The following is a 72089-nucleotide window of genomic DNA, read 5'->3' as shown; positions in this document are numbered from 1 at the left end:
TTTAAATAGCAGTGGATGCTGCATGGCTGTTCAAAAAAATGTGAAGTCAGTTACTGTTGTGTCGAAATTGTTTCGGTACGCGTGCCTCGATCGTATTTAGCGCAAAGCGCTAATTTTAAATAATGTATATGCCCCCCCCCCCTTCCTTGTACTTTCGCTCACTTATGTGTCTCCCTTCTACCTCCCTGCCCCTCTGTGTTATGTGTGCTGCAGCTTGGCTCCTTGCGAATAGAAATAACTGCTGCCACCGACACACTCTCCATTCCGCGTTTGTCCCTGGCATATAATCAAATTCCGCCACACCACATGCTACTACTATTAACTTTAAGTATTAAGACAAAAAGCTGTATGACCCCTCGGTACGCAGTGCGTTGTAACTGCAAGGAAACATTGTAGGCACGAGTGACAATACGTGATCATCCCTGCGTGCCAAGCGTATACTGATAAAAGTTGCTCATGTAACCCCTCATGCAATGTCCCTTGTGGAACTTTGAGAAATAAATAAACATGTGCACATGCCAGAAATTAAGTTCCATTCAAGATCTGCCGACCCATTTCGATGACACACACGCGAATGTTGCGATAATAATTCAATTTGTCGGCGCGGCTACCACGGCTACTGCGACGCCAGCCGAATGCGCCACTCGCTTTCACCCGTGAAGACGCGTGCAGCGCCACCACGCGCCACCGCGCCATGTCGACACCGGCGGGGACACCCCGAGCGGGCCTGTGAGCACACTACCCAATATTCTAGTTCACTGTAATTTTGACGGTGCCTCAGCGTCATTCGGAGACATGGAGGAAAGAAGGAAAAGAGGAGAGGCTGCTACGTCACATTTTTTGAAGCCGGAAGCGAGGGCTCCGCCATGACACTTGGCCATTTTCTCAGCCAATGGCATGCGAGCGCCGCGAAGATCACCGCGAGCGGCGCGAGCAGACGATTTCGCGCCGCGCCAGGCTGTCGGCAGCTGTCGGACACGGCGGAAAGTGAGACTTCTGCTCCCATTGACAACAAAGACGCTGCGATGCCCAGCTGCTGCGTTCCTGGATGTTGGTCGCGCACGCGCCAGGACAAGAACCGGGCGTCACTTTCCACACGTAAGTATACTGCATTTTGTTTTCGTATTTAATTGACTGCGTAATGAGTAAAATGCATGCTCGCAGAACATAACGCACGACACGGCGTGAACGTGGTATTCGTACCGCACCGGCCTTATTGGTGGCTCTTTGTCCGAGTGCAGGGAATAATTGTTTTCAAACAGGTTTCCGAAAGATCCAGAGCGAAGGAGGCAGTGGACTGAGGCCGTTAGACCAGGCCATAGCGACTGGGAACCAGCAAAATGGACCTGCGTATGTTCAAAACATTTTCTGCCCGAGCACTTCGATCGGATGTCGCCGCTCGTAGTTCGTATACGTGCGGATGCCGTCCCCCTTCAGGTGAGGAACCACCTCGATACATTCTCAAGATATTGGAAAGAAATGCTCTTATTGAGAAGGTGTATAGCTTGACTGCATGTATGCTCTCAATATGACGTTGTAGGTGTTCATGCAAGAAATAGAATGTTTTGCGAATAAATGGCTTTAGCTAGACGTTATGATCGAGTAGCGCGGCTACAGTATTCCCGACCTGATAAAAAGTAATTGTGTCATTACTGCTAAACTGGCTGCGGTTTATATATGGCTCTGATGAAATTCTGCTTACTGTACATGATTATTTATTTATTAGCTTACGCACTCCCTCATTAGAAGAAAATAAAAAGAGATACTTGTCATCCACAGCATCGAGCACACCACAGTTTCTTTGGGGCATCATTTCCATTTGATATTATTACTTGTAGTGTGCAAATGTTTGCGCCTAGCAGTAATCTGTATGGCGGTGCATATTTTTGTTGTTATCTCGGCCATAGCGCCTGGGAAGCTAAGAGAGCACTGTGATTCCTTAAAACTATAGTTCGTTTACAAAGGAGATCATAAAGAAGTTCCATAAGGCATAGAGCACCGTACAGGTGCGGCCAGAATAATACGGAGCACGCGAGAGGTGGCCAAGCTGGCAGAAACTGCATCTAAGCGCCACCTATCAGCACAACAAAGACACCCCCGGCTATCCGCGCGCAGCGAGAGTGCCTGCCGCCGAGCCCCCCACTTTGCTGCAACCCTGCCGTTATCACTGTTCGAAAGATGTTGAGCTGGTTCGGGCAACACCGCCAGGTGCTGCCTTCATCCAGGCGAGCTCACTTCAGCCTCGGTGGCCGCGTGGACTGAAGGGCCGAGATAACACGTAATGCCAAAACGGCCGTCTTGCGCCCGTTTACAGCGCGCGCCGCTCCTCGATGCGAGAAACGGGGCAACGAAGCGCATGGCGCTGTCAGCACAGTATCAGTCGATCATAGAGCAAGGGATTGCATGCTATATGCTGTGATGTTGACAGGCCTGCGGAAAAAGTGGGTCCGTGTTACCGGCGCCATCTCGCCGCGTCCTAATTAAGATAGTTCCTGTCGCCGCTGCTAGGCAGCGCGCACAAGCATGTTTCCGCTGCTCAGCGACCGTTCCTGTGCTCCGTATTATTGTGGCCGCACCTGTACGTATTTGCTCGCGTAATTTGCGCACGTTTTTTCTTTAATTAGGGCTCCAAAAAGAGGGTGCGCAATTTACGCGCAAGCGAGTCATCCGAACACGTCCTAAAAAAAAAGGTTGGCACCCCTCGCTGGCAAACAAAAAGGTTGACTCGTCCGCCCCGCCCACGCTATGTAGCTCCCCGCGGGGTGGCATGACGGCACGTGCTTAGCTCAAAGCAATAAACGCGCAAAGATTCAATCGCGAAGTCAGCAGTGGGAGGAGATAACGGGCAATAAAACGGGGCCCTTGCGTGTGGCCTGGCTGACTAGCGGCAAACCGTATAGCAAACGGTACGGTAGAGTTTTGGATTTGGGGCGCGCGCAGCTGCTCGTCCGGGATAGCGACCGCCAGCGCGAGCAAGCTGGGTAAACGGCGCAGAGGCGTATACATGCTGGTGGTCTGGCTCAGCATAGTGCGCAAAATATGCGAGTATTTTTTTTTTTAATCCGGTTAAATGTTTGAACTTTTTGGGGTGCACAATCTAAGTGCGGGCGCAAATTACACGAGTAAATACTGTAAATGTCTGACTTTGTCAAAATAAAATTCTATTCAAACGGCCGCTCACAATTTAGAGTACATTATAACCTGTCATACTGAGTATTGAAAAGAATAGCTTTGTAATGTGAATGCGTCATGTACACCACCGACTTAGGCTCATGCTTGATGGCAGTCACTGTCAGTTTTTTCAAGAGTAATCAGGGCTTTGATTTAGCTTGATTGCTACTGAATCAACCAGAAATTACCTGCTTCCTAAAATCACATTTTTGTCTTTTGTGGTAAATGAACGATACGCACATTTTCAAAAAGAAGTCAGTTAAGTAACATCAGCAGTACATGTCCAGAGTGCAAATGCTAGTTCTTGTTCATGAATCTATATGATGTAGCTTCACAGATGGACATGTACTATTGGTCACTGATGTTCAAGAATAAGGGCTGCAGTTAGCAGTCTCCCAGAGCTTTCTTTAGCGTGCCTGCACTACTGTCCTTTATGGTACAGGGTGACTGAAGTATCGTATTTTGTAAAAATATGGAGTGCATGTTTTTCATACTATAGAAGCCGGAATAATCAAGAGAGTAATTAGTGTACCATACTTACAATTTTAGTTCTAGATATTCAACACAACTGAAGGTGATTTTGGCCTTTCAAACTAGTAGTGTCAAAAGGGGGTGATCATCCCACTGCATGCAGCAACAGAGTAAGCACTAGCATATAAGTTCTAGCATATAAGGGGATTCTTTACCATCCAACATTTTTAAGAGCAAAGATTTTGTGAAAGGACTAGAAAGCCATATTTTGCATACTTAACATATCCTGTTTTCCTTCCAGAAGAGTTATTTGTGATGCATTTTGCATTCATATGATACATGAGGTGTGTTGTTGCCATTTATTACCCAATGTTAGTTTTATCATATAGTTGTTCTTTTAAGAAATGTGTTGTTTCCCATGGGTTCTTCCTCGCATTGTATATGTTCTTCTTGTTGTATGCTACATTTGTATGCCCATCCTGCTTGGGCCAAAACATTGGCCTGCAGTATATGTAAATAAATAAAAAATATAAGTTTTGCAACCTGCAACAAATTCATGTTCTTAAATGATGAAAACACTTTTCCACATGCACTTGGTACATATGCATACAGAGGAAAACCTTATCATTCTACCAGCCGCAATTTGTACACTATATTAATCATTCTTTAGCTGTCATCATGCCTTAGTTGTGCACAGCTCAAATGCCCGTCTTATGTGCAGACTATGTTGGTTGGCTCGTGGTTTTGACAAGTATAAAACAGCATGTGCACACAAGTACCACATAGCGCACAACAAACAGAACAGAAAACTGTGCTATTTCTATACTGTTCCAGGCTATGCAGATAAGAGTCTAATACAACAATGCAACAATAGAAATAGTGTCAGCAGGGTACTCTCTTTGCATATATTACAGAAAGGAATAGATGAAGCAGAAGGGAGGGAAATGATTCACTTTTTCCACCAGCTGGGACAACTGTTACCAATTTTTCAAGTCACTTCCACGCAGTGCTCCAATTACTTTGCATTTACATTGCTTAAATATTATCAACTTTGCGATGCAGAAACAACTACCGAGAAATGAAAGCTTTCACACAATTGGGCAAGAATGGTCCACAAATATTTTTCTGTCTCAAAGCCCTCATTTACTGCCTTCCTATATGTTTTTACTCTCTCTGATCGAATAGTTCATGGTTGCCAAGTGATGTGATTCAGTTGTGCATTTCTTCTTCTTTCTAGTATATTTGTTGAATCCTTTTTATGTGTGTTCTCCTTCCATGCACGAGTGTTATCACTTTTGTTAAAAGATTTTGCTTGCTTCACGTAGCAAGCTATGTTTTGTAATATGTGTTGGGCTGTATCAAACCTTTTTAAGGCTCATAATTTGATTTTCCAATAAACTACAAATTTTGGACTTCACTAATGCATTTAATCAGCTGAATGCAAGAAACTGCAACTCGGCGAGGTGGTCGCAGGTCGACTCGGCATCTCGGTAAACGGTAAGTTGCGAGGTACAGTCTTTGTAAAAAGTTTAGAGCCCAGGGGGTTCACTTCCAAACTTTATAATGGGACTCCAGGAGCATTCATGTATGTCCTACCTATTGCGGGAGGCAGTAGCAGAAATCTTCTTATGTCCAGGAAATTTGGAGCGCTAGATATCCATTAAGAACGACAGAGTGTGGCTAAAAAGAAAACCCCCCTGGGCTCCAAACTTTTGACAAAGGCTGTACACTCAATCTTACAATGGCATGGCCTTACACTTCACCACCCTTAAGCGCAAATGTTTTAAACCTAACACTGCGCATCCTAAACCCGGCTATGTGTCCTTACGCTCGCACAACAGCACTCGATCGAGACAGCCGCGCGGATCGGTCGATCCACAGGGTCCATATCGGAGAAAACTTGCACGCAGTTGACATATCGCTCGCACAGCGTACAGTAAACAGATATGGTACGCTTCAGACTGCTTCGCGTATAGCTTTGCTGACGGTACCATTGGATGCGGCGCGGCTTTCTTGGCACTGCACGCTTCGGTGAGCACAGCGCGGCCCACGCATATCGATCGCCAACAATTGTGACCGTCATGCATAGGGGAATGTAGACGCAAAGGGTATACTTACAAGGACACTGTCTGGACGAGTTTGTATTTATTCGTGGTTAAAACAGCGCGGGAAAAATACACAAAAATGAAGGAACACGCAGAACACGTATACATACCCAAAACAAGCGCCGACTCCCAAATGGCTTTTTCTTCCCTCGCTGCTGTAACCAAATAAACCAGCGTGTCACCGTCGTCTATCGCTTTATGAGCCGTCGGCACTGTCAATTTCTCCTTGGAACAAGACTAGCAGCGTTGAGGGACGCAACCGCACAAAACGCCAAGCCGAAAAAGAATAGCGAAGCTGCAGCGCCAAGCCTTTTCAGAGAAAGCTGTCGCGGGCTTCCAAAACAACCGCTTTCGTCAAGACGGCATCCTGAATGAACTAAGAGCACATCAATGAAGACCGGCACCGACTACAGGCCTCTGGAACTTTGTGCCTCCCGCGGACCACAACGATTGAATAAAAATGCGAATTTCCAACTCTACTCGACCGGCTCTGCCGACATGGGTGATGCGTGAAGCAGACGACGCCGCTGCGCCCAACGCTGCTATTGGCTGCGCCGCTAGCCAAGGAATCCCAGTAGGCCTTGCAAAACCACGTGACTTCCTCCACGTACTTCCTACACGTTTTTTGTAACGCGGCTCGGATAGCGAGGGCCTCTCCTATGGTTTTCTTCCTCCATGTTCGGAGAAGACGCTGCGTTCGGCGTTAATCTGGGGGAGAGGGTACAGACGAGAAGTGCAAAAAAATAAACAAAATGCGCGGCTCTCTGATTGGCTACCGTTTGCAAACGTCATACGACCGGTGGCCTATCGCGAGGCCGTCGGGTTGGGGCCGCGGGAACCGGGCATGTTTTTGGCGTCCTCGTGTGGTCGGTAGCGTTACATCTAGCCTCTGTAGTAGCGTGGATGGCTTGTGCGGGTGTTGTTTTTTTTTCATGACCTCGCGCCTTTTTTTTTTCGTGTTGGTGAAGAAGACTCCAGTCTTGGGTTCATGGAAGCTGCTGCAGTCATACACCAAGTGCGCCTGATTACGGTAGGTGTACTGCATGTTTACTATGTTAGTTTACAGTTTCCTTTCGGTACGTGGTGTGTCAAACAAGCGTGGAGAGAGTCGTTCGAGCCGCCGTGGGGTGCACACAGTGGCGGCCGGCGTAGTACGTTTTTCGCCTCGGGCCCGTCGTGGATTCGTCTCGCGCTGTGCTCGCCCGCTAACCTGCACAAGGGTTACCATCACTGCAAACTCTCTTCTGTGCGTTCCTTGTGAGCCCGCTCTTTCCTAACGCGAGACGGCCTTGTATGCTTGTACACACAGGTGGAGGGAACACCCGAGCCCGTTTCGATGCGAGCCGATCGCGTGCTTGTGGCTGTTGTAAACAACGTGCTTTCGTGCGCTCTGCTTGAAGAGTATATGTGGTTTGACAGCTGTGCACTCCATAGTGCTCCTTGGGTGCGTATTCCGCGTATTCCTGCAGTACGTGCGTTCGCCTCTCCCTCCGTCTTTTCCGGGGACATCAGAGCACGCCTTTACGCGCTCGCTCTGCCGCGCCTATTTCATCTTTCCGGAACTGCCCTGCAGCCCTTCGGTGGGCTGAATACTCGCCCCGGATGCCCCGGATCCTCACGCTGCAGCCGTGCGAGGCGGCGGCGGTCGGCCCGCTGGTTGTTGTATATCTTCCTGCTGCAGTGGCCGCAGTTTGGCGTGATCACTCCGAGGTCCGGTGTGTGCCTGCAGCGAGCTGAGTAAGCTTCGTGCAAGCTGGCCCCGAATTTCTAGAACCAGCATTTTGCTAGAAATAATAATAGTGATCCTTTTATTTATGTCATATAAAGCTAGGACACTGGAGGCCGGAAGTAAAAGCTGTCATGCAAGAGAGCTTCACAGAGCCGCAGGCCCCCATCACACTAAACAGCATCACACCGGCATTTTTTTTTGCTTACAAGAGAAGAGGAATAAAGTACAATACATGTTCACAATTGGAAATTCTCTTTCCTAAAGTAAATGTAACAGACATGAATATGGCGGAATTGTGGAAGAGGAGGCAATTACCAAATTACAGTTTTTCTGATGCAGTAGAAAACCAGGAAGAGGTGCACAGTGACGGAGCAGTCGACCAAAGGAACAATCACAAATGCAGTTTCAGTTATCCGGCAGAAATAATAACAATACATATACAGTGATTGGGAGGTAAGAATAAAAGAAAAATGAATAAAACGCACATTGTCATTTCAAACAAGTGACGAGAGGACGGAAGCTAACCAGACACACAATTGGGAAATATCGGACTAGACAAACATGGAGGGCTGAAAAGGAAATTAAACAGCCTACAATGTTTTAAAATGCTGCTGAAGTGCTAAAAATACGTCATATCTACAAGGTGCACTTGTTCTAGATGGAATCTGTTTAGTAACCTGGGCAAGTTGTCCTGTCGTGCCTTTGAAGCATAGGTTGTTTTGTAAGTTCTTACTTTCGAGGGCTCAGTGTTACCTGTCTGGCGGGCTGTAGTGTTTTCCTGCAAGTTGGCTAATTGTTTTAAAAATGAGCTCTTATTTATTTTTTCGTTTTTAAATTATTTGCATGAAATGTAGTCGGAACAATTTGGTAACTGGGATAACACTGTATTTGTCAAAAAGGGGCTGTATTTGAAAATAAAAATGCAAACATTCTGTTATTCTGAGAAATCCTTTCCACAACTTGCGAAGCCTTAGAAAATTTCCATGTGGTGTGGTAGACCAGATTAAATGGGAATAGTTCAGACTGGAGGAAACCAATGAGTTATAAATTAACATGATAAATTTGGGGGCAAGTATGTGACGATTTCGGTATATTAACCCAATACATGTTCGAAAGCAAGAAGGTCAGGCTAGACCACGCCCAGAGCCTTGCTTGCCGTATGCGTTGTCTGAGTTAGTCTCGAAATTACACAAAAAAAAGTTTTAACTCAGTACTATTAAGTGCCAGTAATTTTGTTCTCATGCAGGCTCAGGTGTGGACGACATGCACCTAGTCGCCCTTGCAGCCGACAGAGAGGAGTGCATCTGCAGAACCACGCAGTCTGGACAAGGCAGTGGGACTCCTTCTTGGAGCCTTTCTTGTTTTCAAGACCTGTTATCCAGCCGGCTGCCCTCTCACTACGGAATGTTTGCACAGGTAAATGAGTATGAAATAATGGGAAGGACCATTTTGATAAAGGTTGGAATTTTAGGACCAGTAAAAAATTTATTCAAATAGTATGCCTTACTGAAAATCAAGTACTTTTTCTACGTACAAAAAAAGATAACCTGACCTCTGGACAACTTCCTTGGTTATGTGGGTTTGTATAGGGTTCGTCAGTACAAAGTACAGGACTGAAATTTTTCCTTTCAGTGATTTCTGGTTTATGCAGTTGTCAGTAATCTGATAACTTGGCAGCTAGTAGCAATATTGATATCATGCATCATCACTTACGATGTGTACTAAATTTATTACATTTCAGTTCGTGTTCCAGAGAAAAACAGTGGATACTGACACACAAGTTGATGACAAGGTACACACACACTACTGCCAGACTTACAGCTGATTTATTTCTGCACGCTCACATGCAGTTCAAAAAATCAAGTCCAGTCATCATTTCATTCTCGATAAAAAGCACCGCTCTTTCTCTGTGATAAGGAAAGACATGTTCCTTATCCAGGACAGCTCATTTTTTTAAAATAATTTTTAGAAGTGCCTCAAGCAGTTCTTGTTTGTTCCTGGACTTTCTCCTGCTAGTAATGCTCGTGTAGTGAAACAGAGGTGGGCATTTGCTATAGTCCTGCACTTGCAAAGCAAGGCTACTACCTGTGCCTGCTTGCAACTTGTTGCCGTGTCTTCTGAGGCGTTCATTCAGGCATTGCCCAGTCTGACTGATGTATTGTTTCCCATTGGACATGGGGATTGAATACACATCCCACATTGCACACGTGAACTTCATTTGGTGGTTGTTCTTGCAGGCTTGTTCTCTTGCAGAGTCGGAGATGCATGTACAAAGACCAGATAGCTTGCAGGTGGCATAAAACACCAAGTTGATACCAAAATTTCCTGACACTGTTTTCAACGCCTGGAAATTGTTAATAGCACACACGAAAACAGCGCAAACTTCCCAAAGGACGCAGAACGAGGAGACGAGACACAGACGCTGAATAACAACTGAAATTTTATTGCTCTGACACATCCGTAAATATACTCAAGTTATTTTTATAGAAGTATGGGATAAGAATCATTGATCGCGTACTTCCATAAAATTTTCCATAGGCTGGAAAACAGTGTTAGAAAATTTGGTGCTAACGTGGTGTTTTGCAAAGACCAATGCAAAGACCAGACAGCCCCTCATGAGGTGTCTGGTCTTTGCGGCCGCATCTCTGGCTCTGAAAGAGAACATGCCCGCAAGACGAATCACGAAACGAAGTTCTCAAAGTGTTCGGCGAGGTTTGAATATCAAATGCTGATGTGCTGTGGGAAAGTAGACATCGGGCAAACTGGGCTATGCTTGAATGAACGCCGCAGGAAACACATTGCGTGACGGCAGAGGGAGCAACCTTGTGTTGCATTTCAGTACTGTAGGAAATGTTTGCCCTTGTTTCACCGCACGAGCATTACTAGCAGGGGGAAGTGCATGCACGAGCGAGAACTGCTTGAAGCAATGAGCGGTCCTCCATAAGCGAGCTATCTATCCTCAGCACAGGGAAAGAGTGGCGCTTTTTACCGGGGATGGAAAGATGAGCGCATTTGATTTTTCATTCGCATGTGTGCTTGTTGGAAAAAATGGCTTGATGTACGCGGATGAGCCAAAAATAAATCATTCATCAGTCCAGCAAAAGTGTGTGTGACTTGTTCTGGTCCTGTGTCTCGGTTTTCTCAGGGTTTTTTTTTTGCTAGAACTTGAATAAATAGCTTGCTCAGCAATTCAAATTTTAGTTGATATGCTTCATGGATTTTTCAATCCTGAACATTTGTGAACATTTATTATTCATGCTAGTGCTTTTATCAAACCCGGTGCCTTTTATTCTCTTTGCAGATCCAAAGGCACCGAATTTCGGAACTCTAGGCAATGTGAGAGATAGTTAGATATGGTTCAATAAGTACTTTCTTCTGGGCGAGTTGGTTCATAATTTCCAAAGGTGGTGCGCTCTGTCCTGTTGTACCGTCTCCTTCTTCTTCTTCTTCTACTGTTTGCGCAAGTCTTTTACCTTTGGAAATTAGATATGGTGTTAATTGAAAAGATTTTCAAGCCATGCTACCATTAAATATTGCACAGTGCTCTGAAGCACTGCAAATATCTGCAAAGCTGTGGTTATAACAGTGTACTGCAGGAAACACCGGGTGTAGTTATTTATGTAAATTCAAAATATTTTTGTCAACTGTGCAGCTCGCTCGGACTTGAAGAAAGTAGAGCGCAAATCTATCAGTACATGTGTTGTACACCGTGTGATGGTCACAAGTTCTTTCCTCCTGAGTGACGCATGGATCTGCCGGAGTTGTCCAGTTGAATGAGGTGCTTCTAATGCCTTCCACTTCCACACCTGGTGGCTTAAGACTGCCTAAGTTGGTTTATGTGCCTTTGCCTCCTGATCAAAGCTTTGCCTCAAGGAAATCTGATGTGTACCTCCCTCGAGGCAGCCATACCATATCTGAAGTTTTAGAAAATAACAACTTTAAGCCTTTTTTGTCTTCTAACCTGAGGATCAGGCAAGATAAGTCAATTGACAAAGTACAGTGACTACATATCTTTCAAGTGATAAATGTAGAGGTAACCTCGTGGATATAGCCTGAAAGAATGATGGAATAAGGGAACAAGACAGTATACGTTTTGAACTGACATATTGTCAAATTTTTCCGCAAGCTGCGATATAGTGCAGCGGTGAGCTGTCGTCGCAGCTTGACAAAGCCCATGGCTTGCACGCCACGTAGCAAGAGGCATTTTAAAATTCCTTATGCCGAGCAAGACACTTAAAATGCAACACATTTCGCAAATGAAAGTTTTACATATGTGTTGTCTCTCTTTTATAGAAAAGTGAATTATGTTTTTGTTTCACTATGAAGTATGTAATTATGGCAACAAAATTGTTCCTTGCCATTTTTTGGCTTCGTGTGGCCCTTTTCTGATGCCTTCATGCTGTGCAATTTTGCACATATTCTTCAATTACCATCCTTGTATCTTATCTGGCTCTACATTATGTTCTGTTTTTCAGATGCCAGGGTCCATGGATGTTCTTGGGAGGAAGCACCTAAGGCAACAGAGGGAGTTAGCAAGTTTAACGCTTTTTTTTTGTATTTCGGCAACTAGCAAAGCACTTATGAGCAATAAATGCCTCGAAAAGATATTTTTTGTAGCGGCTTTCATCAGATATTGCATAATCCAAACAAATTTGACTTCAGAATTGTAACAAAAGATAGAAGCAAGCTTGTAGACTTCCAGTATTCTGGAAACCCTTGATCAGGAAGCCAGAGAAAATCCAAACGAAAGACAGAAACTACAGTTGAGATCATTTCCAGAACAACGAATACCAGCTTCTTAGGCTTTTAGTAACATACACAAGTATGGACCGTAAATATACAGAATTATAGATGGACTGCACAGAAAATACACTAGGCTGTCTTATTAACCTATATGTGTTTCAGATTGACAAAGTAAACTGGAAGGATAGTCAGATTTCTGCTTTTGTGTTTTGATGTGTATAATAATTTGTAATACATTACAATAAATGGATCACAGCATGGTATCCAGCTACAACAGCTAAATAATTCAATTATTACTGTTTTCGTGTCATCAGCCAATTGATGGATTGAGATAGCTTAGGAGCATTTTCCTGTGTTCCAGAGGCGGGTTCTGCAGCATCTGGTTGGCGATGCCGTCGGGAACTGATGCACATCTACTCCGCAGGCCGCTGAGCACTGTCTGAAGCTCTCGGAAAGTAAACGGGGCATACATAACAGATGCCAACGCAGCAGGTAGAGTAGAGGAGTGAAGTCCTGAACTTGCACGCACAGACGCATCATCAAATTCCTCTCCCAAGCGTGCAACAGGTTTCTGCTTGCGAGTTGCGAGCGCTTCGAAAGGCTTTGTAGGGCGAGAGACGCCATCAAAACTGCCAATAAGTCTCCATATTTTCATCATCGGTGAAAAAACACTCATGATAAGGATTCTCATTGCTACCTGTAGAGCTCGTTTGTATATCGTCGAGTGACAGAGTTAATCCTAATCCCTGTGAGCTTCACTTTTTCTTCGTTTGCTTCAGTGTGTGCGTGTCGGCCGTAACATTCCGCGATATGTTAGATGCCATGTTTTGTAATTTCTGAAGGTGGGATTTTGATGTTTTGTTTTGTTGGATTTGCTACATGTGCATTTTTTCAAGTACTTGTTCCTACCCATTTTTTTTCCATTGTTCTTATTAACTTGTACCTGGCTTCTTATCTTGTTTATTTCTGTTTTCAGCCGTTTATATTTTGGGTTGTGTATTTGTTAAGTTTTCTTTGATGAATCCCCACCCTATGTAATGCCCCCTCTGGGCCTTTAGAATATTGTAATAAATAAATAATGAGAATGTCGTCTTCAAAGCTTTGTTGTCCTTTTTGCGTATCAGTTGTCGTTCCGCTCTTCGACGCGCTGCGCAAAGGTTCCGGAGTTTTAAACCCGGAGTTGGGAAATGATCAAACAACTTGACCGCCGTGGTTTTTGCCATTTTACTAGAAATCATTTTGTCTATAACATCACCAGAAGCACTTTCTAGATGTTCCCTGTATTTGTCTCAATTAATAACTTGACTGATTTTAGAACCACTCATTCGGAAGTCTGCAGTGAACACAAGGATTGGATTATGGTCACTTCCGATGTGGTCAGGTGCCGTGGACCACATCACACAGACGTCAGGTGAATGCAGAGTTAGGTCCACAGCTGCGCCTTAGGCTGGGGGTCGAAAGAAAGTGTGACTTCCGTCATTGGCCACACGCAGCTAGGACCAAACTCTCGAAAATTTCTACAAGTTTGCGTCCTCGGAAATCTGTTCCTATCACCCCAGACAGCAATGAAGTCACCACAGGTAATTCTTGGCGCTGGGCTGCGATCACAAAGCTGCTGTAGAAGCAAATCCAATGATTCCTTTCTCCGCGGAGACACATACACTGCTGCAACAGAGATTTCTGGAGCCGAGGCGTATCCTCACAGCCGCTACTGCAATATTCTCAGTGCAAAGATCAGTCAAAGCCACATGAGGAAGCTCTCGGCATATGTAAAGCGCGGCACTTCCTGCAGGAAGACCTGATGCTGCAATTTTTATGGGTGAGTCAAAAATCTCCCTCTTGCCTGGTCAGCCTCCGAGAGCGCCAAAATGGGAACATGTGTGTGTTTCAAAAACAATTTCAGCTCTGCTAAACAACCTATAATCCCAGCGCAGTTCCGCTGCATAATAAACTGCTCTTTTGGTGGTTTTAGTAGCATGCGGATGAATACCAGCCATATTAGTGGCTAAAGTTCGCTGCGAAGGTGACAATCATGGGCTTAAAGGAAAACAACTGGAGAAAGTTCTTCAGGGTGCCAGGCTGCATCGCCGGGACATGTGACCACAGGGCTTGATACAAACTACTTCGACAAAAGATGCAGGCTGAGACGCGCTCATGGCCACTGCAGCTGTTTTCCTCGCATCTTTTGAGGCAAAGGAATGACCTCCAAGTCGTAGAGAAAGATAGGCCCGTAGCGGCACTGGTCTCAAGGAAGCGTTGCGTCAATCCTTTAATCTGGGGAAATAGAGGGCACACAAAGGCACATTTACGGCGGTGCATCGCGTACATGGATTGCGCGAGCGGGCGAGCGAAGGCACAGGAAGCCGCGCGTCGGCACTGAAATTGGTTAGACGGAAAGTAGACTGTAGGGGGGCCCCTCCCTTACGGCGCGGTTCCTCGGGTGTCCACCCAGATATGGGAGACAACTCCGTGATTTCTTTTCCTCAAAAACCAATTTTCATTTCACTTGCAATAGGCTGCAGCCGTCGTTCACTGGCGTTGGAGTTGACAACATCGTAGACTCCATTGATTTCGATGAAAGGAAAGGGTCATAACTCTCCCTGGGTCAGTGGACACCTCAATGTCGCTTTGAGTTATGTGGCTTTGAATTCCACCTGCAAAGAACAGTGTTTCGCGCAATATTCGGTATTCATCAAGGTAACGTTTGCCAATTTTGTTGGGGAAGCAACACTACGGTAGGTGTGAGTGATTTCGCGGAGCCCCGGAGAGCCCCAACTGCGCATGCGCTAGGAGCGAGTGACGTCGCTGCGCCAGCAGTGCATTCTCCATGAGGAGTGACGTCACACAGCTGCGGCGCTGGGGCCACCGCCGACTCCTCAGCTACGCGGGTGACTCAGAGCTGCCGCCGCTGGCTATGAGAATATCGGGAAATTGACTATCGATAGTATCGATAGTTTCTTTAAAGGCCCCCTGCCCACCCGCGGCCAGCAGACACTCTCTACCTCACTTTGAGCGAGCCTCCTCTCCTTCCATTCCCTCCTCGAAATTTTTCTCTCCCGCTCCTCGTCGAGTAGGCTCGGCAGGGCAAAATCACCCCTTCCTTCTCCGGTGTAAGCCGGAGGCGTGGTGTCTGTGGAGTGCGTCACAGGGCGACGTCATGGCCCCGCCTTCAATAGAATTCTTTTCTTGGTTTTTGCATTTTCTCCGCACACTGAACGATCGAGAGGCGCGATCGGCTCGACCACCTAGACTTGTTAGCGAGCGCATCCTTTCATACATCTGTTTGTCATTCCCAGTTAACGAGCCACCTTTTCATTTTCTTTTAGGCCTCCCCACCGTTTCACGAGCGGAGGGGTGGAAGTCGGTTGTGTTCGAAACACACGGCGAAGCGCGGACCCGGCAACCGCCCGTTTGCTTTTCTCCATGCGTGTTTGTGTTCTGTGTGTTTGTGTCTTTTCTCCGCTCCAAAGCATATGTCATTCATTGGAGTCAAGGCGTACGCAAGATGCACGAAAGATAAGCGGTATGTGTGCGGAGCGGTAAAGTGGGCGAGCGAGGGAAAGGCTCTGCTGCACTACTAATTAAAACCTTGTTTTGGGGGGCTCGCATAGAAGAAAAGAAACTGAGAAGGGAGCGCGCACGCAGAGCGTCTCGTGACGGGATCACGGCGGGGGGGGGGGGGGGGGGGGGGCGGGGGGGGAAGGGGGGGGCGAGCCAACTCCCTCAGTTTTACTGTTTTTTTACTTTTTATGGCTAGGGTTCAAGGCTGTCGCCGCACGCTCCCTCCGCAGTTTTTTTTTTTTGTTCCTTCATGCGGGTTTGTAGGCATGAGCCAGAACAGAAGGCGCTGCGGAAAGCGTTGTGCAGACGACGCGACGCCAAGGCTACGCCCAACCTTCTCCCGTCAGTCAGAACGATGCACCAATGGAGTGCCTTTAGCGAAAGTAGCCCCCCTTGACGTCAGCGGGGTGCAGAGTAGTGGGCCGGGCCCGTTTTTGAAGGAAGGTAAGAATGAACGGGCTTTGATTTGAATTTTCGCAGCTTTTCGGGGCGCGCATGGCTCTAGTATTTTGCAGAGGTTATCTTCGATGCCTCATCTATGCAGTGGGCTTGTTTTTCAAAAATGTCCGGACCCTGGTCAGTGGCCCTTTAAAGGGACACTGAGGAGAAATTGAAGTTGGCTTGTATCGACAGAATACCAGCTCCTGATTACAAAAACGCCACTCATACTGGCAAGAAAGCTCTTGTAACGTAGAAAAGAGCAAGAACCAAAATACAGGTATCGCCGCCACAGGCCAAACTCGCAAGCACAAGCGTGATGACGTCATAGGACATAGCAGTGTTGCTAGAACCAATGGTTCTATCAACTCTAGGACCCGAGAAGCCACAAATTCCTGAGGCGCAGCCAATGCATGCGCAAATGTCCTTGACGTCGCCAGATGGCGCCACGTGCCCGGCAGCTACGCGCGCTCTTGAAGCATCGGGACCAATCAGCGCCTGTTTTCCGGCGGTAGGCGGGCTCCCGGTATTCCGCTAGCGGTAACAAGGTACACGGTATGCTAAAGGTGTCTATTTGCGAGAACTTCGTTGACGACTTCGAGAACGAGGTCCATCGTAACGCTGGCAAAACGCCAGTGCAAACGTAATCGAAGTGACTGTAGCGACGGCCGCAATAGCCGATAGATGCCTTCAACGTGCGGCCGGCGGTAGCTTTCTTCTGACTACTATTAGGCCGCACTGCTGGCTCCCAGAAATCACGGAGTCTGCGGTACGACATGCGCACGTCATGTTTCACGTCACTTAGTCCTGTGTCGTCATAGGAGAATCCCAAGTTTGAATCAGAGCGGCGGGAAAAACTTTTTCAACTTCGAATCCAAATTTCTTAGAAATAAATGCATCTTTCGCTGCCGGCCAAGTGGCAACAAAGCCATGACATGCCGAACTATCGGATTTTACTATAAAAAAAATATTAATAGTGCTCTCCTCAGTGTCCCTTTAAACTATCACTCGGTACGCGCATGCGCAGCTATGGCAAATTTTGGCTCCAACGGCTCATGCGAAACGCGGCTTTGGTGCGGCTGGTGAAGTTTTTCGCTTCAAAAAAATTAACTGCGGTTTAACTGCTGCTGAACCTGCTTAGAGAGCGAAAGCTGTCGTATATCACGAAACTAGACGCTGCATGGCGTAGGTAACGCTGAGTGTGTATACCAGTCGAGAGAGGTCGCTCCCGCTGTGAACGCTGCGGCCTATTGCTGTAGTGCCGCGTGTCGGACACAACGTTGTCAGCGCGAACGCATGCAGCGCAAATCTCTCACCCCACCGCCGCGCACCTCAAAGCGCTATTGAGGCGTCCCCTGAGCAAGGGGGAGAGCTATCCTTACCTCAAAATCATCGGTGTCCACAACGTTGTCGACGACAACGCCAATCAACTCAATGAACGCCGTCGGTTACATGGCTTGCACGTGACGTCACATCCGTCTGGGCCGACGCGTCGGATCCATGCTGGAGCACCGCGCGCGCCGCCGCCGCTGCTACCCTTGCGTTGGCTGATCGTGTAGTGCTCCTGTTTGTCGTTGCGTTTTTATGCGAATGTAACCGCTTCTTGTGAGAAATGCCGCCTGTATACAGTAAGCCTGCGTTCAACGAGTCATATTACGCGGGTCTGATCGGGTCGGCGCGTGAGCGATACGAAGAAAAGATAGAACTCTGCGACGATGTGGACCCGTACACGTTGCGACCCGGTGCGGATACGACGATGGACGTCAGCGCTTTCCCCGAGGTTTCGCACGGAGACATTGTGAACTATTTGGTGTTTTCTTCAAGTTTCGTCACTCTGCAAGAGATGAAAGCGTACAAATCACTTGAAGCCCACAACTACTTCACGAGCGGCTGGGTGAAAACTCTGTCGGCGAAGCGGCTGAAGGGAGAAAAGGTGCTGCTACTGGGAGAGGTAAGCTGAAGCCTTCGTTTTTGGTGTCGCGTTTTGTGCACAGCATTCAGAGGCATTTCCTGATTAGCCGATGGTGTGTACAAGAGACGCGCGACATTGTAGCGCCTTGCAGAGAAATCAACTGAACCATTTTAAGATTAAAAGAATCGCGCAAGCACTGTTCATGTGTAACGCCTCAGGTCCCATGATCTTCAAAAACAAGAAAGACAGACGTTGGCGAGAGTGATTTATGGCTGAACGAATGCACAGTATGTGTGCTTGCCATGCTTTTTGTTTGCGTACCTCTGCATTGTGTGCCTCAGGTTCCCAAAAACAAGAAAGACAGACGTTGGAGCGAGTGCTTTATGGCTGAACAAATGCACAGTTGTATGCTTGTCATGCTTTTTGTTCGCATACCTCTGCATTGTGTGCAGTATGTGCATTTTGATCTCACCATTTTAATTTTTCCTCGATTTTCTTTGTAGGTGAACCACTCACAACGGCTCGGAGAGCATCCACTGAAGGTGTGGATTCTGTGCAAGGAAAATGGATCCGTGCTGACTGCACATTGTACCTGTATGGCCGGTGTGGGAGAAGCTTGTTCCCATGTCGGTGCCTGTTTGTTTGCTGTCGACACAGGTGTAAGGATGAGGAAATCAGTTACTTGCACTCAGAAAGATAACATATGGCTCCCTACCTATGTGGAAAAAGTCCAGTTTAAAAGGTTGAGAGAGATAGATTTCACATCCGCCAAAGGGAAAAAACGACAGCTTGACGACAGGATTGAGAGCACCCCCACTAGCAAAGTAGCAAGACAGAGACTGGATGTGCCACCAGCCTCACCAGCAGAGGTGGAACGCTTGTGCAGCGTCTTCAAAAAAAGTGGTGTTGTGCCTGCAATTTTTTCTGTGCTGCCCAGCCATTCTGCTGCCTTCAAAAAACCAGTGCCCACACAGCCAGCACACCTTCGGAATTTGTACATGAAAGACGCTTTATCCGAAGGACTTGACGCGCTTGTTAACAAGGCTAACGAATTTCTGAGCAAGTTTGATATCACTGATGAAACAGTGAAACTCATCGAAAGTAAAACAAAAAACCAGAGCAATTCCCCAGACTGGTATCTATACCGAGCCGGTAGAGTAACTGCGTCAGTTATGAAAAATGTGTGCCGAACAGCTCTAGGTAATCCTAGTATATCCTTAGTGAAATCAATATGCTATCCTGAAAAAAAATCACTGAAGATTCCAGCCATTGTATGGGGTTTAGAGCATGAACAGGATGCTCTGAAGGCTTATGAAGATTACTACAAGCAGAAGCACGACAACTTCAACTGTTCCAAGTCAGGTCTCCATCTCAGTGCCTCCTATCCATTCGCTGGAGCGACACCAGACGCACTGATCTCGTGCTCATGCTGTGGTAGAGGCGTAGCCGAGGTTAAGTGCCCTTACTTGCTGCGGAATGCCACCTCATTCACTGAAGCCAGGTCCTGTTTGACCAGCATCAATGGTACTCTGCAGCTTTCAAAGCAACATGAGTACTACTACCAAGTTCAAGCCCAGATGGCTATATGCAAGGTAGAATATTGCGACTTCATTGTGTGGGCTCCAAACCTTTTCCATGTACAAAGGATTAGGAGAGACGATGAGTTCTGCAGTCAAATTTTTGCAACTGCGAAGGAATTTTTCATCAGAGTTATTCTTCGTGAACTGTTCACAAAGTTTTACACACGGCAACAGACAGTCCCAGAGAATTCATTGCCATCCGCAGATGTTTACTGTTTCTGCCAAGGACCGGAGACAGGACGCATGATTGCATGCGACAACCTGACATGTAAATTTAAATGGTTTCATTTTTCGTGTGTAGGAATCACACGGGCGCCGAAGTCTAAGAAGTGGCATTGTCCACAATGCAAGCAAAATAAAGAGAATTAGTTCGCTTGGCATTAGTGTTTCATTCTGCTGAACTATTCACTTTAGTAAGTAAATAAAGAATGCACAAACTCTGCAATAAATAAATTTTATTTTCAGAACCATTCTATCTGTAGAACAAATAGTAAGGCAGTTGTGATATTGCAGCACTACATAGTAGCCAGATTTTTTATATTTAGCATCAAGAGACATTAGTGAAGCTCTGATGTAGGTGAAGGCACTTCACTGTCAGCTTCCTTCAGCTCTGCTACAATTGACGGACACAAGTTAGACAAAGCACAGCAGACACTGACTATTTTATCTAGTGGCGGTGCATCATCATCCTCTCGACGGGCAACATACTCTATGGGAAGAGTGCCTTTGAGGATGGTGAACTTGTTTCTGATTAGACCAATAACACGTTCAACATGTATTCTCACGTTAGCAAGCTTTCTGGTGCTCAAAACTTCTTCTGCGGACAGCTGTTTTTTTCCTTTCGTGTACGCAGGTACATGCAGCCGTGCACAATAGAAGCCAACACTCTCAGAGATGTTGAATCCCCGGTCGGCAAGCACAACATCATCAGGGCGCAGGTTATCTAAAATGCCGCTATGCTCTGTGATGTGGTTATCGCTGCAGCGCCCACCCCAACCCTCAGATATAAAGGTGACGACACCTTGAGGAGCAATGCCAATCAGGAACTTCGCTGTGTTACTGTGCTTATATTGTGACCATGTCTCGCTTCGTGCTGAATACGATGATGGCCGCTCTATTTTTATTTCAAAGCAGTCTATTACGACTGCCACATTAGCACCAAATGAATCAAAAAAAGCCTGTGGCATTGTCTCCTGCAGTGAGACTCGCTCTGGCCATGATACAAAAGACTTGAGCCTACAGTCTGCAACATGCAGCCACTTATCAAAAATTCGACACACTGTGGCCTCTGAAATTCCAAATCTGAAGCCAAGATCAGTGTTTTGAAAATTCAGTTTCAGCTTCATTAAAAAAAGAATAAACTCCTGGAACTTGGTTAAGCTGTTTTTGACACCGTGTGGGACATAGCACTGCAAGATTTCAAATATCCCATACAGAATGTCAAAGTTTGCCATCCCAGTGTAGTAGACGACCCTTGCATTGCTCTTGCTGAATGCGGCTTCCGTCCATTGTAGTTTGTCCATCTCAGTACGCAGTGCATACAAGTTGTCATTAAGTGTAGTGCACTGTTCTTCTAAGACTGCAATGTCTCTCATTGTCAAATCTGCCTGTACAGCAACTCCTGAAATTAACAAAGCAAACATGAGTGATGAAATCAGTGGCTCACCAGCATGCAGACATATCATAACAGTAATGTAAACAAACAGAACAAAGATCTAGAATGAACGAAATCTACCTTCCAGACTTAAAACAAAGTCAAAGGAGACCCTGACCTGATTCATTTTCGACAGCGTTGACTTCAGATTCAGCTCGCGGTAGTGACAGGTTGTTCTCGGCATATGTGCTGTCGTCGTCATCGCCGTCGCAGCGGTTGCCGGATGGCGTGGTGGCGACTCCGGATGCTCCTGCAGGTGCTGTGGTCTCCTTGTCAACCTGGGCTGTTTGCTTGAACCGGCGCTTTGCAGCCCGTTCGTAACGCGCAGTGCTCTCGTGATTAGAGCTGTATCCCAGCAAAAGAGTTGGGGCCCAATCCGGGTTGGTTTCGTCCCAGAGCTTGGAGGGTCTCCCTACAAATGCAAGCAAACGTTATTCTAGCGCAGTGTCAAGTGCGCCTTATGTAATAATAGCGAAGGCTTACCTGTAACAAAGTGGGCGCCGCATACTCGGATGTTTGGGAGATCGACCCTTAGATCGGAGCGCTTGATACGCGCAAGCCACAGGCTGCGCCGCTTCACGCTGAGTGCTCTCGTTCGCTCGCATTGGCCCTCGACGACCTTCGGAAGGCGAAAAAGGTTCGTGTTGGCCGACTCCTTCCTCGAACTGCTTTTACTGCGGTTGCTGCAGCCAACAACAGCGCAGATAGCCATTTCAAAACAGTGTGCTCACACGACTGCAATGGCAATGGTGCTCCGCTGGTCCGCGGTGCGGTGCTCCACGATACCGGCAAACAAAATCGCGTTTGCGGAAGTGACGTCAGTGCAAGCCATGTTCTCAAGATTGCCGATGCCAACGTATGCAGCGCGCATCTGTTTTCGAAACTCACACACTTGGTGGACACCCGAACCGCGCCCCAAGGGAAGGGATAAAAGAGGCAGTGAAAGAAGAAAGAGAGAATAGAGGTGCTGTAGTGGAGGCCTCCGGAATAATTTCGACCACCTGCGTTATCTTTAACGTGCACTGGCACCGCACAGCAGACGGTCGCCTTTTGCGTTTCGCCTCCATCGAAACGGGGCCGCCCAGGTCGGGTTAGAACCCGGGTACGCTGGCTCAGTAAACAAGCGGCTTAACCACTGAGCCGCCTCGGAGGGTTGTTGATCACTTTTTCTGACGGCGCAGAGTATACGTGTCCCCCTTGAGTCTCCTTTCCGTCTAGCCAATTTCTGTGCCGACGCGCGGATTCCTGTGCCTTCGTTCGCCCGCTTGCGCGATCCATGTGCATTTGTGTGCCCTCTATTTCCCCAGATTAAAGGATTGGCGCAACGGGTCCTTGGGACCAGTGCCGCCACGGGCCTATCTTCGAGGGAGCGGCGAGAAACGAAAAGATGAGGCTCGAAACGCAGCCAGAACGGCGCAGCTACACGTGTCCTCTTCAAGCAAGTGCTGGAAGCGCACCGGGTTTTGATTTGATTCTGCTGCAGCGATATGTGTCATGGTCTTTGAGGAAGTGACTGTGTTCCGGGGAAAAAAAAAAGATGTTTCAGAACCGGATAAAATGACGGCGTGCAGTTGAGCGTGCGCACTGTAATAACTAGGCGTCACATTGACGGTGAAATTGACAAATTGATTTTTGTCTGGGTCGGCTTCGACCCAGGGTTTGTCGGTCCTGCTTTTGTCAATTTTGACGGTGCCTCAGCGTCATTCGGAGAAGACGCTGCCTTCGGCGTGAATCAGAGGGTGGGGGTAGAGTATGGAGAAGTGCAGTGCAAAAAAATAAACAAAATGCGCGGCCCTCTGATTGGCTGCCGTTTTCAAACGTGTACGACCGATGACCTATCATGAGGCCGTAGCGTTTGGCGCCGCGCGAACGTCGCATGCGAAGTGTTTTTTGGCCTCCTCGTGTGGTCTGTAGCGTGGTTGGTTTGTGCGGGTGCTGTTTTTTTAGTGTTCTCGCGCCATTTTTTAAAGGCGAAAGCCTTTTTATGGCTCCTAATCGCGGTAAAGGTCACGTCCGGTGTAACGCTGTCTTCCACAGCGACTACTAAGGATAGGAGAAAACGAATCTGAATTTGCCGCGCTTGAGTTCACTTCCCGACAGAATAGAGAACGTGGTGAGAGGAAGCGGTGACGTCACGCTGCGCATGCGCAGCCCGTCGGCAGTTGTTGCTTGGCGGCGGATCACACTGCTTCGACATCATTCCGTATGATATGACGTCATCAACCAGTTTACCTCGTTTTTGAGCAATTGTTGCCCAAATTATAGATGTTTCGGGGACCTTTAGTACTAATTACGCTTGATTACACATTTTTCAATCTAATTTGACACAAATCCGGCGTTTTTCCTCCCGTTCTGTGATAATTTTCACTATGCTGTGAACACTTCCGTTGGATGTCACGTCACACCGTTCCCGTCGCTATATCGACGTCTGCGGTATACCGACCGATTCCATTGTTTTCTTTGTTTTTTCGCTATAATTGGGTTTAAATTGGTAACTGTTCACTCTACAGTCATCAAACTTGGCGTCGGGGTTACATTTTGTGCCCTCTATCTGAGGCTACCATTCGTTTTCTTCTTTCAGCGGCGCTCGTCGATGAGTCGCCCCAGGCGCTGGATTTAACGCCGTACGGACAGACCGGAGAATCAGCCTTTAAAGCCGTTCGCTATAATATAGAGTTGCTTTTGTCAGTGCCTTAGTCTGTGAATTTAGCTGTTAGCCAATGAAGCTGGAAAGCAAACACAACTAAGCGTGCTATGGATTTCCTGGCCAATTAGAACTGCGGCGTCTGCTTTGTTCACTTCACGAACACCCTATTTCTATCCACTGCGCGTAAGCATGCCTTACAAAGGTGTTGCCTAAATTCTCACCATGCCGCCCTCGGAGGACCCGGCCGTCCAGACCATCGCCACCGGCCGAGCTGCCAGTATTGTGGACCTCAGGAACATAAACACTTGAGTGCAGTGCGGTGTTACGGGAACCCAGGGGTGTGCCCCGAATTCCTAGAGATAAAGTTTATCTCTGTCTGTCTCCTCAATTCTCACGCGCGAGCCACACGCACACTGGTGGTAGCAGTTGCCCCGCGCTCGTAGCGTCCACCCTGTTGGAGAAACGGTTGGCTGGAGTACGCTTTTAGCTGAAAGCTGTTAGCCTCCGAGCCCGCCAAAACCGACTATTTGCGTAAATCCTCCGAGAGTGTCACGAAAGGAAAGGCGAATAACCGGCTCCGTTGGTCAGTGGACACATCTGTCGCGCTTTGAGATAGAGAAAAAACAACTATTATTTGAAAGGAATTCGGGGCACGTTCCGGGGTCCCCACACGACCGCACTGCACTCAAGTGTTTTTGTTCCTAAGGTCTATAACACTGGCTGCCCGGCCTGTGGCAATGGTCTGCGGGAACTGGGTGCTGCGTGCGCTAAAGGGTCTCCCAGTCCTTCCAGGTCTTGAGGTTCTCTAGGCCCCGCGGGGAAGGGTGCGCCAGGCAGAGGGAAAGGATGTGGAGGGAAGAGGCGAAGGGTTCCGGGCATAGGGCAGGAGTGGGAGTTGAGTTTCCCCTTCACGTGGCGACGTGAGGAAACACTTGTTGATGGTGAAATCGGGTTTCTTCATGGATTGATGGTTCGGACTCGCAAACATTCACATTACTCGACGGCAGGAAAAGAAGGTTAACTGTTCACTTACACATAAGTAAACAAGAAGAAACGAGCAAGGAGAAAACTATTGACAGCATGACTGAACCATTGATTAGACGAAATCAGCCCCCTCTTAACCTAGAGCGCTTAGATTTAAGCCCTCTGTGTCCGCCCTTGGCGGGGACAGAAACCAACAATAAATCAGGCGACACTTCTCACCATTCGCTGGTTAGGGAAAAGAAAATATCCGTCAGCTAATCAAGACTGAGGAAAGGATATCGGCTAACCATATACTTGGGAAAGGAGGGGTTCTGATACAAACAGCACTGAATACTCTGCATTCCGAGCCCCTGCCTTCCTCTACGTTTTCTTTTCCGCACACGTGCATACGGGACACACGTATTTCCCGGGAACAATCGCTTAACTTTCTTCATAAAAAAAAAGAAATCTGTCGTTGAGGTGTCAATCTCTCAGTGGAAACTCCAGCTTAGCCAGGCACCTCTTCTGAGTACCCAAAGCTCAAACGACCCATTGGCGCCGCATCGCGTACCAATCGGCCACCGTACACATCCGTCCTCACAATAAGCTATGTATATGAGCAGAACCACGAAAGCACGAAAAGAAAAGTCCACTGGCCATAAAAATGACGACTGCAGGCGTTCAAACACTGAACACTTCACAAGGCTACGCACTGAAAACATATCTGTGGTAGGAATGCAAGACGGAGACCGAACGAGCGCTCTGGCGGCGGTGCCGCCGGCAACATTAGAGCAGCCACCGAGCCCCCGTCGTGCGTCCGTGGCTCCATGAATTAGGTAACCCTTCGACTGGGAACAGGTGCACATCTCAAAGTAGCTACCTCGCGCCGTACACTCTGTGCTGGAGACTGATCCGCGCATCAATAAGTTCAGCGAACTTCACACTTGGGAAGGAGGGTTGGTGGTGGGCTAGGGCAAAGCTAGGGTGAGGGCAGAGTGTGTACTGTAGTCTGCGCCAGAGTGTTGTGTGTGTGTGTGTTGTCTAGGGAGGGGTGGTGCGGGGGACATAGCTGGCGCGACGATAGGCCTGCGTGAGCTCGCTGAATGAGTGCATGCACTCCTTCGTGCATCCCCGATAATATGATGCATTGAACTACTTTTATTTCCGTGAGAAAATTCATTGCTCCCCGCCCCCTGCACGGAGGCCTGGCCAACAGGCAGTTGCGCCCCCTCCGTTGGAGGCTTGCTGGCACTCCTTGACTCGTAACGGCCTCTTCCGCCAGATGGATGCTGGTGCTGTGGAGCTCAGGGTCCGCGTTTCTTGGCAGGGTCTCCCAAACATCTCTGCTGTCAAAATTTTTGCCAGTTCCGGTAAAATTTGGGCACTTCAAATCATGTGTGTGGTCGAGGGTCCCTCTTGCCACAAAGTGTGCACATATATATCATGCGACCCCAACTCTGGCTACACGTGGTACGCCCATACTGGGTTCATGAAAGTAATTGTCTGTAGCCGGCACTGCGGCACAGCTTCTCTATTGTTCAATGGGTCTGCTAGGGTTACCAGCCTACGTCCCAGTTTGTAATGCTGAATAATTTCGCCGTAATTTTGGAGACGCTCCTCTTTCCCCCAGCGCTCTGGGGGCTCTGGCTAGCCGGAAGTAAGGAACTTGGGCTAGCCTCGTTACCGGGGACGGTGGCGAGTGCGGCTGTCCAAATTAACTGATTCTTCCTATGCAGCGTTTGTTGGCTAAGGATGTTTGGCGCTTCCGGAGAGATCCTGCCACTTCCGAAATTTCGAATGGCAGTCTTAATGTCGCATACTACGAATTTTGCTTTTGTTCCTACGCAGGCAAACGCTAGAGCAACTGCCTCTATAGTTTTTATGTTTCGCCTCCGGACGGCCTCCTCGAAGACTGGCGCACCTCGGCCGTGTACGACCCAAGCTACTGCCGCTCCCTCCTGCCACGTGCCGCATCTCATATACGCTACGTCCTCTCTATTCATATATTACCGAACCTCACCTCTAGAGCGTCGGCTCTCTTGGCCCTGCGTTTTGCATTGAACTCAGGGGGCGTGTTTTTTGGGGAAGGGGGCACCATAAAACCATTCCGGCGTTCCCTGTCGATTTGAACTTTTATTTTGATCCATCTTTCGGCATTTATTACAACTTTTGCTAGGATTACCCTGCTTGTATCCGCCGTGCTGAGCCTCTCAATTTGAGACGCCCGCACCGCCTCCACTATTTCTATCCACGTGTTATGTATAGCGCTAACCCAAGCAGTCGCTCCGCTGATGTATCCATGGGTGACCCTATAGTGCCTTTTTAATACGTTTCCAAATGAGGGCATCTATTTTATCACTCTCTCCGGCTGCATCCCACATTCTTGACTTAGTGTTCATTAGTTCTGCCGTTAAGTGTATTTCTGTTGATGTTTTGAAGGGTGTATCTTATCATAATCTTGTTTCCTGTGTTTTTTCCTTATCAGTTTACGTTGACAGGAAAAAGCGTCCCATATTTGTGAAAAATTTTAACAGAGCTGATGATGTAGGAATTTTGGATTTTTTAGAGACCCACCTTGACAGCTTTAGGGCTGAGGAGAATGTGAATGTGTTATGGTGTATGTTTAGAAAGATATGCCTCGACTGCTTGACAATGTGTGTTCCTAGTGTTATTAAGAAAAAAAACAACCCATGGATTACGCGGGATATTATCCACACTAAACGTAAGCTAAAGCGAATGCGGCGTTCACGTAATCGGAATGAGTCTAATGAGAGCATGCTAGGCAGTCTATTAAGAAATAAGATCAAGCAAGCTAAGGATTCCTTTTTTAATATTACACTTGGGCGCTTTCTGAGTGAAGCACCGGAGAAGTTCTGGCGATACATTAATGGCGACAAACAACGCAATGTGTCATTAATAGTTGATGGTTCACCTGTCACAGGGTCAAAAGATACTGCTGGTGTGTTTAATGAATACTTCCAATCAGTGTATACAGATAAAACCTCGAGTTTTCCTTCTAAGCCAGACGGCTACATTTCTTTAATGCCAGATGTTACTATCTCCCGCGAAGGTATTTTGAATCTTCTTCTGAAACTTGACGTAAAAAAGTCTAGTGGGCCTGATAACATCCCTCCAGCTTTTCTCCGCCGTTACGCAGAATGGTTATCACATTACTTATATATTATTTTCAACGCTTGTCTGTCTCAGTGCGCAGTCCCATCGGAATGGAAAACCGCACGGGTCGTACCTGTTTTTAAAGGCAGTGACCCATCTCGCGTATCTAATTATCGCCCAATATCTTTGATCTCGACCAGCTGCAAAATGTTCGAGCATGTGATCTGCCGAGCTCTGACGGAATTTTTGGAATCGACCCATTTTTTATGTGATGAGCAGCATGGATTTAGGCGTGGTTTATCTACGGTCTCACAACTGATAACCACTTGCCATGATTTTTTTATTGCAGTTAATAACAAACAACAAATAGACGCTGTTTTTCTTGACTTCGCCAAAGCCTTTGATAAGGTTCCGCACACTAAACTCATACAAAAGCTTTACACTGCCGGAATCAATCCTAATATCATTGACCTTATTAGAGCCTACTTAGAAGACAGATTTCAATATGTTCGTGTTAACGATGAGTACTCTGATGAACTTCCGGTTTCATCTGGTGTTCCGCAAGGATCAGTTCTGGGGCCTATCCTATTGTTGCGGGAAAGAATATATTTACAGATATTTACAAATAGACAAGAACAGCTGCGAGCGGCACCGAGAACACAGTCCGAACTTCGTTGTCGTCTTCGACTCTTCCCACTCGTGCCATCGCTCTTTTTCGTCGTCGTCTACCCGCATCAGGACCCCCGGCTGCTGAAACGCCGTCTCGGCGTTAGGGCGGCGACGTATGAGCGTCGTGATAAGGTTTAAGGCGACAGACGTGGACGATGTCGGTGGTGGCGCCAGAGGACGATGGCGAGGTTTCAAGGGGAGCAATTTCATAGTTTACGTCGGTAACACGGCGCACGACACGGTAAGGGCCACGGTAGTGCGAAAGGAGCTTCTCGGAGAGACCGACGCTGCGAGAGGGCGTCCAGAGAAGGACGAGTGATCCTGGGGTAAATTCGACGGCCTGGTGACGGCGGTCGTAGGCTGACTTCTGGGAAACCTGAGAGGCTTGGAGCCTACTATGTGCTATTTGGCGCGCCAGCGTGGCCTGGGAGATGACGTCCCGAGCGTAAGCAGTGGTGGGGGCTGAAGAAGGCGGCATGAGTGTGTCCAAAGGCAAGGTGGGATGCCTACCAAACAGACGGTAGAAAGGAGAATAGCCTGTTCTGTCATGAAGGGAAGAGTTATATGCAAATGTCACATAAGGCAAGGCTGCGTCCCAATCTCGGTGGTCTGGCGACACGTACATGGCTAACATGTCGGTGAGCGTGCGGTTGAACCTTTCCGTAAGCCCATTGGTTTGTGGGTGGTAAGCTGTCGCGAGCTGGTGCTGCGTGTCACACGAACGAAGAATGTCGTGAACTACTCTGGATAGAAAATAACGACCGCGGTCGGTGAGCAGTTGACGAGGTGCGCCGTGGTGAAGGATGACGTCTTGCAGAAGAAAATCGGCAACATCGGTAGCGCAGCTGGACGGCAAAGCACGCGTGATGGCGTACCGAGTCGTATAATCAGTTGCGACAGCGATCCACTTGTTGCCGGAGAGGGACGTCGGAAAAGGGCCAAGAAGGTCGAGGCCAACACGGTGAAAAGGTTCCGGAGGTATGTCGATGGGTTGCAGAAGACCGGCAGGCAAAGTGGAGGGCCTTTTCCGACGTTGACACAGGTCGCAAGCGGCCACGTAACGCTTGTCGGAACGATAGAGACCAGGCCAAAAGAAGCGATGCCGCACCCGAGCGTACGTGCGGGACACGCCAAGGTGACCGGCTGTCGGCAGATCGTGCAGTTCTTCAAGGACAGAAGAGCGTAGACGTTGGGGTATCACGAGCAGGAGCGGAGGGCCATCGGAGCGTAGGTTTCGGCGATACAAAATGCCGTTCTGGAGCACATAAAGGTTCAGAGACGGAGATCGGTTTGCAGAACGGATGCCATCAAAGATAAGACGTAAAGATGAGTCGTGGCGCTGTTCGTTGGCAATATCGGCAAGATCGGAGATAGCTAAGAGACAGGGCAGGGTCTCAGCGTCCTCTAGGTCAGGTGGTTCCACAGGGTATCGGGATAAACAGTCAGCGTCCTGGTGATGGCGCCCTGACTTGTACACGACGGAGTATGAGTATTCTTGGAGGCGCAATGCCCAGCGACCAAGGCGACCGGTGGGATCTTTTAGTGAAGACAGCCAACAGAGAGCGTGGTGATCAGTGACAACAGCGAATGAACGGCCGAACAGGTAGGGTCTGAATTTAGCTACTGCCCTGACAAGGGCAAGACACTCGCGCTCAGTAATGGTGTAATTTTGCTCTGCGGCTGAAAGTAGGCGGCTGGCATAAGCGATGACTCGATCTTGACCCTGTTGACGTTGGGCTAGGACGGCGCCGATGCCATATCCGGAGGCGTCCGTGCAAACCTCTGTGGGAGACGACGGGTCAAAATGTGCTAAGATGGGCGGAGTGGTTAGCAAATGGACGAGGGATGAAAATGAGTTCTCTTGAGCAGGGCCCCAGGTAAAGGGGGTGTCGTTCTTCAGAAGATCGGTGAGGGGACGAGCGATGCCGGCGAAATCTTTGATAAAACGGCGAAACTACGAGCATGCACAAGCCGACAAAGCTGCGCACATCTTTTGACGACCTTGGAAGAGGAAAGTCCTTCACAGCTTGAATTTTGATGGGATCTGGGCGTACACCAGAAGCGTCAACGAGGTGTCCGAGAATAGTGAGTTGGCGACGACCGAACTTGCATTTCGATGAGTTCAGCTGAAGTCCGGCGTTACGAAACACTGTCAGGATATTGGAGAGGCGCTCGAGGTGCGTGGCAAAAGTAGGCGAGAAAACCACAACATCGTCTAGGTAACAGAGGCAAGTGGACCATTTAAAGCCACGAAGAAGGGAGTCCATCATTCGTTCGAAGGTAGCCGGGGCGTTACAGAGGCCGAACGGCATGACTTTAAACTGGTATAAGCCATCAGGCGTCACGAAGGCGGTCTTCTCGCGGTCCTTTTCATCAACGGCAATTTGCCAGTACCCCGATCGGAGATCAATTGAAGAGAAATATTTGGCGCCGTGGAGGCAATCTAATGCATCATCGATCCTTGGGAGTGGATATACGTCTTTTTTTGTGATGCGGTTGAGGTGCCGATAATCAACGCAGAAGCGCCAGCTGCCGTCCTTCTTTTTCACCAGGACGACTGGTGAAGCCCAAGGACTTGACGAGGGCTCGATGATGTCTTTTGCGAGCATCTTGTCCACCTCTTGATTTATGACGGCGCGTTCGGCGCTGGACACTCGGTACGGACGTCTGCGGAGAGGAGCGGAATCACCGGTGTTTATGTCATGCGTCACCACAGAGGTCCGAGCCAAAACACGGCTATCAAAGTCGAAGATGTCGCGGAAAGATGATAAGAGGCACCTAAGATCGCGAGCTTGCATCGGCGGTAGGTCAGAAGCGATCATGTCGGCGTAGTCGTCCGTTGGGTTCACTGTTGATGGGGCCGCAGGCAGCCGGCATTGCTGAGTGGAAGGTAAGCAGCTGTCCACCACTGATATCACACATTCGGCAGCAGGGTACAGCGTGGCGAGTGTGATGCCTTGCGGGAGCGGTTGGATGGATGAACCAAAGTTCAGAACCGGAAGGTACGCTCGGTTGGCCGACATTGTAAATACAATGTGTGGAAGCGCAATGCTGCGCGTCAGGGCGACGTCAAGTTCCGGAGTGACTACGTAGTGACCATCAGGTACAGGGGGAACAGATGAGAAAGAAATGTAAGTTGCGGCTTGAGGCGGTAGACGGATAAAGTCGACAGCACAAAGACGGTGTATAACTGGGGACGGCGACTCAGCAGAAAGAGGAAGGTCAAGCTGAACAACATTAGTGGCGCAGTCAATGAGGGCTGAATGCTCAGACAGGAAGTCGAGGCCAAGAATGACTTCATGAGGGCACTGGTCCAGAACAGAGAACAGAACGGATGTATGGCGGCCGGATATGGTCACACGGGCTGTGCATAGCCCAACAACATGAGGCGTTCCGCCGTCGGCAACGCGGAGAACGGCTTTGGGTGCAGGGGTCAGTACTTTTCGGAGGCGGCGTCGTAGGGCTGAACTCATGACGGATACGTGCGCGCCTGTATCGATCAGGGCTCGCACAGGCACTCCATCGACATGAATGGCGAGCAAATTATGGTGTGCGCGAAGGGCTAATCGAGGATTTCGGGACTGGGGCTGTACTGCAGCATCACCTCCAGACACTGCAGCGTCTAGTTTTCCGCTTGCGAGCGTCCGTAGGGGCCAGGAGAGGAGCGACGGCGTTGGGGCGAACGAGACTGTCGACGCAGGGGGGACGGGGAGCGGCTGGAGCGGGGAATCTGGCCGTCGACTGTAGGACTGTGCTGGGCTGGAGGGGGCGTGTAGTGGTTGGGCTGTTCGTCGTCGCGGTGGGAGCTGAGAGGACGGTATGTGCTGCGACGGGACCAATAATTTCGACAGTGGCGGGAGATGTGGCCAATGCGGTGGCAATGGAAACAAATGGGCCTGTCGTCGGTTGTCCGCCAATCGTTAGGGTTTCGGCGACGTGGAGAGAAGTACGAAGGTCGTCCAGGAGCAATCGCAGTGATTTCGGGTGGTGGTGAAGACCGTACAGGGCTGACGGGCTGGAAACCAAGGTTTGCAAGCTCTTGGCGGACGACAGCTTGTACCAGAGAGATGGTAGGTAAGCGGTTGTCGCCATCATGTAGATGCAGGGGGGCAGGGGACATAGCTTCGAGCTCGCGTCGGATGATGCGGGTCACATTTTCTGGGGGCGCTGGAGTTTCCCGGTGTCGCAGGTCTTCACATGAAGAAGTCGCAGCCGTGTTGGGGAGGCGTGTGTACGGCTGGCTAATACGCCTGCTTTTGGCCTCCTCGAAGCGTCGACATTCCTTAATAATTCCGTCGACTGTAGTGCAGTTCTTGTATACGAGCAAGTTGAAGGCATCGTCGGCGATTCCCTTCAACACGTGGCCAACTTTGTCAGACTCGGGCATGTTGGCGTCAACTTTGTGACAGAGGGCCAGCACATCTTGAATATACGACACATAGGACTCCGTAGATGTTTGAGCTCGGGAGGCGAGGTCCTTCTTAGCGGCAAGCGTTCGGCCGAGCGGCCGTCCAAACAATTCGCGGAGTTTCTCTTTGCACACGTCCCAGCTGGTCAGATGGTCTTCGTGCGTCTCATACCAGACCCGGGCGGTGTCTTTTAGACAGAATATTACATTTGCGAGCATAAGGGTCGGATCCCAGCGGTTGTAGGTACTCACTCGCTCGTACATGTTGATCCAGTCGTCGACGTCAGTGTTGTCGGTACCAGAAAATGTCCCAGGATCACGAGGGGGAGAAAGAACGAGTGATGTCATGGCCGGGGCTGAGGTTTGCTGGGCGGCGTCTTGGGTCATGATGAGTGAAGGCAACTGGCGGCCGCTGCGGAGCTCCGTCGTCGGTAGACGTAGGGGAAATCCGCACCTCCACCAAATATGTTGCGGGAAAGAATATATTTACAGATATTTATAAATAGACAAGAACAGCTGCGAGCGGCACCGAGAACACAGTCCGAACTTCGTTGTCGTCTTCGACTCTTCCCACTCGTGCCATCGCTCTTTGTCGTCGTCGTCTACCCGCATCACTATTTTTAGTTTGCGTAAATGACATAATTAATGTGGTTGATTCCGAAGTTAGAGTTAAACTATTTGCAGATGACTGCGTTTTATATTCCTTAGTTAACTCCTCACCGGACCAAATTAAGCTTAACAGTAACCTGCAGAAGATCTCAAATTGGTGTAACCAATGGGGTATGTTTCTTAACGTTAATAAATGTTCCGTACTTAGAATTTGTAAAAAGAAAACTGTTCTGATACATCCATATTGTATAGCTGGCGTGCCACTTCCAGAAACCTCGTCTGTGAAATACCTTGGAGTTCAGATAACTAATTGCCTAAACTGGGATGCTCACATCGCTATTACATGCGGGAAAGCTCTGAAGACTCTGTGGTGTTTGAGGCGTAAACTGTCAAAGGCCCCAAAACATGTCAAACTGGCAGCGTATAAGGCTTTGGTGGGGCCTCGTCTGGAATATGCTTGTTGTTTATGGGACCCATTTACGGCCAAGAATATCTCCAAATTAGAAAGAGTGCAGAGGACAGCGGCCCGTTTCATTTGCAATCGATACAAACGAACAGATAGTGTATCAGCTATGATCAATTCTATTGGCCTAGAATCTCTACAGGCAAGGCGCACTGAAGCAAGATTGAAATTTTTGTTCCTAATATATAATAATCTGATTAGAATAAAAACCCATCACTATATTACTCCTGTTTCACGAGCAAGTACGCGTTATAACCATGGAAAAATGCTGCAAGAATTTCGTGCATACTCTAACACAGTTAAACACTCATTTTTTTTTTCAAATCAATAGCAGAGTGGAATGAATTGCCGAAGTGTGTAGTGAACAGCCCAAATGTAGAAACGTTTGTTGATAATTTGATAGCCTTTTCTATGTGAAACCCATGTCTTTTTGGTTTCTTTTTCGCATTATCGTTTGCTCTGGCATGAAGTTCGTGCATATCTTGTTTTTTATTTGTTTCTGTGCTCATGCCCGTGCTCATGCCTGCTTGGAGTCGAGCGACTCTGCAGTATTAAATAAATAAAATAAATAAAGTAGGGCTTCGCGTAACTAATTCTACTATTTACGTACGTCTGTGTTGGCCTCATCAAATTGCTCCTTTTCAATCCCCTACCTTTAACCGCAATTCGTCTTATGAGGCCTAGAGTTTGCATCGCGTAGTGCTCCAACTTGACAAGGACTTCCCTGTTGTATCCGTGAGACTGGATGATTAGACTCAAGATCCTTATTTTGTCCACCTTTGGCACCTGTATATCCGCCACCTTAATTTTAATATCCTCGTGTTTTTTACGCCTCGGATGTTTGGAGTTATATGAAAAAAGTTTTGACTTTTGCGCTCACCACGCCAGCCCCCTTTCGGCTGCGCACTCGACAGTCATGTCGGCTGTGGCCTGTAAGCGCTCTTCCGTGCGTGCATCACTCACTCGGAAGACCCAGATATTGATATCGTCCGCGTACATGCAGAAATGTGTCCCCCTAGCTCGTTTCACTTGTCTCGGAGGCCTCTCATTGCCACGTTGAAGAGATACGGCGACAAGACCGAGCACTGCGGCGTGCACCATGCTTCCCATGCTCTATCGCGGATGATTCTAAGCTTTGGAATCGCATACAGGCTTTCCTTCCCGGTAGAAAGTCGTTGAAATATTCGCACGTTCTCTTTCTTACTCCGACCTCGCTCAGCCTGTCAAGGATCGCCTAATTTTGACACGTGTCAAATGGTTTGGTGAAGTCTAGGCCCAAAATTACCTTCGAGACTTTGGAGCTCCAGTCTGAGCTGAGGTGTTTATGTCTGAGCATCACGTCCTGCGTGCACAAGTGTGGCTGGAAGCCGACAATCTCATGCGGTCACAGTTTTTTTTTTTGCTCCATGAGGCTCGTCAGCCTTGTTTACACGACGCGCTCCATTAATTTCCCTACACATGACGTAAGGGAAACTGCCCTTAGTTTCGGTATGAGTATGATTCTGCCTGTCTTCCATTGCTCGGGTGTAGCTTCCCATTATTCCAGGCTTCTCCGATATATTGCGTTAAGAGTCTAAGGGATTCATCGTCTACATTACCTAGCATGTTATTCGTCACTCCGTCAGGCCCTGAGCCGATTTCATCTTTAGTCATACTGGTTTCTGCCCGCATCTCCGCTTCTGTAATGGGGACGTCCAGCGCCTGATTCGGCGCCCCACCAGCTGAGTGGCGGTAGTGACAGAGAGATGTGCGCTGCATGCGTTGGCGTTGACAACACTGTGGCAGAAACACAACATTGGAGCTGTAGGCTTCAGCCGGCGTGCATTAGCGATGGCGTTGGCAACGTTGTAGACTCCGTTGATATTGCGGAAAGAAAAGGCTCCATGGGTGACTGGACGCCTCAATCGGGCTTTGAGGTACGCGGCTGTGATCTCCAACTGCAAAACAATCATGTTTTCGCCCAATACTCCGTGCTGAGCAATACTAAACCATCTGCCTCTTTTTTTGTTGCATGTTTATTTTCTTTTGATTTTGTCTGCCTGCTTTTTCATTTCTGAAAGTGTGACACCTGCCACAGTCCTTAGCCGGAGAACACCCGCGTTCAGTCCCGGCCGCGGTGGCCGTGTTTTTTTTTTTTTTGGAGGAACAGATCAGGCGTCCAGGTGGTGGAATTATTCCCGGAGACCTCCGCTACGACACCTCTTCCTCCATAACCCTTCTTTCACTCCCACCTACCTGCCTTCCCTCAAAGCACGATTAAGGTGTCCACGATGAAGTGAAGCGGTTATTGCGCGTTTCTTTTCCATAAAAACCGTTAATTCCGACGAGAGTGAGAGAGCTGCTGCACCATTCCTTTTGACGCTATCAATTTTCATGGACTTTAATACGAGTGCAAGAAGCACTAATACAGGCGCTAGAGACATCAATCCGTGAATAAGTATATTAAATGTTCAGCGTTTGCGTAGATTCCTCGTTTAGCACTTTCTTACTGTCCCATGTAGATTCGACAGCGAAGTCCATATCTGGCATGAGACGTGCCGCTACTGTTGACGATATAAACTTTGCTGGCGAGGTAACGCAGCGGACGCAGGGGTGCTCGCCTTAAGCCATCCGGGACACCTCAGATGCTTTGAGATAAAAAAAAATCTCTGCCTCTCCCGTAACCGAGAGTAGAGTAAACATGAAATGTTTACGGGCATAACACGTTGGTTGTAGATGGTACTAGTCAAAATCTTGAAATGGGTCTAGTGTTACACCACATTACACCACACCACACCACCCATACTGTGCACTGGTCCATGTGGACGCAATCGTTTCCTGTGAGTGTCTGGGGAATCTCTTCCGCCCTGCCTCGTCAGCTGTATCCGGTTTCTGTTTGCCTTTCATCTTTGTAATCGTTGTTTTCATTCCTCGGTTATACGCGGACACGACGAGCCGCAGGCCTGACAAGAATCTATATGCAGCGCGTTCGAAACTGTCTGAAATGCGTAGAGGTGAAAGCGTTTTCCACACCACTTTGCCTATGTGACACTGGTGACGTCACCACTGGATTACGTCACACATAATTGATGACGAATTAATGACAAATTGCTAATCACTGACTAATTACTGATTAATGACTAAATACTAATTAACTGCTAATTAATAACGCTTAAGATTCGCCTTTAGGAGTGGAACGCGACGGCGTGTTGTAGCGCTGCCAGGAACGCCACCACCCGTTCGGCGTGATGCCTTTCCCTTTAAACGCGACGCTTTTTGACGAAAGGAAATGACGCAGTAATTCTCTGTCATCTCGGTGGACACCCGAACCGCACCGTACAGGAAGGGAGGAACGCCACCACCCGTTCGGCGCGAAGCTATCGGCGCTTGTATGGCGGTCCTGTAGGAGGGCTTAGAGAGTCTCGTTAAATCTCGTAAGGTGCCCGAATCCTCTCGTTTCAGCTCCCGGATGTGTGGAATTCAGTGCCCGGATGGGTGGAATTCAGTGCCCGGATGTTGGCTCTCGGTCTCAGCGTGACGTCACCACACTGCCGACAACGGGAGCTAAAAGCATTTCATGCTTAAAAATTAGGTGCGGTTTAACTGCTGCGGAAACTGGTAGAGAGCGAAAGCTATTGTGTATCAGGAAACTAGACGCTGCATGGCGTACGTAACGTTGAGTGCGTATGTACCACTCGAGAGAGGTTTGCTCTCCCAGTGAACGCTGCGGCCTATTGCTGCAGTGCCTGCGTGTCGGCCACAGCATTGTCAGCCCGAACGCATGCAGCCCACATCTCTCTCCCCACCGCCGCGCACGTCAAAGCGCTGTTGAGGCGTGCCCTGACCCAGGGGGAGAGCCATGCGCCCTTCCTTTCCTTAAAATCACCGGCGTCTACAACGTTGTCGACGACAACGCCAATTATCTCAATGAACGCCGACGGTCTATAGCTTCAGTGCCGCGTTTCAGCCGCAACGCTGTCAATGCCAACGCATGTAGCGTACATCTGTTTTCAAAGCTCCCGCTCTTCATCGGTTTCGGGGCAGCTCCTGAGCGGCTGAAGGTCACTGGAGGTCAAAAGCAGACATTGCGCAGGTTCTATAGACCTGGGAGACGATGCTGCGCTCGGAGAAGCCGGTCGTGCTGACCATCGCCATCGGCCGAACTGCCAGTGTTATGGACCTTAGGAACACTGAACACTTCTTTCATGCAATAAAGTTTCTCAATCTCTCTCTGTCTTCTAATTCACTTGTGCTTGAAACGTGTGACGCCGCTAACCAAAAGCCTCCCGACACAGCCATGTACAGACTGAGCTCATAAGAGGCGTTCTTTTCTTTTCATTCATTATACACGACGACAACATGTATTCGGCGTTAATAGGTACAAAATGTGCGTCTTATAAGGTGCAGGGAAATTGAACGATCTATACCGCTAATAATTAAATACACCTTCCTAATGCAACCGTGTCTCCGTCCCGTTCCCAGGAACAAATAATGTAGCTCCACTGAGAGCGTAACTATATTTCCGCATATAGGTATTATATAGATTGTTATTTCAGTATGCCTTAATCTGTAAATTTAGCTGTTACGCAGAGGAGCTGAAAAGCAAACGAAATAAAATTCAGGGGGGCGCTTTCTTGACCTAAAGTGCGGTGAGTCGGAAACCGTAAGCACGGTGGTGCTGCTTGTCACTGATGTAAGAGTGGAACGCGACAGCGCCTTGCGACGCTGCCAGGGAGTCCACGGAACGCCATCGCCCGTTCGGCTGTACGCCTCGCTAGTCCGTAAATTGGTTTTTGAGGAAAGGAAATGTATCTGCCTCGCATATCTCGGTGGACACCTGAACCTCGCCGTAACGGGAAGGGAGGAAGACGGGAGTGACCGAAGACACCGTATTCACTGCACGCGCCTTCATTCATTCGAAACTATCGAGCTGGCATGGCGGAGTGGTTAGCGTGCTCGTCTCGCACTCCGGAGGCCCTGGTTCGATTCCCCAACTCGACCAATTTCCTACTCGGTTGTATTTATTTATTTGGCCTGACTAGAAAGGTTAATTAGGCTTCTTGGTCAATTAAGAAATTAACTAGCCTCAGTCCCACTTACTTGGAGTATCACTATACTATCCCTTTAATTGGTTGCATGGTTTCTAGCCAAAGTACAACTGGCCCGTTTGAAATTCGCGCACTGTGACGTCACCGCCATTTCGGCCAATTGAAAAGCGTGACATTTCTGTCGACAACTGCCGCTTACAACGGGTGAGGCATTAAAGGCTTCCGCCTTAAAAAATTCTGCTATGGTTTTCCACGTTACTTACAGGTGGGGGGAAGGGAGGGCTTGCTTGGTTCGCTTTATGCACACCCTGTCTCCATCCGTTGCGCGAGACCACGGCTTACACAGGTGTTGCAACAATTCTCACGCGCGAGCCAAACGCACACTCCCGGTAGCATTGGCCCCGCGCTCGTGCAAAATTGGTTTTGAGGAAAGGAAACGTCGAAGTAACCCTCTCACATATCGACCACCTGGGGATTTTTAACGTGCACTGGCACCCCGCAGCACACCGGCGCCTTTTTTAGCCAATTTCTGCGTCGACGCGCGGATTCCTGTGCCTTCGTTTTCCTGCTTGCGTGAACCATGTGCATTTGTGTGCCCTCTATTTCCCCAGATTAAAGGATTGGCGCAACGCGTCCTGTGGATCAGTGCTGCCACGGGCCTATCTTCGAGCGAGCCGCGAGAAACGAAAAGTCGAGGCTCGAAGCGCAACCAGGGCGGCGCAACTGCGCGTGTCCTCTTTAAAAAAGGGCTGGCAGCGCACAGGGCGTATCTTATTCTGTTTAGCGCTTTTTTCGGTGAATGTTTGAAACGTCTTGGTAGGTTGCAACCGTGATCAGCAGTAGAAAGGAAGTGATCGGCTTGGGTGTGTGTTCCGGCCGCCGGCTCGCGTCGGTGGCCGGTGTGTGACCTTGCGACGTACTCGTTTGTCACCTACAAAGGCTCTGGCCTTTGATGTTGTCGTCCCTGAGGGGGCTAGCCCGGAGGATGTCGTCGATGCGACAGCCTCCGTAGTTGGATTGGAGGAAGAGTACTGCGTCCAGCGCTTAAGGCTTTCTTCTCACCGCACTTTAGGTCAACAAAGTGCCCCCCTGAATTTTTTCATGTGCGGGCGGAGTAGTGGTCTGCTGGTGGCGTAATGCAGGACGCCGAGATCGCTGCATTCGACCAGCAGAAGTAAGGTATGCGGAGATGGTCAGCGAGGCTGCTGTTATTCCATACAACAACGATAGAAAGAAGCTCTACATTACGTTGGTTTTGCGGAAAGAAAAGGCTCCCTGGGTCAGTGGACGCCTCAATCGGAGCTTTGAGGTACGCGGCTGTGATCTCCAACTGCAAAAAACCATGCTTTCGCACTATAGTCCGTGCTGAGCAATACTAATCCGTATGCCAATTTTTCTGCATGTTTATTTTCTTTTGAATTTGCCTGCTTTTTTTTTGTTCAAGTGTGACACCCCTCGGCTATCGAGCCGGAGCCCACCCTCGTTTAGTCCCGGCCGCGGTGGCCGCGTTTTGTTTGAGGCGGAACGGATCAGGCGTGCAGGTGGTCGAATTATTAAGGCGAAAGCCTTTAATGCCTCATACTGTCGTGACCAGGGAATGTTAGCAAGTGTGTCCGCGTTTCGGCGCCACTACTTAAAACAACAACTGTTTCGAGGCTGTGAATCCAACGAGGGCCTTTGGCATTTGCAGTGGAGACGCTATCACTCCGTCACGAAGGCTCTTTTCCCCTTTCTTTCATGGTATTTTTTTGTGTGTATACAGACACATATGAATATATATATCCCCCACGAAGGCTCGGGGTTTGAGCAAGAATAAAGGCGCATCGAGTGAATGCATGGGATGCAAAAATAAAATGGAAGAAATTAAAAAAAAAAAATAAACAATTAAATATAAGAAAAGAAACAAACAAAATAAAATATGATAAAAAAACAGTACGCCAGGAAACGCTTTCGCTTTGCAGCACTTTAGAGAGCCAAAGTGTCCCCTGAATTTTTTTCGGAGACCTCCACTAGGACACCTCTTCCTCCCGAATCCTTTTTTCACTCCCACTAACCCCCTTCCCTCAAGGCGCGGTTAAGGTGTGCACCAAGAAGTGAAATGGTTATTGCGCGTTTCCTTCCCTAAAAAAACATTAATTCCGACGAGAGTGACAGAGTTACTGCACCATTCCTTTTGACGCTGTCAATATTTAAGGAGTTCATGCAAAGTTACACAGTTAACGCAGCATTCCTTCCTTCATAATCAAGCCTCCTGTTTTCGCGGGAGTGAAGCACGCCTGCATGTTCCGGTATTTCAGCGCAGTTTAATCCGAGTGTCACAAACCCTAATCCAGGCGCTGCAAGCATCAATCCGTGAATAAGTATACTAAATGTTCAGCACCTTCTTACTGTCCCATGTAGATTCGATAGAGAAGCCCATATCTGGCATGAGACGAGCCGCTCCTGTTAACGAGATGAACTTTGGCGGCGAGGTAACGCTGCGGACGCAGCTGTGTGCTCGCCTTAAGCCATCCGGGACACCTCAGATTCTTTATGATAAAAAAATAATTGCCGACGATTACGTTACTTCCATGCAGCGATGGCGTAGTGGTAGAGCATCCGCCTCGCGTGCAAGAGGACCGGGGTTCGAATCCCGGTGCCACGCAATTCTCCACCGGATTAAAAAAAAAAACTCCGACTGTCGATGGAGTTGCATAACCAGGCTTGGAGTGCGGCCTGATTTCGGTGACCAGAACCGACAACGCACATGGCCAGGATTCTGGTTCATGCGCCCCTAGTTCACAAATCTGCCACCACGCGCCGCATGAAGTTGAGCTCCTCCTTCTCCTCTTACATTCCTCCTTCCTGGGTTGGGGGAGAGATGCCTTCACCTTCCCGCATTCTCCACTTCGTGTGCGCTCCCCTCACGTGAACCCAGCTTTTCGGGGCCCCGGCAGAGATTCTCTGTATTCTTTTGTCACCCAGCGTATTCAAGGCGCGCTGACTGTGTCGCTCCCCTACTCGCTCCCTTCTTTGCTGGGGTGAAAGAACAGAAGCCGGACCGTGGCTAGTGCGGTGTACGCATGCCAACTTCGTCAAAAAATTTGGGGGCGGTTTAGCCCTGCTAACTACGAAATATTTTTCGAAAGCAAGTTTTTTATGTCGTCCCGACGCGCTCGCTCGTGAGCGAGCGCGTCGAGACCGGCCGTGCTATGCTTTGGTTGTTTGCTTTCAGAGGTTGAGTCGTGCCACATGAAGGCGTACTTTAATCAAAAGTGCTCCCATATACCATGGGCTGCTGCATAAAGTGCGACAAGAAAGCGCGCCCGGGGTGGATAGAGGAGATTACAAGGACTCCTTTGCGTGATAGGTACATTTTTTATTAAGCGCGTACAGTGACCACATATGCATAATGACACTGATATTGCGTACGCATTAACAATACAAAAGCAATGAAACTTCCAGGGACACTCGTTCAAGCAGTGAAATGCTTAATTCCCGACGCTCATACTTAGAGCTCACTCACGAATACTTGTATGTGGCTCTTACTCTGTGCATTAAAAATATTAAAATCGCGTATTATTCACTGCATTTCAACAATCATGTTATTGGCCTCGATAGCAGTCAGCTCTTCGAAACTTCTGTCGATGTGGTGAAAATGCAGTACGAATGCGTTGAGTGAGCAAGTGCTGCAGTATAATAAGCGGCAACACCTGATGCTGCGCTTCATGCTTGTTTCACTGACTCATTGTGCGCGGTACGTGATTTATCCAATGTAACAATTAGTAGTGTGGTAGTTCACATTTTTTCTAGGTTGGTAAAGGGCCTCCAATGATTATTCGTTCACCGTCGATAAGGGCTTTACCACTGCTGCAAGCGATGCTAGTTTTGGAAAATATTCCAGTGGTGTACGCAAACTATGAAGAGCTAAAGAAGACTTCATAGAACGGCATGCTGGGAACTATTCCGAAGCGTTTCCCGTCTGTTCGGCAAGAAACTACGCCTTTACCCAGAGCAGCACTCAAGAGTCAAACCTTAGTTAAATGTTGTTGATTATGATTGAAATTTCTTGAGAAATGAAGAGAAGTTATTTTTAGATAACACGACGTTTAAAAGATGACTGGGTTTCTCAAGCGCGGCGGCTTGGCGCTCCACCCCGCCCGCTTGTGCAGTGGGCCGCTCGCGCGATTCATTAGCGAGAGGACGCTACGTGCGCGCGGCCCTGAATATGCAGTGAATTTACCCGTCACGGATGCGAATACGTGCAACAATACCTAGGCGCTCGCACGCGAGTGGCGCGAACATATAATTTTTTTTATCATTTTGGAATGTTGTGCAAAGCTACCCCTGCCTTTTTTCTCTGTCACTCCGCTACGTGCTTCTCGCTATCCTCTCCCTTTGCCTTTAATTACACCGGCGCAGCTCCAATGTTTGAGGTCATCATCATCATCATCAGCCTGACTACACCCACTGCAGGGCAAAGGTATTAGATAGCAATCACCGCGGCCGGCAACATTTTTAATTTCGTTATTTTATTTTTGTCAGCTTTTATTGCCTCTGGCAAACCACTACTACTACTACTACTTCTTCAAGGAGGGACTGCAGAGGAGTTGCAGGTTCTTTTTAAGCCCACAAACGCGGGTTAAGAAGAGGGAGCCATTTCCAGGGAACGATTAACATTCCCCCGCGACTTTTAAATCAGCCAGGGCAGCAGGTTGGGCATGTTGGTTACTCATTTGCATTTGTGATGGAACAGCGCAGAAACCTGTGTCCCGGTGTTTTACTCTGTTCCATCACACACACAAAAAAAAAATTAACTGTGCCATGACTTAGCGCCGTTTCACATGCATGCGATTCTCGCCTGCGACGCTGTGATTGGGGAGGGCCGTCGGTCTAGCCGCAGACGGCCTGCGACCAAGTTCCGTCCGGTTGGAATTCAGTCGCAGCGTCGGTGTGTTCGCTCTGCGACTGACCAATGGGCAGCGCCGAGACGGCGCGTGTCACGTGGGAGCTGTTGCCGCGGCCACGGCCGGTCTCGAGGCGCGCGTGTCGAGACCGCCGCGGCAACAGCTCCCACGTGACATCACGTCACGCGCCGTCTCGGCATGGGGTCACGTGGGAGCTGTTCCCGCGGCGTAATCAAAACTGTTTATTCTAATCACAACATACGAAATATGAAGAAGAGGAAGAGGACGGAGCTGTGCTGACGTGTCTCGCATGGGCTCCCGCCTCGAAGCCACTTTTCGGCAGAAAGAGTCAGCCTTCGGGCTCGAATATTTTGGACGACGTCCGGGCCATTGTCCAGTGCCTGCTGAAGCCGGATTTTACCAATCTACGGACACCTAGGCATATTGCCGGCTGACTACCGGCCTAGCCATCGAGCTCGACCTAGCTCGTCACCTCTCCGCCGGGAACTGAGCTCCCAGGGACCTGCAAAGATGGAGTACGCCGTGGAAGGCGAGAAGATATCAGCGTCGGAGCTCGAGGACGGAAAATGGGAAACCATTCTTCGGTACCGCGACCGACAACGAGGCCTGAAGAATAAAGGGCCCGCATCAACCGACGACCAGCCTGCGCAGGGGCACGGCCAAGGCAAGTCTAATTCCAATTTTCCATCGCGAAAGAACGGGAAAAAGCTACTTGCACTCAGCAAGAAAGCACTTCTCCCGCGCTTACCGACCGATGATTACAAAATCGTCTGCCGACCACAAGGTTGGAATCTGAGGGACTTTGCGCCCGGACTACTACTCTTCTGCGCCTGCGAGGTGTCCAGGCTGCCGTATGATACGGTGAAGAATGAAGACATTATCAGAGTCAATACGGCCAACAACACCTTCACGCTATGCACGCCCGATCGTCAACGGGCGACTGCATACGCCAAGATTGAAAAACTGAACCTCCAAGGTCAAACCTACAACGTTACGTCGTACGTGGCGGCGCCCGAAGACTCGGTAAAAGGGGTCATTTACAACGCCTACGCGGGAGACTCGCCCGAAGCGGTTCGCCAAGGCTTCGGAAACAGAAACGAAGGAATAGAAGTTGTGGATGCCCGAAGGATCGGACAGTCCAGAACAATACAAATCACCTTTTTTGGAAAGAAGCTACCCAGCCAAGTAATCTATCAGTGCGGCGTCTTTCGGGTCCACCCCTTCAGGGAGCAACATGAAGTATGCTACAACTGCAGGAGGGTAGGACACCGGGCCGACGTCTGCTACAAACCTACAACGAACCTTTGCCGCCGCTGCGGAGAAAATCACTCGCCTCCACCTGAGGGAGAACAGCCAACCTGTCAACCCGTCTGCATCGTCTGCAACGGGGGCCACAACACAGGCAGCCGGAACTGCAAATTCCGGCTGATCAACAGGAACAAACAAGGAACGCCCCATGGCAACCAGGCACCCAAGCAAGGGGACAACGACTCATCACTACACGGACACCAGTCTAGGCCCAGGAAGAAGGAACAGGGTGCTACCGGAAAAGGAGGCAGCCACAGCCGGAACAACTCCAGCTCCTTCCCGCCCCTGGGGAACCCAGCAGGGAACGACAAGCGAAGCTCGAGCCGCGGACGCAGCGATAGCCGCTCCAACAAAAAGGTGAGCTGGCCAGCAGAGGCCTCCCAATCTATTGACGCTCGAGAGAAGGAGTTTCAGATACAACTACAATCCCGAGACAGAGAAATTGCCAGCCTTAAAAAAGAGTTGGCTGACATTAAACGCCTGTTACAAGCGCATCAGGTACAGAATGCCACTGCGGCTAGAACGCCACCCACCGCGTCCCAGGCTTCGACAAATATTGCGATGGAAACAGACGCCATTTGCCACACTCCCTCCACCGCGTCCCAGTCTTCGGCCCATAACGCGACGGACACAGACGCCAGAATAGCAACTAAAAGACCGCTTCCTACAAAAGAAGGCGAGGAATCCAAACGAAAGGCCGAGGCTTCGGAAGCCGACACCCCGCAGCCATCGAAAGCGCCTACCAAACTCAGGGCAGACATCAATACTCTGTCAGAGAGAACTAGCGCTATATCAACAGAACAAGCAACCTTCCAAGGCCTCGTTACTACCAAATTTGCTGAGATAGATATTCGCTTTGCAACACTAGAGGGACAGGTATCCCAAATAGCCACGTGTATGCAGCAAATAATGGATAGGCTTACAACTATCGAGGCCCGCCTACCCCCCATCTTGGATCTGTCCACGACGCCACAACCATCTATAACCCAACATGGCACCACGCCAAAAATTTGAAATTTGGCAATGGAACTGCAGAGGCTTCCGCCGCAAGCGGGCCCACTTGCAGCTCCACATCCAACAAGCACCGTCTGTTACAACCCCAGACGTGATTGCATTGCAAGAAGCTAGCGGCAGGGCTACACTGCCAGGCTATAAAGCATATCTGCCACCTCATTATGATACTAGTAACGCAGCCGGCTCCTTCACAGCCACTCTGGTGCATAGAAATATCACCGCAATTCAACATTTTATAAATGATTCGGAAGAAGATTACACCCTACTTGAAATAGTACCAAGGCAAAAAGGAGACTCAAATCTCTTCATCCTTAATGTATACAACCCGCCCAGAAACAAAGGCAATGGACTCCCACACTTGTTGATAAACACAGTAAAGCTGGCTGCTAGGGCTCAACTAATAATTGTGGGAGACTTCAACGCTCAACACCCAGCATGGGGATATACCAAAGCAACTCCGAAAGGGAACCTGCTCTGGCAAATCATACAGTCACTAGGGCTCACAACGCTAAACAACCCGAGCGACCACACACGCATGGGTAACAGTGTATGTGTAGACACATCTCCAGACTTATCCCTCTCTAAAAACGTCAAGGACGCAAAGTGGGTCAACACCGGGCAAAACCTTGGTAGTGATCACTTCATCCTTAGCATCACCTTCCCCACGACAAAACTTAAAAACAAAGCAAAAGAAATACGAACCACGGATTGGGACAAGTTCAGGCAACTTCGCGACAAAACAGCTCCAAAGGAGATCTCTAACCTTAGCGACTGGGTTATCTCCCTGAATGAGGATGTCAGCTCCACTAGCGTTGTGGTGCCAGTTGAGAAGGAGGAGCAGATTGCAGACTCAAAACTGTTACACCTGTGGCAGGCACAAAAAGGCCTCCAAAAACGTTGGAAGAAGCAAAAACACAACAAGCGACTACGCAAAAAGATCGCTGAAATCGAGAGGCGAATCGAGGAACATACACTTACTCTCCAAACACAACAATGGAACCAAATATGTGAAAGCGTCAATGGACAGCTCGGAAATAAGAAAACATGGCATCTTCTAAGACACCTGCTCGACCCAGAACAAACACGTCCCGTGCAACAAAGTCAACTGTACAGACTCATACATAAATATGGGGGTACAACTGAAGACCTAATCAAAGAGCTAGCAGAACGTTATCTAAACACGGATGATGGTACCACACAACCAGACTACCGGGGGACTCCTAATCCAAATTTAGACGCAGACATCACAGACGCAGAGGTCTGGTACGCAATTGGAAAACTGCGGATAACATCTGCGGCAGGACCAGACAAAGTAACAAATAAGACTCTCAGGAACTTAGACGCAACGTCGATCGCGGCGGTTACAGACCTTATGAACAAATACTGGCATGCAGGCAACATACCACCAGAGTGGAAACACGCGAAAATCACTTTTATTCCTAAAGCGGGTAAGAAACTCAGCACTGAGAATCTACGCCCAATTTCATTAACATCATGCCTAGGCAAACTCATGGAACATGTCATCCTCAATAGGCTCCAAAACTATGCGGAGGACATGAACCTCCTACCTGAAACAATGTTAGGATTCAGGGCCCAACTATCTACCCAGGACATACTCTTGCAGCTTAACAAGGACATAATTGAAGCTGACGAGGGAACAGGAACGAAAGCAATATTGGGTTTAGACCTTGTTAAAGCTTTCGACAACGTCACCCACAAAGCCATTTTGACAAACTTGTCAGAAATCAACCCCGGAGAAAGGACGTACAACTACATCCGATCCTTCCTCACTAACAGAACAGCAGTGATAACGGTCGGAACAATAGAGTCTGCCCCAATCACACTAGGAAGTAAAGGAACGCCACAGGGCTCCGTCCTGTCCCCTTTCCTTTTTAACCTCTCCCTCATCAAAATTCCCCCCAAACTGGCACAAATACCAGACCTACATCACACGTTCTATGCAGATGACATCACACTTTGGGTAATCAAAGGATGCGAAGGCTACATAGAAGACACACTCCAAGCAGCAGTGGACATCATTGAGGCATGCGCATGGGAATCCGGCCTCACTTGTTCTGAGCAAAAATCTGAACTTTTCGTGATCCGTCGTAAACAAAGAGGTAGGCGTACCACGACAACGCCCCCGCAAATAAACGTCTATGTTAATGGACGATCTGTCAAAGAGGTACAGACCATGAGAATACTGGGGTTGTATTTACAAACAAATGGAAAGAATACTGACACACTCACTAAGCTAAAACACACGGTAGAAGCGACGGCGCGATTAATCCGCCGCATAGCTAACCGCAGACAAGGGGTGAGGGAAAGAGATTTATGCCGACTAGTGCAGGCCTTTGCGCTAAGCAGGATACTCTATGCCACCCCTTATCTCAAATTTTCGAAAGCAGAAAAGGACAAATTGGATAGTATGATACGGCAGGCCTATAAGGCTGCGTTAGGACTCCCACTAAATGCCTCAACTGAAAGGCTTATGAGGTTAGGAATACATAACACCTACAATGAACTGAAAGAAGCCCATTTCATGGCTCAAACAGCGCGATTAGCCAATTCCAGAACTGGCAGGAGTATTCTTACCAGGCTCGGAATTAACTTTCAACCTACGAATAACGATGCTAAAGTGGACTTACCCCGCGACTATAGGACGGCCCTACTAATCAAACCACTCCCCAAAAACATGCACCCCTTACACCATGAGGGTAGAAGACAAGCAAGAGCCAAAGCCTTACATAACAAATACAGACAGTGCGCTGGAACACTTTATGTAGATGCAGCAGAATACAAAAATACCAATGCCTTTGCAATTGTGGTTGTGAACGAGAATGGTGACCACATCGTCTCGGCGACAATCAAAACGAAATCCTCTGAAACGGCAGAAGAGGCGGCTATAGCCCTCGCCCTAGCGCATACCCAAGGAAGCATCATCTTCAGCGATTCCAAAATGGGTATCAATAATTTCGCTAAAGGGCGAATTACAAACACCTCCCTTAGAATCCTTAACGCAACCAAATTCTCACCAAATTATTCCGAATTGATATGGGTCCCAGCCCATTCGGGGAATCCGGGGAACGAGGCAGCCCACAATAAAGCCCGAGGTTTCGTCGACCGGGCAGTGGATGAGTCTGGCTCCCTGAATTTCACGAAGGACTCCATGATCACATATCATGATCTCACCAATCATTTTAAACTTGAGGAGAATTTTCCCCCCTCCAGACAAAAGACTTAGTAAAGAACAAGAGGTTACGTGGCGTCGTCTACAGACGAGATCGATACGCACCCCATCACTCCTCGCGCGCATTTATCCAGATCTTTACAACCCAAACTGCAAACACTGTGGCCAACGTGCTACCTACGATCACATCCTGTGGGACTGCAAAATAGAGCCACCTCCGGGTGATCTAGTTACAGCTCCTTCTCTCGAGCGGTGGGAGACCGTGCTGGCTAGCTCTGACCCCAGAACCCAAGTTTTGGCGGTGGAGTGGGCTGACAAAGTCGTCGAGGGCTATGTACTCTCGACCACTTAACGCGACCTCTTGCCAAGCTCTTCCCGGCGAATAAAATGTTTTACAATCATACGAAATATTGCCTTGCATCTAAAAACATCGTCAACACATTCCGTGCAGCCTTTCTCTCGCGTTTAATCGTGGGTTGCGTATGAAAACATCGACCAACCTTGCGTGTCCCTCCGACCGAATTCGCTGGGTACGCGTTGCATGTGAAAGCACTGTGCGAAAATCGCACTGCGGCGTCACCGACTGGGCCGACTATTTTCGTTCTGCGCAAATCTGGCTCGGACTAGAGCACAATGGTTCTGTTGAAGTCAGTCCTGTTGACAGACGCCTCGAAGGGCTAGGCCACCGCGCTTCGCTCTATACGTTCATTTGTTTGACGTAAGCATTGTGCTGCTTCACTTTACCGCCATATTTCACAGCCTACGACACCAAGCTCTTGAAGCAAGGTATTACATACCACGCCTTAGGCCTTTTCTTTAGGATGACTGTCTTTGGGACGGTGGAGGAGGCGTCCGATAATGGTGACCGGCTTGTGTGTAGTTTACATCCCTTCCTTTTTGAGAATACTGGCCAAGGTTTCGCTAACTTCGTCTTAATCAAAACTTGCTTGCATTTCACTGTACCCTTCGGACATGACTTTTTGGCAGTGTTCTTCCCACAAAGGCTACAAGAACAAGACGCACTGTTGGCAACATCAAACCCTACTGAAAAAAAGGTCTATGATGCAATAACCTCATAGAGACTTCATCATAGAATATCGTGCAATTTTTATGATATATCATACAATTTGTATGATATTCTGTGACATCTCTATGATGACTGTGTGATTTTACAGAAATGTATGACATTTCTATGATAAGTATATGATATTTGTATGACAAACTGTATGAGTTTATTGCATCATACAACTTTTTCCAGCGGGGAACTGATGAAGAACGGGGAGGTGTAGTATCATGAAGGGCGAAGGATGATGTGACTCATGTGAGCTGTTGCATAGGTAGGGAGAAATTGGTGTTATTTTTTAAGAGCGGTTATTTTGCAACGGGGGATCGGTCGTGGGTGGTAAGGGGGCGGGAGAGAAAATGACAGTAGGGGGGTCTCCTGTTGTGCCTTTGCCTGCCTTTCTTTTTTCCCCCTTTTACTTTTCCTCGAGTCGTAGAGCGCAGACCGTGGTTGCTTCTGGAGTGCGCTGTTTTTCTGCTCATTACAGTGAAACAGGACGGAGTGAGCGCCTCTGCGAAAACAGCCCGGAAAGGTCTCATACATGAACGCACTCTTGTCTGTAGGCTGTCATAAAAAAAAACAAACTTACAACCCGTAATGTGTCAGTCCTGGCGAAGGGTCACTCCATGCGCGAAAGAAATCTCCCAAAAATGACATCAGAGCTTTCGCAGAGGATCAGTTACATTCTTTAATGCCTTCCACCAGCTTAAGGACTTCCACCAGCTTTGTTAAAACCAGAGCGCGTGGTCATGGCGTGGTACGAAGAGTTGCACAAAAACAAATTTCGGACGATTTAGCGCGGTTACTCCACATGCGCAGGTGCGCCCGCACTCCGGTTTTCACTGCGGTTGCGGTGTTCGGATCCATTGCGCACGGATGCTGTTGAAGAAATGATATCCAAGACACAGCGCAAGAGACTGGTAGTTTAGGATGCGGGATGCTCGGTTGCGGCGATGTAGTTGTCTAAAATTGATCTGTTCGCGCTGGCCCGGGTTCGAAACCCACTCGCGGCCGTAAAACATTTTCGATTATTTTATTTCAGGTGAAGCAGGCTTCAGACATACAGACAGACCACGTCGAAATCGAGAATTCAAGCCTTAGTGCCGCACCAAAAAATGCGACCCCGTCAGCTGGCTGTTCTTTTACCAGTTTGTGGAGGTGGCGGTTGACAAAAAAACGGCCGCTCGATGGAACCGCATCACCGAGTGGCCGTGGTTCTCGTCTGCTCACTTACTGTAAAATACGGCATGCTGAAAGGCTTTTCCTAGAGCCTTTACTTCGTTCCTTCTCATTAAACGTGCGTGCACTGTGTTATTATGGCTTGTGTGCAGTATCAAATAAAACAAACCATTGGGAACGGACGTGACCTTTCAGCGGCCACGTAATTGGTGAAAGCTTCAAAAACCGCGTGTTCTCGCCTTGTGTGGCTAGAAACCAGTCGAATGTAGCAAACTTTCCGTTTCTCCAGAGATCATCTGGCGACGACAAAGCGTCGAGGCTCCAATGTCACTATATCAAAAACAAAAAAGAAAACGCTCAGAGTAGAACACAAAAATCACAGGACGTGATTACCACTGTAGAACGCGAGATTTCAGGTGATGAAATTCGTATTTCTTATTGCCATTTATTTTCATATTGCTTTCAATACGCATGGCCTCACCACTCTTTCACTCGTGATGTAACTGTGCTCGTACCTCTCAGACATCAACGCCAACACCGACGATGCACAACCGAGAAACATGCCCTCAACAGCTGTCGATGTTAATACGTCGCAGAGCGTGCACTGAGAATGCCGACAACGAAGGCAGCTCCCTGGAAGATACCCGCTTTCGCTGTGGGTCGCTTGGCGGCCTTGATGTCCGCTGACGCACCCTAGCATACTCTCGACGTGCCGGCATTCATTGTGTCTGAAGTAAATGGACAACTTGCAGAATTGCAGGAAAGCTTATTTTCATGAAGGTCTCTTCAAACCAAGAACCCTCGTTCACAGACCGCGTTTCCACTTCCTGCTCGGCTGGCTCAAGCGGTTAGCGTGAAGGGGGATGAGTCAGTAGCCCTCCATTGTATCGTTCTTGGAAGAAGGTGAGGGGGGCTGCTCCCTAATATGCCGGAACCTGAAGCCTCGACGCACGCCTCCAGCCATCGAGATAGTGTAAAAAGAAGTTGCCGAAAGGTTACCATGATGCGTTCTCTTGACAAGTACCTGTCCCGACCCGCTCCTCACATCCTTTCCACAACTTCTGTCTTATATTGACAAAGGGACATCTCCCCCCTCATTTTTCGAACGAGAATGTTCGGTTGAAAAATTGTTGAGGGCACTCGATATGCTGAAAGTGTGCTCCAAGGGCCCTTCTTTGGCGTACGCGCTCAAGGTGGGCGCTCTTGGAATACCACAGAACCGGTATAAGCATGCGGGGACCGCAGCTTAGCAGGGGGGCGCTGCGGACGCCACTGAAAAGCGCCCTCTCCGGCCGACTCCGCACTATTGTCCGGGCAAACCGGTCTCCCTCCCATTGAGTAGCTGCGCGAGCAGCGCGCCTTCTCCTGAAAAAAAGCCAGTTCTGCACGTACTTTGCACGTGTTGGCCAGCCTGCAAATCTCTTTGTGCAGTCGCGAGCTTTTTCCCTCGTACTTGAACGCTGACGAGCTTCAGAGGATTAGCAAAATGTACAGGGGCGCTAGAAAAAAATGCGGACTGCACGGCGCCCACGCGCTGCGCAGTCGGAATTTATCTTCAATGCGTTTTTATCTCGGTAGTAACAAAAAGACGCTAGAGTGGTACATTATTGTATCACGGATGTCTCCAGCGTATTTGTGTTGCGAGCCAAGTATAAGCGTGACGAAAATAAATTCCAACAGCGGAGCGCCTAGGCACTGCGCTGTTGGCATTTCTTTCTGTCGCGGCAGTACGCTCTCAGATAGTGGACAGTGAATTTTTTTTTTCGCTGCGCAAACTTGAAAAATGAACTGCTAGTGGATCAGGCCCACTACGTGAAGCAGATTGTTGACGAAAAAGCCGGTACCGTAACGGCGAAATGTGTATCGCAAGTAAATGACGAGGTCATTTAAGACGTGGAATTCGAGGTAAATACCATTTTTTTTTTGGCGCAGCCATCTTCGCAAGATGCTTAATTTCGTTGGGTGGCTGAGCAGTTAGATGCATGCAGGTTTTTTGGCCAAATAATAAGGATTTTTTTACGTGTTTCGCTGAAAAATAATGGAAATAATTTTTATTTTAACTTAAAATAAAGTGGCCTTAAGGCGACACGCGAGGCTGAGGAGAAAAACGAAAAAACTCACGAAATGCGCCTACCAGCTTCTTGCTATATACGGCAAAGAGAAAAAATGCTCTAGTTTCGTCAATCGCTACAACGGAGATAAGCGGTTGGTATATTTATTTTAATGTCGATTACAGCGCACGCGCATCCCCAATTTATTTGCAGAGCCATCGCTCATATGCAAACGCTCATTCATGTGCAAGCAAACATTTTGATTATTTTTGTTTTTAGAAATTTTTTACATGTAAAGCAACTTCGAAAATTGAGCCAGGCGTCACAAGTCGGGACATTGAGGCGATCACTTACCTTGCCTCACACGCGTCTGCATAATGCCGCTAGCTGTTGTCAGTCTCCAAAATAAAAAATGGCAAAAGAAATGAGTTTCCTTAGCGCGAGCTTTACTAAACACTGCATGCTTAGTGAATTACAGCAAAAACTGCTCAGAAATAATATTACGCGTGCAACATGCCAAACGTGTTTAGTAACAGGCAAAAGCTTACTTCACCCTGCCCATAGCAGTTATCGAGGCCTGCCGTTTCTCGTTCTCATCCATTTCATACACCGGACAAAAACACTTTTTAATAGGAAAAAGTGTATGAACGCATTTTTTTTCATATACTGGAAGATTTCACTATAGCAATCTCCCATCGATAGGCTTGCATTTTTTTTTTCGTTTTAACGTTTTTCCTATCGTCAACTGCTCGATACGAGCGATGAAAAATATTTAAGATTTTGCTGCATATAGAAAGGGTGGACCAGTACCTTCAATATTTCCGTTACTGTACGTTACAATTCTCCAATATTAAATTTTTTTCCCCCAAGAATGTAGGACATCTCCAGGAAATCTGTAGAATTCCACGGGCAGTCCTTGGCCGTCGATGTTCAGAGAACTATTGTGACAGCCCCAGACACAACAAGTTTCTCCACTCTTAGAACGTCGCGGAATTCACAGCGAGCGGCAACAACACTTTTGTGCGCCCGCGAGCAGGACGGCACGTGCTCACAATGAAAGAGCTGTCGACTCAATGCGCTCCGCCCGCGACGTGCCCGGACGGAAACGCCAAAATGACCGGCAGGGGAGAAGTGGCGCTGGTGCAGTGGAAGCAAACTTCAGGTGCGCTTCCAGCGGGGCTCTCGGCGACTCTTTTCTTTATGGCTTGAAGCTCTATCAGGTTCCCAGAACTTTTCGCGGTTCGAGTTGCCCTTCAGAGCACCCAACCTCTTTTCTTCACGGCTCGAAATTACTTCCGTCGGCTTCAGAGGGGGAGCCAGCCAGCACCAAGAACATGGAGGTGCATGCCCTTTTTCGGCGCCCGTTCGGCGTACGCCGTCGCTTTACTGCTTGCAGCATCGGTTCATGTTTGGTAAACTTCGGTATGCCAGGCACTCGGGCAAGTGGTTTGTCAGCGGAACGTTTTATCATATCCGTTCTAGAAGCCGCGCAGCAGCTGCGTGAAAGTGTGGAAGTTAAGTTGAAATTGATCTGGCTCCCGTAGAAAGTCGGAAAGAGGAAAACATATTGCGTTAGAGCTGCGCTGGCTGGACTGTACAGAACAAAGACCCACACGTACTGGTAGTACACGAATCCGTGTAGGCCGGTTTATTGAAGAGAGCGTAGTTCTAACATTGCAATCGCACCAACTAACCCTGTTACAAGTAGAGATGCCGTGTTTTCGGTATTCGTTAAACTCCGTTAAACTCCGAAAAATGACCCCCGCGGCATTTTGATATGAATGCTGGAAAACCAATGAACACTGATTTTCAGCCGTCCTTGAAGAAAAGAATGCCAGTTTCAAGTGAAGAAATGTACTCTACTTTTTTTTCTCTAGTTCACCCGGAACACAGCCGCACTGAACTGTCCTTGGTGCTATTCCTTTCAATCGAAACCAAATTCTGTTGTCGCGTTCCTTTGTCTTCTCTTTACCAGCGTGACGGTTTTCAAGTGTGTAGGTCAGGCATAAGTTTCCTGTAACGAGGAACGCAACAGGACACGAGAGTACCCAGGACAAGCTCCCCACCCGACAAAATCTTCTGCTCTTTCGGCTCAGCAGTGCTTACAGGCTCCAGGGGAATACGGCGGGATTTTCACATTGCCTGCACGTCTCTCTCATTGCCAGTTTGGCAACTTGCCACTGTGGCTCCCCTGAGAGCTGGTACTTTTTTTTTTAGCGTTCATTCATGTTCTTGGTTTCTGGAGAGCAATCAAACAAAAGGTGAAAAGCTCGAGAGCCTGCTAGCAGTACTCGCTATCCCCGAAGACATGACTGTATATATAGTTTTTGTGAAGTGTAATCGCGTGGTATAGAACATCGAGGCAATAAACACAGCAATAAAATCATTGGAATCAGAGGAGGCACTTGTCTGCCGCGTGTACTCAATCCTGGTTCATCTAGCCTGCACCTTCACTGGTCAATACCTTCCTGAATGGTCAGCGTTTGGTGCGAAGACCGATATATTCGCTACTGACAAGCTATGAAGTCCGCGAGAAATATATGCGCAGCTTCCGCGAAAACTCACTTGATAGCGATGACTTCTGGCATCAAGTGCAAGTTGTGGACCCGTCCATAGAGCAGGAATTGATGACAAAGGAGTCTTTAATGGATTATTTTCGCCTGTTGTGAGCTCTGCAGACCACCCGTTTTTGAAAGAAGGATCTCAGAATAATCGCTGTTCAAAATTACATCTGCTGACGTTTGCTTTCACAGCTTATGGAGAGCGCGCTGTAAAGAATGGCCGGTCTTGTTAAAACCATCTCTTGATTTTCTTGCCATCCCCCCATCAAGTGCAAATGTAAAACGTGTGCTTTCTGACCGCATTCCTCCGATGGCTGACAAATCTCTCAATGTACGTGTCCATTTTTTTTCACTACGTGTAAATATAACATTTTATACTCTTTAAAGCATTATAGTTCCATTACGAGAAAATCCGGCGCCGTGCGTTCGTCGTTCCAAGTATTTGCGTGTGTATGTACTACATACACGACAATCCAAGCGATGCCATCACTGGCAGGGGCTCAATGCGGTGGCAGTATTCCCAACTACATTCGTGCCAAAATTTTGAATAACCTTGCGTCGTACAGCGTTCCGTTGCTGTCATAGCATTTCTATTTTATTTTTACTCGTTTGGGCATTAATTCATTGGGTAGGGTGTTTGGTATGTGTTTAATAAAAAAAATTCAGCTGGTGCGCTATATTTTCTCCAGTAACTATACAGCCGCTTTACAACACCTATCCCGATAAACGCCGGTTTCGCTCCGGCATTGAAAGTAGAAAGCGAAAATCATCGAACCAAAGAGAAAAAATAAACACCATATAACCCGCAAATGGAAAAAAACAGAAATACTGAAAACACGGAACCCTAGGTTTTTTAGTGAAACGCCTTAGCAACGAAATAAAGCACCCAAGCGCTTTCCAAGAGGCGCCATATGGTGCGTGTGTCATTATTCCAGAGGACGAGGCAAGCACAAGGGCCCCTGCCTCATTCGAGATGGGCGCAATTGCAGGCCAAATCTATTCAGGGTGTTTCACGGAACTTGAACCAAAGATTACAAAAAAAAAAAAGGGTTGCTGCGTAGCTAGGTGAAACCAGCGACATGTTGTTGCTCACTGTGTGGCGCTCCTCAGAGTATTTCTTATTTTCGCTTAATTAGTTACTTATTTAAGATCAATTATACATAATTTTAACGTTTACTGTAAGGGAACGTGCATTTTGTTAAGTTGTACAGGGGCGTTACGAAAGAACCGATCCAGTGTTTTGTAGCAACGTACGTGGCCCTTTTTTCGAGTTTTCATGGAATGCTCGCTAAATATGAAAAAGAAAAAACACTTCATTACGCTCTTGCGCTACTGCATTGTAGCGCCGCCAAGCGCGTTCTGAATGAAGCGTGCGCGCTCACCTTCTGGAAGTGAGCAGTCGACGCCGCTCTTAGCTTAATCTTGAAAGTGCGATCAGCACATTCTTCCAGCATGGAAAGCGCACGGCGTGATCTGCCAATTGCGATAGGGCTTTTATGAGACATCGCGCAGGCAAACCAAAAAATGAAGTGAAAGTAGTGAAGTCGTGTATTCTAGTGTAGTCTTCGTTTTTTTTTTTTGTTCATGATTTGGCAGCCCGTCGAACTACGCCCCGGCCGCTTACTTGGCCACGGTGAGCGCACACGCTTCGTTCATTCAGAGCTGGCTTGCAACGCGACAGTACAGTAGCGCAAGAGAGAAAACACGTGGTGTTTTCATATTTCGCGGGCTTTTTAAAAAAAAACTTGAAGAAAGAACCACGTGGAAGACACGCTCCTACAAAAAAACTTGATCGGTTCTTTCGTAACGCTCCTCTACAACTTAACAAAAAGCACGTTAACCTAAAGTGAATGTTTAAAATTTAGCATAATTAATCTTACCTAATTAACTAATTGATCGGAATTTATAAAATACTCTGAGGAGGACCATACGACGGGAAACACTCTGTGGGTGGTTTCACGTAGCTCTGGAACTCCATTTTTTTATCCTTGGTTTAATTTACGTTAATCACATACTATACTTTTTTTCAAGAGCCGATAATCTGAGAAGCTGAAAAAGTCAAAATTGTCGAATAGAACTCAAGAACCGTAATCGGCAAATTCCGCTGAAAGGAGGCCTTCCGTCAAATGCCGTCTACCGGGTTTCGCTATCGTCGTGTTTAATCTGCCTAATCCTCAGTAATCCCATTTAACGTGCAAAAACTCGTGATGACAGGCTGACAGGTACAAGATGTCAGGGCGTCATGCCAATCGGTGAAGCCATAGGGTGTATTCGTCGTACCGTTCATGAGTTGTATCGATCATCAAGCCTTCTATTCTGCGCTTGCACTTTGGTTAGCCCCGCCTCACTATGAAAAACGGAGCTGCTCAGAGTACCTACAGCTTACCTGGCAGCGTCTTAGTCTGCATTTCACTGGCCAAACACGTAAAGCCGAATGTATTGACGCTGAACTGGCATTCGAATGCCCAAATGGCACCTTCTTTGTTTTTGCTGTTTCTTGCGTCTGGCGGTTTTGACTTCGTGGGCGCGCACTTCCTAATAATGGTGGCATCGCAAGATCGCGCGTGACTCTGCCCACCGTTGAAGGCTTCGTTCAGTTCACGCAGGATCAACACATAGGCGCCGCTTGCGCTCACCGTTTCAGCATTGTTCGCGAACTTTCGGAGTCCTGCTTCCGGTGACTGCTTGCAACGAAAGCTAGCGACTGAGTGACGGAGCGCTGACAACAGTGCTGGAATGGCCAAAATATGTTCTTTTTTTTTAAGAAAAAGCTTTTGGAGAACAAAAATGGGCGTTCTGGGGCAACTATAGAACGGAAAATGCATTCTGATGCAGCTGTGAAGTAGAAATATCGCCATTTTGTTGCAGTAATACCAGTATTGTGGAGCTCCAATACACAAAATATTTATTAAAACAACCCCTCATGCTGAGAAGTGCTGGTGTGGTTGAAAGTTTTGTTGCTTCTCAACCAACTATCCCATTTACCTCATCCTTCACAGTTTAGATACCTTCCCGACCATGTTGTTAATGATAGCAACTGTCAGGCTTTTAGGGCTCCGCTCTCTGATTATCGCAGCAAAATCTTGTCCCGTTGTCTCGAAAAAGTTCTGTGCGGCTTATGGGACGTTTAGTCATGTCTTATGTTATGTGTATACTTGCAGTAATTTTTGACAAATCATCGCTCGAAGTCGCACGAAGAAGGCACAAAGCCCTGTTAGCCGCGACCCGACTTTTCCTTTTCTTGCACGCCAACAAAGGGAGCACGGAGGGCAGCCGCACAGTCAGCCCGCCTTGAACACGCTGGGTGAGAAAAGAAAAAATAAACGCAATGCGGCTGGTTTCTTGACACACAGGCTGAGGACACGTGGTTTCCGAAGCTTCCACCAATTACGTGGCCGCAGAAAGGTCTTGCTCCACATGGCAGTGGAACAACAGCGACCTGATGCGATCAAAGTTTTTTTTTTTTTTTACCCGGTGCTGAGGCTTAGTGTTCGCCTAGGTCCGTCTGTATGTCTGGAGTTTTCTTGACCTTAAACAAAATTAACTAAACGAAAATACCTTACGGACCGAGTGGGTTGCGAATCCGGACGGCGCGTATAGATTAGTTTTGCTGGCCACTGCATCAGACCACTGCATCACTGCCTTTTGTTCTATGTACATGAACCGTGTTCAAACCATATGGAAAACAGTAGCAGATCGACATGACACGTAATACGACACACCTCAGCAGCACAGCACTCGCTCTTACATCACCGCAGCCGAACATCCCGTGCCCTTAACTACCCGTCTCTCGCGCTGTGCTTTGGGTATCTTCTGCATCAACTTGCAGCCGTGATCAGTGGATTCGAATATCGAAACCGCAGTGCTAACACATCTAATTCGCATTTGCCGTAGCCACGACAAATGGACCAAAATTTCTTTTTGTGCCACTCTTTGTGCCTTGCACTGCTCTCTTCGCAAAGCTGGTGGCAGTCCTGCGTAACCAGGACGTCAGAGAATGCAACTGATTCTCTCCAAAAACTCTGATGGGATTTTTGGGAAATGTTTGACCGCTTCAGTCAGGAGTGGCACATTAGCAGCTGTAAGTTTTTTTTTTTTTTTACGTGAGCCGGCAAGAGGCCTTTCAGGACCGGTTTGGCAGACGCGCCAGCTTTGTCGGTCTTCAGCGTCGGAAGTAAAAAAAAAACAGCGCACTTTAGAAGAATTCGCGGCCTGCGGTCCACGGCTCGAGGAGAAGTAAAAGGGGAAAAAGAGAAAGGCGCACACAAAGGTACAGCAGGAGACAGCACCCTCTCCCTACTGCCCTTTGCTCTCTCCTCCCCCTTACCCCCGCAACCGGTCACCTACGTACCTCTTGAAAATAACGCCCATTTCTCCCTGTGTTCGTCATCCATTTAATTCTGCGAATCGTGTGTCGCGTTGTCATAACCTTTCTGAGAGGAACATATTGTCAAAGAGTTGTGTCGGAAGGGTAGCGTGAAATTCAAGCAAGTTTAGGTTGAAAGTGATGCCCAATTCTTCCTTATTTATTTTAAAATCAGCGATAGCAGTGCTTTTAGCATGCGGTTCGCGGGCGGTTCGGTTGTTCGATTCCCAGTGCCCCCGAATACCTATCGCTTTCCAATGCATACAATTTTTTTTTGTGGTTTCTCTGAGGTGAATTGACTCGAAAAATGTCTTTCACCTAACCTTATGTAGAAGAAAACACTGTTCCATGGCGCTCTTTGGTGCAAGGCGGCCCTTGCACCATTAAAACTTGTCAACAAAAGAAAACATCCTTATGGGAAAAAACGCAACGAAACAATTCTACGCGTAGGCTAAGTACACGCCAGGAGCAAAAACGCGTATGCAATCTGTACGTAAAAGGCGTCAGCAAAACCTTGGCCAGCATTCGCGGAAAGGAAGCGGTGGAAACTGGGTACCAGCCGGACATCATTATCAGGTGCCTCCTCCCCTGTCCCGAAGACCCATCGTCCTACAGAAAAGATGCAAGGCGTGGTACGCAAAAACCCTGCGCGAGTGCATGGTGTCTAGAGCGGCGTTTACTTGAAGGGGTTTAGTTGAGGAATTCAGTTGAAAACCGGTTACTGGTTTCATGTAAACACCGCACAGTCGGTTCCGGGAGTCGAGGAAGTGAGTCCAGTCAACTCCGCTGCAGGGGGGGCGGGGGGGGGGGCGTTGACTCGCTCAATCCCAACGGAAGATAGCACGTAAACCGGATACAGACGAAGAGTCGGTTTAGCGGGAGTGGAGATCATAAATTACGATCCTGTTTTTACGCTTGCGCCATCGCGCCTGCGAGACAGCGGTGCCGTTCCGCAATCTTGGAGGCTGCCACTGCCCTCACCCGCTGCGCTGCTAGACGCTTGGTGTCGCTGCAGTTGAACCGGTCTCGACTCGCTAAAATCTAGTTCATGTAAACACGCAATCGTCGAGTCGGGCTGACCTTACACAACTTGACCCCCCGATTCGATCTACCGCAGTCCGGTTCATGTAAACGAGGCTTAGGCTGGGGACACCAACAATATGACGGAAAGAGTGAAGCAGCACAAAGCTTATGTCAAGCAAATGAACAGAAGCGCAGTGGCCGTACTTCCCAGCCATGCCACCACAGGGGTGACTTTGACGGCACTATTGTGGTGGAAACCGAACCAAACTGCGCAGAAGCATTCTACTTGAGTCATGAGGGAGGAGAATGTTGAATGTTTTCTGGGAACCACTCCCTTTTCCTACATCCACGGTTTAAGCTCCGTGACCCTGCGGTCGACCTTATGTGGGCTTAAAAAAGGCTCCGCAACGCGCCCGCAGTCGCACCTTCAAGAATTAGTAGTAATCGTTTACTGACAAAAAAATACAAAAAGGAAGCACGAGAGCTGCAGCCGGTGAAATTCACGGAATTCAGAGCCGGCGGAAGTCACAGGGAGAGGATAGCGAGGAAAAGTACGGAGGAAAGCGACCGGCAGAAAAGACGGGGGAGCTTTATACACAATTCACAAAATACAAAAAAGTATCAAGTTCGCGCCGCTCGCAAGCTAGTGCCTAAGCTTTGTTGTACACATTTACAACGCGCGTAAATTAACTGCATATTCTAGGCCGCGTGCACGTAGCGTCCTGTCGCTAATGGACAGCGAGAGCGGCGCATTGCGCAAGTGGCCCGGATGGAGCGCCCAGCTGCCGCCTTAAAGCAGAAACAGAGCCGGCTTTGAAACGTCGTGTTATCCTACAAGAACTTATTTGGCTGGCGTTTACTTCTCAAATAAATGCAAATTATAGTCATAAAATTTTAATTGGATTTGCCTCTGGGTTGCAGCTTTGGGAAAAGGCGTAGCTTCCTGCACAGCAAATGGCAGATTTGTCAGAATAGCTCTCAACATGCCGTTCTATGAACTCTTCGTTATCGCTTCATAGTTTGCACACACTTTTGACATGAACGCGGAAATTAGCAGCGATTACGGCAATGGCAAAGCCCTTAGCGACGGCGAATGATCGAATAACTGGAGGCACTTTAACAACCTAGAAGAAATGCTGTGAATTACCACACTACGAATTGTTACACTAGACAAATTGCCTAATGCGCACAATCAGTTAGTGAAACAGGCACGAAACGGAGCACCAGGTTTCTTGCATAGAGTCCTGCAGTACTTGCAACGTACAAGCTTATGGGCATCTATATATGTACAGATGACAGGAGTACAGCAAGAAGCCAAACGAATTCGGCTTGATTGGGCTTGTACCCTTACAGAAATAGCTTTATATTCAATAAAGAGACTACAGAGGTACACTGATTTCAACGCATCCCTGCTGCATTTTGACCGCATCGCCTAAACTTTCGAAGAGCTGAACGCTATTGAGCTTTAAGATGTAGCGATTAATGCGCTAATACCTAAGTTTCGTGGCTTTGTATAGTTAATGCGCACGCATTTCCACTATCACTCATCCTCAAGTAGCCACTGTATCCGTTTGCAATAGTAAATGTGTCTGTAAAGCTCCGGAGTTTGCTTATAATCCTCTATAATACCCATACATGGCGAGCACTTTCTTGTAGCGGCCCATGTTTGTGTGCCTACATCCGATGGGGACACTTTTAATAAAAGCGCGCATTCACAAGGCGTGACTTGATCTCCTTAAAGCAAGCAAAAAAAAGCGTAGACGTGCGCCTAGCCATACGCACCAAGAGAGGGCGCCACACGTTTCTTGCCGATGCTGAGGATGCATGATGAATAGAAAAATAGCCAGGGAAAAATTCTGCCTCTTTCAAATGTAAAATACTTTACATCTATTAAAAGATGGGACATTTCGCTACCTAAAGCTCCTAGAGCAGTCCGATATATTGTAAATCATGGCAGCGGTGAGTGATCAAATGAGGACAAGTGGGGTTTTTTTCGCGACCTCCTCATAGGCATCATGCGACCATATCTCATCGCGCACGGTAAACGCAATATTTAAGCCACAGTGATGAAACTTTATTAAAAGAAACTTTATGAGGTATTTAACCCCTCAGGGTCAGAGCTCGCTTGTAACTTATGCGTGACGAGATATTGATTTTTTATTTTTCATCGCCATTCAGTTACGCGCCGCCGCGCCGCCGGCTGTCGCGAGAGGGCGCGACCGGTTTTCCGAGGCGCATGGGCCGGAATCCTGGGGATGCTTCCTCACCAGAACAGGATTTGGCCACCCTGGTGTAGTACTTGGCCACAAACTTCTATGAACAAACCAATTAACCCTCGGCCCTTAGTCCCCAGCGGCTGCGGAGCAACTGACCAAGGCGGCGGTCAGATCTGTGACGCAGCGGAGGGTGCTAAGAATCTCTGGCTCCGGAGAGGCCGCCATTGGAAACTGAACCTGGCAACGTTTAACGCAAGAACCTTATCAAGTGAGGCTAGCTTAGCAGTGCTATTGGAGGAATTAGCCAGTATTAAATGGGATGTCATAGGGCTTAGTGAGGTTAGGAGGACAGATGAGGCGTATACAGTACTAAAGGGCGGGCATGTACTGTGGTGGATTAGGAGATAAGCGAGAACTAGGTGTGGGATTCCTCATTAATCAGGATATAGCTGGCAACATCGAGGAGTTTTACAGTATTAACGAGAGAGTGGCAGCTATCGTAATTAGGCTTAATAAGAGGTACAAGCTTAAGGTGGTGCAGGCCTACGCGCCTACATCAAGCCATGATGACCAGATAGTTGAAAGCTTCTATGAGGATGTGGAATCGGCAATGACCAAAGTAAAATCACAGTACACTGTACTCATGGGCGACTTTAATGCAAAGGTAGGTAAAAAGCAGGCTGGAGACAAGGCGGTAGGTGACTATGGCATAGGTTCTAGGAACAGTAGGGGAGAGTTATTAGTAGAGTTCGCAGATAGAAATAATTTACGGATTATGAATACCTTCTTCCGCAAACGAGCAAACAGGAAGTGGACGTGGAAGAGCCCCAATGGTGAGACTAAAAATGAAATAGACTTCATACTGTGTGCACACCCTGGCATCGCAGAGGATGTGGAGGTCCTCGGTAAGGTCCGTTGTAGCGACCGCAGAATGGGAAGGTCTCGTGTTAGCTTAGATTTGAAGAGGGAACGGAGGAAACTGGTGAAGCGAAAGGCTATTAACGAGTTAGCATTAAGAGGGAAAGGTCCGTTGTAGCGACCGCACAATGGTAAGGTCTCGTGTTAGCTTAGATTTGAAGAGGGAACGGAGGAAACTGGTGAAGCGAAAGGCTATTAACGAGTTAGCATTAAGAGGGAAGGTAGAGGAATTCAGAATGTCGCTGCAAAAGAGATTTTCCGCTTTAACTGAAGAAGACGACCGTAGTGTTGGAACAATGAATGATAATCTTACAGCTATCGTTACAGAGTGCGCCGCAGAAGTAGGTGGTAGGATGGTTCGACAGGATACCAGCAAGCTATCTCAGGAGACTAAAGATCTGATTGAGAAACGCCAAAGCATGAGGACGTCTAACTCCACAGACAGGATAGAACTAGCAGAGCTATCGAAGTTAATAAATAAGCGCAAGGTAGCCGACATAAGAAAGTTTAACGTGGAGAAAATCGAGCGTGCTCTAAGGAACGGAGGTAGCCTAAAATCAGTGAGGGGAAAACTGGGCATAGGTAAAAACCAGATGTATGCGCTAAAAGACAAACAGGGCAATGTCATCAGCAATATGGATAAGATAGTTGAGTTAGCCGAAGAGTTCTACACAAATCTATACAGTAGCGAATGTAATCATCAAGTTACTGAGGGAGGCAGTCGAGCACAGTAATGGGACATCCTGCCAGTAACGAAGGAGGAAGTAAAGAAAGCCTTAAGAGCAATGCAAAGAGGGAAAGCAGCTGGTGAGGATCAGGTAACAGCAGATTTGTTGAAGGACGGAGGAGAGATTGTGCTACAAAAACTAGCCACCCTGTATACGCAATGCCTTGTGACCTCGAGAGTACCAGAAGCTTGGAAGAACGCTAACATTATCTTAATTCATAAGAAAGGAGACATCAAGGACTTGAAGAATTACAGACCAATCAGCTTATTGTCCGTTGCCTACAAGGTATTTACTAAGGTAATCGCTAATAGAGTCAGGACAACCTTTGACTTTAGTCAACCAAATGATCAGGCAGGCTTTCGTAAAGGATACTCGACAATAGACCACATTCACACTATCAATCAGGTGATAGAGAAATGCGCAGAATATAACCAACCCCTATATATAGCCTTCATTGATTACGAGAAAGCATTTGACTCAGTAAACCTCAGCTGTCATGCAGGCATTACGGAATCAGGGTGTAGAAGAGTGTTATGTGAAAATATTGGAAGATATTTAAAACGATTGCACAGCTACTATAGTTCTCCATAAAGTCAGCAATAAAATTCCAATACGGAAAGGTGTCAGGCAGGGAGACACGATCTCGCCAATGCTCTTCACTGCCTGCTTACAGGAGGTATTCCGGGGACTAGAATGGGAACAGTTGGGGATAAGAGTTAATGGAGAATACCTGAGTAATTTGCGATTCACTGATGACATTGCCTTGCTAAGCCACTCAGGACAAGAACTGCAAAGCATGATCAATCAGTTAGACAGGCAGAGCAGAATGGTGGGGCTAAGAATTAACATGCAGAAAACCAAAGTAATGTTCAACAGCCTAGCAAGGGAACAGCAGTTCGCAATTGGTAGCGAGGTGCTGGAAGTAGTAAGAGAATATGTCTACTTAGGGCAGGTAGTGACCGCAGATCCGGATCATGAGAGGGAAATAACTAGAAGAATAAGAATGGGGTGGAGCGCATATGACAGGTTCTCTCAGATCATGAATGGTAGCTTACCAATATCCCTGAAGAGAAAAGTATACAACAGCTGTATCCTACCGGTACTCACCTATGGGGCAGAAACGTGGAGGCTAACAAACAGGGTTCAGCTTAAGTTAAGAAGAACGGAGCGAGCTATGGAAAGGAAAATGATAGGTGTAACGTTAAGAGATCAGAAGAGGGCGGAGTGGGTGAGGGAACAAACGCGGGTTAATGACATCTTAGTTGAAATCAAGAGGAAGAAATGGGCTTGGGCAGGGCATGTAATGCGAAGGCAAGATAACCGCTGGTCCTTAAGGGTAACGGAGTGGATTACAAGAGAAAGCAAACGTAGCAGGGGACGGCAGAAAGTTAGGTGGGCGGATGAGATTAAGAAGTTTGCGGGGATACAGTAGCGGTAACTGACAAAGGACTGGGTTAATTGGAGAGACATGGGAGAGGCCTTTGCCCTGCAGTGGGTGTAGTCAGGCTGATGATAATGATGACGTTACTTCCTAATGCGAAATTTGAGCGCAGCTCATCAACTGTTTCATCAGCAAGACATGTGTGCACAATTACAGACAACTTCTTTTTTTTTCACACATATTCCTTCTTCAAGAAACACTCCACTAATAGTTCTTGATTCTCATGAAGGAAGCTTTGCGGGCGGAGAAATCGATGGATATGCTCGACTTGCTGCACCAATGCCTGGCTTTCAAAGACGGTGTATGCAAGTATTCGCGAGACCACGGCTTACACTGGTGTTCCAACAATTCTCACGCGCGAGCCAAACGCACACTCCCGGTAGCATTTGCCCCGCGCTCGTGCAAAATTGATTTTGAAGAAAGCAAATATCGCAGTAATCCCCTCACATATCTCAATGGACACCCGAACCGGGCCGTAAGGGAAGGGAGGAAGGTGGGATTGAAAGAAAGAGAGAAATAGGTGCTGTAGTGGAGGTCTGCGTAATAAGTTCGACCACCCGGCGATCTTTAACGTACACTGGCATCGCACAGCACACGGGCGCCTTTTGCTTTCCGCCTCCATGGAAACGGGTCCGCCCAGGTCGGGTTTGAACTAGTGATGCAAAACTATCGATAGTACTATCGATACTATCGATAGTTCTTTTGATAGTAATATATCGACAGTTCTATTGATGGTACTATCGATAGGCGTATCGCTACTACTTGTTATATATGGTGCTATAGATTCTGTAAAATCAACCACGCGTACCCACTGCATCCTAAACTTGCTTTCCCGAGCGCGTGGTATGGAGGTGATGCTATGAATAACTGACAGGAGTCGCCCGTTTTCGCGGCCTACGCGTCACCAAGCTCTGCAGACGTTCCCTACGTAAAGTTGCTGGATAAAATGTTAGCGTGCGAATGTCCAAGTTGCGAAGCATATGTGCGAAAAGCATTTCTGCAGTGGTTACGCCATCAAGACGACGTCTGCAGGGCACGATAGTGTCGTGTAAGCCAATACAACTTGTGCTGTTTGTTCTTATGTTGGATGCAGTTCCAGGTATTTCTCCGAACTGTCCCAGTGCACGTTAAAGAACCACAGCTGGTCGAAATTTACCCGGAAACCTATACAACGGCACCCCTCATAGCTTGCCTCACTTTGGGACGTTAAGCATCATGAGACCGTTAAACCAATCAGGTATCGCAAATGTTATGGTTATATCGCTGGCCAACAAATGCATAACATCAATATTGTTACCATCAATAGTCTTACCATCGACAGTTTCACTATCGATAGTCTTGCTATTGATAGCGGTACTATCGCTAGTAGTACTGTCGATAGTAGAATCGATAGTACTACTATCGATAGTAGACTATCGATAATACTATCGATAGTCTATAGATAGTAGCACTATCGATAGATTTTTTACGCTATCGATAGTCAATTTTCCGATAGTTTTGCATGACTATAGTTTGAAACCGGGTACGCTGGCTCAGTAGACGACTTGTTTAACTACTTAAAGCGAAAGCCTTTAATGCCTCATACTGTCGTTAGCTGCCGTGTCGGCAGATGTGTCCGCGTTTCGATTACGTGCCTTTTATGGGCATATGACGATCGTTTTTAATCGATGGCATTCGAATATATCGGAACACGATTTAAGGCATTCTATGATAATTGCATGATAATTAGTGACTAATAGAGTGGTAGTAGTTAAGCTATTAGCAAAATAACTTTTCTAGTCAGAGCAGATAAATACACAAAACCGAGTAGGAAATTGGTCGACTCGCGGAATCGAACCAGGGTCTCCGGAGTGCGAGACCAGCACGCTAACCACATCGCCATGCTAGCTGGATGATTTGAAATGAACAGAGGCGCGTCTAGTGAATACGGTGTGTTCGTTCACTCCCTTCCCGTTACGGAGGTTCCGTCTCACCGCACTTTGGGTCAACAAAGTGCCCCCCCTGACTTTTTTATGACGGCGCAGTGCAGGTGTCTCCCTACAGTCTCCTTTCCGTCCGGCCAATTTCTGTGCCGACGCGCGGCTTCCTGTGCGTTCGCTCTCTCGCTCGCGCCGTCCACGTCCGCGATGCGCGGCCGTAAATGTGCATTTGTGTGCCCTCTATTTCCCCACAATAAAGGATTGGCGCAACGCGTCCGTGGGATCCGTGCCGCCACGGGCGGATATTTACGCGAGCCCCGAGAAACGAAAAGACGAGGCTCGAAGCGCAACCAGGCCGGCGCAACTGCGCGTGTCCGCTTTAAAAGAAGGGCTGGCAGCGCACAGGGCTGGTCGGATTCCGTTTAGAGCACTTCGTTGCATACTATTTGTAGAGGACTGGCTGTCCCTTTCATGGTTTTGAGTTCAAATGAACTTCTCTTGAGAGAGACTACATCAGTTTTTGGAAAAAAAAAAAAGAACGATGGTACAAAATCGGCTGAAAAGACGGTGCACAGTTCAGCGTGCGCACTGTAAAATCCAGCCGTCACTTTGGCGGTGAAATTGGCAAATTGGTTTTTGAGGAAAGGAAACGGCGCACTATCTCTCTCTCATATCTCGGCGGACATCTGAGCCGCGCCGCAAAGGAAGGGAGGAAGGTGGGAGTGAAAGGAGAAAGAGAGAAAGAGGTGCCGTAGTGGAGGTTTCCAGAATAATTTCGAACACCTGGGGATCCTTAACGTGCACCGACATCGCACAGCACACGGGCGCCTTTTGCGTTTCGCGGCTCGAAACACGACGACATGTATTCGGCGTTAATAGGTGCAAAACGTGCGTCGTAAAAGGTACAGGGAAATTAAATGATCTATACCGCTAATAACGAAATACGCCTCCATAATGCAGCCGTCTCTCCACCGCGTTCCCAGGTACAAATAATGTAGCTCCACTTTGAGCGTAACTGTACTTCCGCATAGGTATTACACAGATTGCTGTTTCAGTGTGCCTTAATCTATAAATTTAGCTGTTACGCAGAAGAGCTGGAAAGCAAACAAAATAAAACTGTGCTATGGTTTTCCACGTCACTTACAGCTGCGTAGGTTTGCTTGGTTGGCTTTATGCACACCCTCTCTCCCTCCGTTGCGCGAGACCACAGCTTACACAGGTGTTGAAACGAGTCTCACGCGGGAGCCAAAGGCACACTGCCGGTAGCATTGGCCCCGCGCTCGTGGTAAATTGGTAAATTGGTTTTTAAGGCGGAAGCCTTTAATGCCTCATCGTTGTAAGCAGCAGTTGTCGGTAGCAATGTCACGCTTTTCAATTGGTAGAAACGGTCGTGACGTCACAGTGCGCGAATTTCAAACGGGGCCAATTGTACTTTGCCTACAAACCATGCAACCAATTAAAGGGACCGTATAATGATGATCCAAGTAAGTGGGACTGTTTAGTTAATTGCTCACTTAACCAATTAGCCTAATTAACCTTTCTAGTAAGACCAGATAAATAAATGAATAAAGAAATGAAACCGAGAAGGAAATTGGCCGAGCTCGGGAATCGAACCCCGGTCTCCGGAGTGCGAGTCGAGCACGCTACCACGCCGCCATCCCAGCCCGATGGTTTGAAATGAACAAAGGCGCGTCTAGTGAATACGGTGTCTTCGTTCACTCCCATCTTTCTCCCTTTCCGTTACGGCGAGGTTTAGGTGTCCACCGAGATATGAGAGGCATACATTTCCTTTCCTCAAAAACCAGTTTACGGACGAGCAAGGCGTAGAACCAAACGGGCGATGACGTTCTATGGACTCCCTGGCAGCGTTGCAATACGCTGTCGCGTTCCGCTGGTTGGTCGGTTGGTTGCGACTGAGAGAAGGACGAAAAGCAAAGTGCACGGGGCCTGCCTGCCGACTGGCTCAAGCCGAGCCACCACCGCTGCCACGTACCGAAAGAAGAGAGTTGAAAGGTAAGAAGAAAGAGAAAAACAGAGAGAGTAAAGACGCGCGTCGCAACAACCGCGTCCGCCGAAGCGGACGCTGGCTGAAAAAACAGATAAGCGGCCGTAGCCCGAAGGCTGCAACACCCTCTTAGAGGCGGAGCTTAACATCTTAACCGCACATCAGTGACACAAGCAGCAACACGAAGCTTAAGGCTTTCGCCTCACCGCACTTTAGGTCAACAAAGTGCCCCCCTGAATTTTTGAGGAAAGGAAATGGCGCAGTATCTGTCTCGCATATCTCGGCGGACACCTGAACCGTGCCGTAAGGGAAGGGAGGAAGGTAGGAATGAAAGAAGAAAGAGAGAACGAGCTGCCGTAGTGGAGGTCTCCGGAATAATTTCGACCCCCTGGGGATCTTTAACGTGCACTGGCATCGCACAGCACACGTTTCGCACAGCACAGCATGCGTTTCGCCCGCGGTCGGGTTGGAACCCGGGTACTCCGGCTCCCCCGCGCTCGTGCAGAATTGGTTCTGAGGAAAAGAAGCGCTGAAGTAACTCTCTCACTTATCCCAGTCGACACCCGAACAGCGCCGTAAGGGAAGGGAGGAAGGTGGGACTGAAAGATCAAAGGAAGAAAGAGGTGCTGTAGTGGAGGTCTGCGTAATAAGTTCGACCACATGTGGATCTTCAACGTGCAGTTATATCGCACAGCACACGGGCGCCTCTTGCGTTTCGCCTCCATCGAAATGCGGCTGCCGCGGTCGGGTTTGAACCCGGGTTTGACGGCCCTCCTTTTGTCAATTTTGACGGTGCCTCAGCGTCATTCGGAGAAGATGCTGCTTTCGGCGAGAATCGGGGAGAGGGTAGAGACGAGGAGTGTAAAGAAATAAACAAAATGCGCGGCTCTCTGATTGGCTACCGTTTGCAAACGTCATACGACCGGTGGCCTATCG

At 48.2% G+C, this 72089-nt stretch overlaps 1 protein-coding gene and 1 pseudogene across 1 annotated transcript; one reads left to right on the top strand and one right to left on the bottom strand.

Annotated features, from left to right (window-relative positions):
* Positions 1-17830: 17830 nt before the first annotated feature.
* Positions 17831-19642, top strand: LOC149356792 (uncharacterized; annotated as a pseudogene).
* Positions 19643-20267: 625 nt separating this feature from the next.
* LOC149356791 (uncharacterized) lies at positions 20268-22076 on the bottom strand. Its single transcript, XM_089576433.1, has 3 exons — positions 21848-22076; positions 21483-21776; positions 20268-21331 (listed from the first exon to the last, which is right to left on the bottom strand). The coding sequence occupies exons 1-3, from the start codon at positions 22074-22076 to the stop codon at positions 20268-20270; spliced, it is 1587 nt and encodes a 528-aa protein (XP_089432559.1).
* Between the last annotated feature and the right edge of the window lie 50013 nt (positions 22077-72089).

This window comes from Amblyomma mixtum, chromosome 3 (genome assembly GCF_055824585.1).
Source record: "Amblyomma mixtum isolate Tamu chromosome 3, ASM5582458v1, whole genome shotgun sequence".
Taxonomy (NCBI): domain Eukaryota; kingdom Metazoa; phylum Arthropoda; class Arachnida; order Ixodida; family Ixodidae; genus Amblyomma; species Amblyomma mixtum.
This window is presented reverse-complemented; position numbering and strand designations above follow the sequence as displayed.

Coding starts and splice junctions, on each gene's coding strand:
- LOC149356791 (XM_089576433.1), bottom strand. CDS start 22,076: ATGGCTATCTGCGCTGTTGTTGGCTGCAGCAACCGCAGTAAAAGCAGT. Junction 21,777..21,847: donor CGGCGCCCACTTTGTTACAG/GTAAGCCTTCGC, acceptor TTGCATTTGTAG/GGAGACCCTCCAAGCTCTGG. Junction 21,332..21,482: donor CGCTGTCGAAAATGAATCAG/GTCAGGGTCTCC, acceptor TGTTAATTTCAG/GAGTTGCTGTACAGGCAGAT.